Source organism: Rutilus rutilus (genome assembly GCF_951802725.1).
Source record: "Rutilus rutilus genome assembly, chromosome: 4".
In the NCBI taxonomy this organism is placed as follows: domain Eukaryota; kingdom Metazoa; phylum Chordata; class Actinopteri; order Cypriniformes; family Leuciscidae; genus Rutilus; species Rutilus rutilus.
The window spans coordinates 37,702,024-37,774,112 of record NC_140212.1 but is presented as its reverse complement, the minus strand read 5'-3'; the positions used below and the strand labels follow the sequence as shown (position 1 = coordinate 37,774,112).

The following is a 72,089-nucleotide window of genomic DNA, read 5'->3' as shown; positions in this document are numbered from 1 at the left end:
CTTTGCAATTGCACTACCTGAGCCAGAACAAGAACGTCATTCTCGGTGGTGACATGCGAGCAGACTCACCAGGTGCACATTTTTAATTCAGTTTCTCTTTCTATGTAAACAACTATGCATTGCACAAGTACTTGTAAATTAGGGGTGACCCCGAATAGTCGAAGATTCGATGCTTCGATAGGAGGAGCCTGATTCGACTACCAATCTCACGGTCGAATCTTCGCAGAGGTGTTATGAAACGAGGATCATGCCACTTTGGCTATATGAGGGCGCTCAATGTCTGATTTCACATAGAACTACTGGTTTTCTGTCAATACGTTAATATTCAGCCTATTATGATAATGCTGTATATAAAAATGTGCAAAGAAAGAAGCTTTTAATAAATATTTTTTATCGTGCGTGAATAAATCCAAACACCCCGTGACAGATTTAAGTTTCACTTTCCATCCGTGACCGACAGAGGAGCGTCTTGGCGGCAAGGATTTCAATCTTCTACAAATCTGGGATAAGAAAATCTAAAGTGTGGATGTACACCATCAGAAAGGATATTCTCCAAGCTGGATTTAGCATCAGGAAAACCATGATCGCACTTCTGTCGGCCAACGTTAACAAGTTGGTTTTCCACGGGACATTCTAAAATGCTTAACGTGAAAAAAAGCTTTTAAAACGCTTAAAAGGCACTTTAACGTGGCTTAGTGCATGTACACAGTACACACTTTATTAAGAAACCATACTATGTGCAGATAAACAGATGAACCCAGAATATGAACGCAATGCGTTCCTCCAATAGTAAAGCGTTTTCTTTACATAATTTGCTATTTTAATTTAACTATTTTAGGAGATTAAGTCGTTAAACGTTTTTCACGGTAAGTGTTTTAGAACGTATTTTATCCGCGCGCACAATTTAAAAAGACTCCAACGGACACAGTGAAAGACTGGATTTGTTCTCTCGATCAGGTGGGGTACAAGTGATTTCAAACCTTTTCAGCCGTTTCTAATTTGATTTTTGGATGCTGTGAACATGTTTAGCTAAAAAGACTGCCACTCCAGTTTAGCATTTATTGTTGTTTCTGCAGTTAAAAAGACAAAGTTGAAAATTCTGGCTACTATCGTTATTTGAATAATTACTTTATTTTTTATTTTATTTATTGATCTGTCAGGGTTATCTAATCTAACTATTTGTGGCTTGTGTTTTGAATATATGTTCCGCTGCACTTTAGGCATTTTGCACACATTTGCTCATCTTGTGACTTGATTCTGATTTATTTCGTTTTGTATTTTTATTTATTAGAAAGGTATATTCTGTTCTAATTTAATTTAGTAAATTAATTGTTTATTTTTTCGGTGCATCGATGTTGTGCTGTACTTAGAGCCTGCTCGCACAGGTAATTTAGCCGATTTAATTTGATTTGCATGTGAAATGTTAATCCTGTCTGCAGTGTGGCCTTTCTGGGGTTATTTATGTTATTTCTTAGTTTTATTGATCCAAAATGTTTTTATACATTTTCTTCTATATCTTTGTGTGATTTTCTATACATCGCGGCTTTGAAATGTTAGAAAAAAAAAAGAAAAAAAAAGTTTCAGAGATAAAATACAGCATACATAACATACACAGCAATTTTTACGTAGAGAAGAAGAGACATATTTTTAATGCACACTTCTTACTAAATATGTAATTTATGGAGATATTACATATACATTTTATGCTTGTGTGTTTCTACTAAGAGCAACGAGGTAGGGGGAAGCTACCACATGGAGAAGGAGGGCCTTAGAAGAAGCTTGGACCTCCTGGAGGAAAGTGGTATAAATTTGGACTGCATTGTTACTGACCGTCACCCCCAGATCCAAACGTTTTTAAAGGATCGTAAAATTAACCACTATTATGACATATGGCACATGGCGAAAGGTAATGCTTGCGTCTTTGAAAGAAAATAAATTGCAAATATTCATGGTATTAGTAGCTATCCATATTTCTGAAAAAGCTTACTGCATCAAATAAAAGAAAAAATCTGATATGTGTTTGCCTGTAAATTTTACTTCATCAGGATTGTCAAAGAAGGTGGAGAAAATTTCCAGAGAGAAGGACTGTAGTTTGGTGAAGAAGTGGCATAAGAGCATCACCAACCACCTGTACTGGTCTGCCAGCAGCTCTGATTCAGGACCTGAGAAGGTAGCCAAATGGACCTCTATCATGAACCACATTCAAGACATTCACACACATTCTGACCCAGCGTTCCCTCGGTGGTCAACATGAACAAAGGGTGTCTAAGGACCATAGCAAGTGGTTTCATCCAGGTGTGTAACCTCAATGTGTTATTTGCCAAGTAAACAGTAAAAAGCATGTTATGTTAATCCTACAATATTCATGTGTTTTATAAATAACATCACACTGATTTCCCCCAAGGTTCAACAGTACTGAATAAGCTTCATAGGGTCCTGATAAACAAGAGAGTCCTTTCAGATGTAGAGAAGCTGAGCCCACATTACCAGACATCAACTGTGGAGTCATTTCACAAAGTCATCTTGCACTTTGCACCTAAAAATGTTGTTTTCCCCTTCATGGGAATGCTATGCAGGTATGTCTTCTCCCTCACAACTTGAACATAGGTCAGAACACAACACATAAACAGTTATGTTTGAAAGGGGGAATACTATTGTTTTCTGTCTAGGCAAACTGGTTTTCACAACCAAAATGCAGTGTAGTGCCTTTCAGTTAGAGATTACAGTTTACAGAATGGTTTAGATTTACTGTATTAGTACAAGTATATAAGTGCTATTTTTTATATTTTCATAATTTTAATGATAAATAAAAAAGTTGATTTATTCACTATGACAATATGAATTTTTTTTGTGTTTGTTTGTCTTATCCTTTAGGTTGTACCTTGCAGCGATGCACTTCAATGAGAATGCTGTCCGGCCACAATTGACAGCATCTAAAGGGAAACCTGTGTACAAGCTTCTCTTTCCAAAGGCCAAAAAGGGAGGACACACCGTCAAACCAGTAAAAACAGATTTTTTTCCAAAAAATATTTATTTTAAACAATACTTACAAATGTGCAAATAAAATGAATATTCAAATAAATAAAAAATAACTTCTTATACTTTACAGGTTGTCATCAACTTGATGAATACTGTTTTTGAAGAGGTTGTCCGTGATCCCCTTCCATATCTGGATGGCATACAGCAGATTCCTGTGCCTCCGGACCTGTCTTCTCAGCATGACAGACCTGCCATGGAAGAAGCCGTTGCTCAGCATGTGTCACGTTTCAGTCAAGGGGGGGTCTGAATCCAACATATTGCCCAGCAGCATCAGGAAACTCCCTTCTTATGCACAGCACCACACATGAAGGGATGACGACACGTACACTTCGACCAAGGAAACCCCAGCACCAGCTGACAAACCACATGTAGGACAAGTGTCGGCACTGTCTGCAGAGAGAGAAGGAGAGAGAAAACCATATTGTGTGTTTTAGTGTTTATTTTGTTCACAGGCCATTATGGGTCATGTATGTATGCTGCTGAGACACAATAAAAGTGTCACATCAATAAGTATCTGTCATTATTGCATGTTTCTTCTTTTATAACATACATTATACGGTATGGCTGTGCACTGCATTAAACTCATGATGTAATATGGATGTAATAGAGCCCAATTATATTTACACAAAATGTAACAAGTGTGTGAAACTGGCCTTACCTTTCCATCCCTCTGACTCTAACACGCCCATGGTCAGCTCTATATACATTCATTGCATTTTGCAAAGAATATATATTTAGGCACACAGGTTTAAGGCCAGGATGGTCTGTCATGCATAATATTGTATTAGGCACTTGTTGTGACCTGCAAAAGAAAAAAATCGTAATGGCACTGTTATTTACAGTAATCTTTCATACTTTGGAAGTAGCAGAAAGCACACACATAGGTTGAATACATTTCTATCCAGTGCACTTATGAAATACCTGTGGTATTTCCCTGCAACATATATTTTCTCTCAAAGGGCCATGTGTGCACAATTTCCACAAGCAGCGGAGTAGTAAACATGACCTTGACTATATTGAGTGGCTTCTATACTGTACTTTTGTTGGCTAAATAAATCGACTTTAACCCCTTAAACCCCTTAAACCCGAAGTGGCGGACAATATTATTACAATTAAAATGAGCCCAAAATTAACTTTATTGCTTTTATGACAAGATATTCTTCATGGTGAAACAATTTTAAAAATGCCCATGAGAGGGCGTCAAGGACTCAACAAAAAGGCTACCTTTGTTCCAAATGCTGTAATTTTTGATTGCTTTATCCAATCACCACAACATTTTATCCAGATGCAGCTCATGTGTAGAGGGACTTCCCCAAAAAAGAATTTTCCTCCTACCTTATTTCCTTCCTGAGTTATTCCATGTCAGGTAATAAAGATATACATTATCATTATAAAAATTATATATATTTTTTGTGTTTTATCAGCAGTTTCTCGGCAGGAGAATGTCCAAATGTAACGTAGTTTGAAAGTGTTCTTTCAAACGATACCTACCTTTTGACTCTCCTTGCTATAGTTTTTAAGTTATGAGTCTTTAGTTTTGTGTGTGTCACTCAGACAAAACAACTCTAAAAATGCCTTCAGGGCTTAAGGGGTTAATAGGCTAACTTCAATAGGCTTACTTACTGTAAATACTTTCCAAACAACACATTCACGCGCTACACAGTTCGCTGTTTTTTGTTCTTGATTCAACGTGAAAAACCTATCATTGTAAAATTATACGGTGACATTATAATAATTCACATGTTTTTACCATGCTAAAAATAAAATTGTGACTGCTGACGTTATGAGTTAATGTGTAAAGTTAATGATATATGCTAGGTAACGTTTAGGTTGAAGTTCTAGAATTGACGTGACAGTTAAGTTCTTACTGAAAATAAAAAATAAACTTAACACTCAGAAGCGTCCATTTCCAACTGGTTGTTCCTCAAAATCGGCATCTTCATCTGAAACAGGCTCAAACATGTACGGTTGAACGCCTAATCTCTCCATTGTCACGCATGCTGGACATCAGGGACCTGTTTGCTGTCACTCTGAGCTACTGTAATGAGCCCGCAGTGAAACAGCCAATCAGAGCAGAACTCCTCATTACTATTCATGACCCTTCCAAAAAAGGTAAAAACAGACCATTTCATTCTAGGGCCAATTTCTAGGGTTGAAAATTGACCTGTAAAACCATATCTGGACATTTTAAAAGCCCTTAAATAAGCCACATACCCTCTATGTAGATATCAGAGACAAAATTAAAATTTTATTTCAACACATTCTAGGGCACCTTTAAAAAATAGTTTTTTTCTCTCTTTTATTCATATTTTTCCACAAAATTCAATGTTTATTGTGTTGTTTTTATTATTCTACTGTGGAAATATTATGATTCTAATGTTTTTGCTATTGCTATATTATTCTGTTGTTATATTGTTATTATCTTTGTGTGATTTTTTTTCCAATAAATATACTTGCGTGCTTTGGAATTTACACTTCTTGTCTGTCATTTTTTTTCCTACAAGGGTATTTATTTTAAGGGTATTAACCATGCCCCCTTGTTATCTTGTTTAGCTTGTTTGCCTGTGTATTTAAGTCCTGTGTCTAGTTCAGTCTTTGTGAGTTCTTGATGTATATTGGTTGTTCTGTTCCCGAGTCCTGGGCACGCATCTTTTCACTTAATTTTTGCCTGGGCGCTCTCTACTATGAGCATCTCATATTATGACGTCTAACATTAAGCCTCCACGACTGGCAACTCGGGAGCACTCTGTTGTGACAATATTAGCTCAAAGGGGAAATATTAATAATAATCCATAATTACCAATTATGATTTATTATTAATATTTGGGTCAGTTAATTAGATTAACTTTGAGGTAAGCTAAATTAATATTACAATCAATTAATCAGTTCCAACGAACTCTTTGATTATTCATTTATTCTAAGAAAAGTGTATCTTTCATGGTCATCCGAAAAATAATTATTTCTTAGCATGTACAGCACTTACAGCATGTAACAAGATCAAGATCGTAAAAGGGACTTTGTATGCAAGCAGAGAATCCCGTCATCATTGTTCCCAGCTGTTCCCTGTTTCATTGTTAGTTCTGTGTGTGTATATATATACCCTGGTTGTTTCAGGGTTTGTCACAGAGTCCTTGTCTATTATCACACCACTTCCGAGTTCTGCTTTGTTGCCTGTTTTATGTTTTGGATTGCTTCTTTGGTTTTGACCCCTGCCTGGACTGTTTGTGAGTACGGATTTCCCTATTAAACTGTTTTGGATCTAACCCCTGTTTCCCGTGTGTGGATCGTGACAGAAGGACTGGTGGTCCAGAGACGGAGAAGGAGGAAAAGGGCCCCTTCAGCTGATTGTCCGGTGGCTCCTAACACGGAGACCATCCCGGAGGTGACTGCCATCACTGACGCACCGCCCAGGCGCCCTGCTCTGCCCGCGCCGCCCAGGCGCCCTGCCCTGCCGGCCCCGCCCGAGCTGCTCGCTCTGGCACGTCTGCCGAGCCTGTGTCTCCGGACAAGATGGCCGCCGCCGAGCCTGTGTCTCCGGACAAGATGGCCGCCGCCGAGCCTATGTCTCCGGACAAGATGACCGCCGCCGAGTCTGTGTCTTCGGACAAGATGGCCGCCGCAGAGCCGGTGTCTGTTCCTGAGCCGGTGTTTGTTCCTGTTCCTGAGCCAGTGTTTGTTCCTGTTCCTGAGCCTGTGTCCGTTCCTGTTCTTGAGCCGGTGCCTGTGTCGGTTCCTGAGCCGGTGGTGTCGGTTCCAGTTCCTGAGCCGGTGTCTGTTCCTGTGCCATGGCCGCCCGAGGGGTCGTCTCCGCCCTGGTCGCCCGAAGGGTCGTCTCCGCCATGGCCGCCCGAGGGAGAGTCTCCGCCCTGGTCGCACGAGATGAGAGTCTCCGCCCTGGCCGTCCGATGGACTGTCGTTTCAGCCCTGGCCGCCTGCACGACCTGCTCCGCCCTGGCCACTCGAGGGAAAGTATGCTTCGCCCTGGCCGCCCGATGGACTGTCGTCTTCGCCCTGGCCGTCCGATGGACTGTCACTCCCTGTCCCCGTTTCCCTCCATGGACCTGGCCCCCCATCCCTCCCCCTGATCCTCCACCAGTCCACCTCCCGCCTGGACTCTTGTTTTGTCTGTCATGTCTTGGAGCCTCTGGTAGCCGCTCCGTAGAGTTGGGGTTATGTCACAGTGTCTGGTTTGAGTTCCCTGGGTCACCACTAGATGTCCTCCTTCCCCACGGTGTCTGTCACATTATGAACTGCATTCCCCACAATCCTTGTCTGTACCAATCACTGGTCTTGCACTCAGCTGTTCCCCGTCATCATTGTTCCCAGCTGTTCCCTGTTTCATTGTTAGTTCTGTGTGTGTATATATATACCCTGGTTGTTTCAGGGTTTGTCACAGAGTCCTTGTCTATTATCACACCACTTCCGAGTTCTGCTTTGTTGCCTGTTTTATGTTTTGGATTGCTTCTTTGGTTTTGACCCCTGCCTGGACTGTTTGTGAGTACGGATTTTCCTATTAAACTGCTTTTGGATCTAACCCCTGTTTCCCGTGTGTGGATCGTGACAGTAAGGTTACATTGACCGTTGGTGGTATAATAAAATACATACCATAGTATATACATAATAGTACACAGGACAGTCAATAATCATTCACACAGTTTCTAGGATGCATGTTCATTTCTAGATCAGTTCGTCTCTGATTAATGCAGCGAAGTCTGTATTAAAGATTGTTTCTGTCTTCCCATTGTCTTTCTCTCTTTCGAGCACGTGGTCACATTCCTTTACACCCATAAAACCAACTTATCTGATCGTGGCCATGGTAACGAGAAGACCTTCTTGCCCTGTTTGGGGGAAGATGGGACCACAGATTCCAGAGTGAAGAGTGAAGATTTTTATGGTACATATATCAAATAATTATGTCTGATTTGGTCTCAGTCGTTACACTGTCCTTAAGAGTGCTGTCGTTGCTCTGCAAGGTTCGCGTGTACAGCAGGCGTCATCATCGTCACAGCAGCGTGTACAGCAGCCTGGTCGTCATCCTGCAACTGTCGCATACACCTCCATTGCATGCTGGAATGTGCGTTCTCTTGACGTTAGTTCTGACATGGACTGCGTCTCACCTCGTAAATCAGCCCTGATTAATGCAGAACTACTCCGACTTAACATCTCCATCGCTGCCCTGAGTGAAACCTGGCTGACCGGTGTTGACTCTGTCTGGGGAAAAAACTATACTTTATTCTGGAACGGATACCCAGACGGTGACAAACCAATGCACGGTGTTGGCTTTGCAATCCAAAACAAGCTACTGTCCTTAGTGGAAAAACCTGTGCCTCACATCTCTTCTCACTGCGCCTGCACACAAACTGTGGCCCAGTTACAATCATAGCCACTTACACCCCTACACTGACTTCTGATCTATATGTAAAGGAATCATTCTACAATCAACTGAGCGCCATTGTTCAGAAGACCCCCTCAACCGAACGTTTGATGATCCTTGGTGACACTTTAATGCCCAAGTGGGTGCTAATTCAAGTGCATGGCCTGACATTCTGGGAAGCCATGGATATGGCAACATGAATGACAATGGTCAGCGCTTACTGGAACTCTGCAGCACCCACAAACTCTGTGTCCCCTCCTCATTCTTTCAGGGCTCAAGCTCCTCCAAAGTCACCTGGCATCATCCACATTCTAAGTGCTGGCACCAACTTGACCATGTACTGGTGAAGCGTGAGCATTTGAAGGAAGTAACACACTGCCGATCACTGCACTCAGCAGATTGTGACACTGATCACGCCCTTCTACGTTGCAAACTAAGGATGGTCCCAAGCAAGTTTAATTACGCCAGGCCCAAGCCTACTCCTTGTCTGGATGTTTCTGCAACCCATGCTCCTGCGTCGCATCATGCGTTCCAGGAACTACTTGCTTCCAGCTTTGACTCCTCACCTCCTCATGCGGACATCATGGCTGCCTGGCAGCACTTCCATGCTGTTACCACAAAGGCTGCATTCTCCATCTTTGGAAAGCGATCCAGATCCCAGCCTGACTGGTTCAAAACCCATGCCAGCCTGCTTCTACCTGCAATTGACCCTAAGCATTCAGCCAGACTGTGTCCTACCTGCAGCATAACTCTCGCTCAAATAAGGCAGCATTGAAGCAGGCATGCCGCAATGTCCAACGGGTTACTCGCACAGCCATGCAGACTTACTGGAGCACACTGTGTGACTTTATTGAGTCAAGTGCATTCACTGGAAACATCCAAGGTGTCTTTGAAGGTCTGAAAAAAGCCTTGAGCCCAGTCCCTAAAAATTCTCTCCACTCTGTTCCCTATCAGGTGAACTTCTGGCCGATTTGGAATCTCAATTGGCGAGATGGGCAGAGCACTACAGCCTTCTCTATGCTCAGCCTGTCACAGCCAACACACTGGCAATAACTGCTGCTGTTCCTGAGCTCCCCCCATGTCTGATCTGGATGCAGATATTACCATCGAGGAAGTAAAATCTGCAATTAAAGCACTGAAAAATAACAAGTCTCCCGAAGCTGACGGCCTCCCGCCTGATGATTATGATTATGATGACAGGCGGTGATGTTCTTGCCTCTGTCCTACATCATCTGGTTGTGATGAGCTGGGACAGTGGATATCTCCCAGATGTCCTTAGAGATGCCAACATCATCACCATCTATAAAAACAAGGGGGGACTGTGCAGACTGTAACAACTTCAGAGGCATATCTCTGCTCAGTCTTGCTGGTAAGATATTTGCTCGCACTATTCTACCACGTCTACAAATCCTTGCTGACGTATCCTCCCTGAAAGCCAGTGTGGGTTTCGTGCTGGCCGCTCCATATCAGACATGGCGTTCTGTGTTCGTCAACTACAGGAAAAGTGTATTGAACAGCATAAACCCCTGTTCTTGGTCTAAGTTCCAGATAAGGTGTGGGATAAAGCAGGGATGTGTCCTTGCTCCTACCCTCTTCATAATGTTCTTCTCTGCCCTACTACGCTGTGCCTTCCCTGATGACTCGGGTATCCTTCTACACACCCGCAGCTCAGGAAAACTGTTCAATCTGCCCAGACTGTGGGCGAAGACTAAAGTACGCCATGTTCTGGTACGTGAGCTGCTTTATGCTGATGATGCTGCCTTTGTTGCCCACTCAGAGGCAGATCTACAACTACTCTGCTCATCTTTTGCCGCTGCATGTCTAGAGTTTGGTTCGCAGATTAGTCTTAAAAAGACAGTTATCCTTTCTCAACCTGCAACCCTAAACCCTACAGTAGACAATAACAACACATGCCTATCTGTGGTAGACAAATTCACCTATCTGGGTTCCACAGTATCAAACAACAATAACCTTGACGCAGAGCTTGACATGCGCATTGGGAAGGCATCATCAATGTTTGGAAAATTGAGCAAACGTGTCTCATTGCTCCTCAAAGTCTGTGTATCAATTCCACAGAATTTGTAGAACTCTTGAAGCAATCTTGTACACTCAGTACGGAACTCCATTAGGCCCTGGAGACGATGATGCTCTTGCCTTTCTCACATGCATGTGTACTTAGCACCTTACTACATACAGGAGGCACGAACATCACCTCAACGCCTTCCATTTTTGCTGCCTTCACTCCATACTGGGTTTATGCTGGAAGGACCATGTGCCAAACTCTGTCATACTCGAGAGAACTGGTTCCAGTGACCTGTACAACATCCTTCGTGAACGCCACCTCCGTTGGACTGGGCATATTTATCGAATGAATGGCACTCGCCTCCCAAAAATCTTGCTATATGGCGAGCTGGCAAATGCCCCCCGCAAACATGGTCGCCCCCATCTACGTTTTAAATACGTCATTAAGAGGGATCTTCAGGCCTTTTCCATCAACCTGGACAACTGGGAGGCACCTGCAAATGACAGACTCAACTGGCGCGCAGCAATTAACAACGGCCGCAGGGACTCTCAGGAGGCCTACAAGTCATTTCTGGAAGAGAGACGCTGAAAAGAGATGTTGATTATGGAAAGTGAATAACATGAGTAAGATAGGATGCGCAATATATCGGGAGACATGGAGTGGGTCAGACATGATTTTGACCACTTCATTATGTTTTGTTTTGTAGAAAACCTTTCTTTAAAGTGAATTTCGTTCAAAATATCTTCTTTTGTGTTCTGCAGAAGAAAGAAACTCATACAGGTTTGGAACAACATGAGGGTGAGTAAATGATGACAGGATTTTCATTTTTGGGTGAACTGTCCCTTTAAGAATATGCCTGCATTACAATTCATAGAGCAAGGTCGTTTTGGTTTTGATTCTGTTTACACTCTCTTGTTGCACAAAGCAGGTAAGAAAGTTTACCCTTCATCTCCTCCCATTCATCTCTGTTGAAATAGATGCGTTCAATGTGGTTATCATTTTTACATTTTACAAAGAAATCACACCATGTAAACCCACTAATCCAAATTTGTCCAAAAACTTGATAGTAGTACTTGTGGGTCTTTTTTTAAAGTGTAGTTCCCTGCTGCAATTTTCAAATATGAGCAGTCTTTGAAACTGTCTTTGTTTGGACATTTTATCTCAAGAAGTCCATGCACTGGATCCGCTGCCAGGTCAACTACTTTCTTGTCAGGAGAGGCTCCTAGATGTGAGGCATGATGATTAATTATTAAGCCACAAGGGAACACTTTGTTTCCAGTGAGTTTTTCATAATCTGCAGTAGCAACAGGTTCAATTTGTATGCCTCTTTTCAATGCTTTTGTTTGAACTGTTTGTTTAGCAGTCATGTTAACAGCTAACTTTTCAAAGTCTTTTACTCTACAACAGACTTGCTTGAAAGATGTTGATGTAATCCTCTCTGCACGTAGTCGATGCCAAGTGGTGCTGCTTTGGTCCCTGGTTCCACTTTCCAGATGTAGCGATTCCTCTGGTGTAATTATCAAACCTCCATAGAAATCATGTTCTCTCTGGTTTAAAACAGTTGTGTAGGAGAGTGGTTTTGGAGCCAGAGGCAGGGTGCTCTTCAAAAGACACTGTCTGCTGGGGTAACTTAATATCTTAACTTGGGGTTAAAACAGACCCTAAAGGTAGCTCACCAAACGCTGTGGAGACCAGTTGCTTTCCAGCTGTTAATAATTTCAACATGTGGCTTCTGCTTCCTAATGTTTTTAGGTTTTCCCTCAGTTTATCTTCAAATTCACCACAGGGCAATGGAAGAGGGACTGGGCAATAAACATTTGGGAGAATTCCAGCACTCGTCCGGTTAACACTTTGGGGATTTGCATTTGGTGGTTTTACTTTGGAAACTGATACTCTGCTGATTGACTTTGGCTTCAGTCCTAATGTTCTTGATGGCACATGCCATGTTTGAGGCAAAGAAGTTTTACTTGTTCTGGGTGGTATAGATTTGTTGTGCCCCATTTTTAGGTAGTGAGCCAGTGTGTACAGTAGTCCCAGTAAGTGGTTGCAGTGCCCCAATCCTGCTTTACAAGTGCAAGTGAGTGTATTGGATAAATAGGCTTTCTGAAGACAGATCCACCCCAGCAAAAAACATTGTTAGTAACAAAGTCAGTATTAGCACTGAAGGGGTGGATTCTTGAAACATTTCAGGACTTACCAAATACCAGTGTTTTTCAGAGTAATGACTTAGGCTACTAATAAAATTCTGATTTCACTACTAACCCATGAACATTTCCTGTTTATTTTCCAAACAACAGTTGAAGACACTTAAGTTCTAACCAACATTAACACCACTGTCATAATGTTATTATCCAAATGTGGAACAGCCTTCCTACCATTGTCCGGGAAGCAGACACACTCTGTCAGTTCAAATCTAGATTAAAGACACATCTCTTTGACATAGCGTTCACATAATACATTATAGACTTCTATAATTCAATATTAGGCTGCATAGATTAGGTCAGCTGGAACCGGGAACACTTCCCATAAATCCTGATGTACTTGTTACATCATGAGAAGAATGGCATCTACGCTAATTTTAGTGTCTTTGTTTATCCCAAGGTTTTCCCGCAGCCTGCCGGATCCAGGCCGTTTCCAGATCTGATGAAGGACCTTCGCCTGGACCCGATGTCAACGCAGTGCTGAAGTGCCAACTAGTCTCTCCCTATGGAGGATCCCTTTCCCACTCTACAGATAACGCGTCGTCGGGAAAACTCAATTTGCGTATCTACCCCGAATTGATAAAATAAAATTCTGAATCAAAACTATAAGGAAACACCAGTAATTTGTTTAGGCTTGGTTTGCAGGGAATTCCAAACCTGCACACATATATTCAAACGCACATAACTATAGAACCCGTTCTTAATGCGCATCTGAACGCCATCAGCGTTTCTCACAGGTTCGCGTTTAAAGTCTGTGTAGAGAGAATGGTGTCGTCTTGGCGGCCCTAATTTAAAAACAAATGATCGTTGCGACGGAAGCGAATCAATCAAAACTAACTTTAGCTGGAAAATAACTTTATTAAAGAACCGCTATAAAGCCAAAACAATCTTACGTTAAATTATACATTTATCTCTGTAAAGCTGCTTTGAGACAATCTACATTGTTAAAAGCGCTATATAAATGAAAATGACTTGACTTGACTTGGAACTTTTTATAATTTTAATGGAGAAATTAAAATAGTAAAACAGGAAATGTCAGCCTGTTGCTATTGTTTACATCCCTGGAAATGGTTTATAAATACATTACATTATACTGAATGTGTTTGTTTAAATGTATACAAGTACATGCATTTATATTAGTAAAAATAATAAGTGGGGGGAAAAAACGGTTAAGCTGATAGTTTATGTTTTGGAACATGGTAACGGTAGCAGGTTTAAGCTTAACCTGTTTTTTCCACTAACTTCCTTACAATACTTGTATAAACAAATGTACTTAAAGGGATGGTTCGGAGTAAAATCAACCTAGGGTCCTTTGCACCATGACATCGAGCCAAACACCCCCCCAGAAGCCCTTTTTCCCTTGGTTGAACATTTTTAAAGTTAGAGCTTATTTAGAGATATCAGCAGAATGGCTTAGTGCAGGCGCTATTGACTATTGCGCCTATTGACTCTACTCTAATTACCCCACTAATAATGCCCAGAATGGTACCAAACTTATACAGTAGTACAAATAGGTTCTGTACTCATAAAATGAGGCATTGGAAAGTTTGTAAGTACATCAGGAGTTTATTTAAATAACGCTTGCCTGACGGCTCATGCTACTGCTAAACCGGACACCGACGTCACAACACTGAGTTGAGAAAAGCACGTAAAAGTCCTGACAGAAAGCGATGCATAAGGATGTAGTGTAACAACGAATTATTATTTTTTCCAAAGTGTTGACAACTTAGTGTTAACTACTAATTGTTATAAACTGGTACTACCAACAAAATATTAGTGCATTCCTGGAACTGGTCGTCATTACACTTCATCCTAATGCATCGCTTTCTGCCAGGACTTTTACCAAGTTTCAGGAGACTGTCAGACAGAAACAAGATGTTGTTGAAGATCCTATTGTGAGCGAGCATTCTGTTTTGGTTGCCGAGGAGTCTGGTTGTCCTGTATGTGAAAACTTTGAAAACAGCAAAGTTTGCTGGTCCCGTTTCTGATGAGTTTGCTGGTCGCATTTCTGAATGCCAGGATCGCAGATCATTAATTGCACGGGTTTAGATTCATTTCTAGTTGACAGTCCTCACAATTCAGCAGCTAGTGAGTCAGATGACTGCGAAAGTGTACCATCTGTGTACAGACTGTACCATCTGCGACAGCTGAGGAAATTCAGGGTCTCACCAGCAATCCTGAAAACTTTCTATTCAGGGACCATAGAAAGTGTATTGACTCAGTGCATCTCAGTGTAATATGGAAACAGCGCCAATCAGGACTGCAAAGCATTACAGAGACTTGTGCGCTTAGCTGAGCGCATCTCAGGGTCTGCTCTCCCCTCTTTGCAGGACATCTACCTCAAACGTTGCAAAAGTAGAGCTGTCAAAATCATCAAGGATTCAAATCACCCTGGTAACCGACTATTCACTTTGCTACCATCTGGTAAGTGCTTCCGTAGCCTGATGGCAAAAACTGAGAGACTGAGAGGCAAAAATGGAGGTGCTTCTTCCCCCAGGCCATCAGGCTCCTAAACTCTAACTCTGTGTCATAACATCTCACGACTCTTGCACTTTTTGCACATTCCTTCTAATAGTACTATTTAAGTCAACAAACAGACTGACCTGCACATTTATATATACTGTATATATATGTATATATATATATATATATATATATATATATATAGTTTTTTTATCTTATCCTTTATTTTTAATTTTTTTTCTACTTTTCTTTTTCTTAATATTTATGTATATTCGTTTTTTTGTATTCAATATAATTGCACTGTCTTTGGAGTGGACCTGACTTTTTTCACTGCTGGTTGTACTCTGTATAATTGTGTATGTGACAAATAAAATCTTGAATTGAATCTTGAAATTGAATTGAATTGAATTGAAGTGAAGGCAATGATACATCAACAGATGATTTTCTCTTACAGAGTTTGAAATATTGGGCCACAACTTTCTCTGTGTCACGTGTTTCATTAACAGCACTTCTGAGTATTCTGAGGGGTTTTCACCCCCAACTCCCAAAAGATGCAAGGACAGTCCTTAGGAGTCAAGTTGATGTGTCTACTACTAGGGGTTTCATAAACTAGTCGACTAGTTGACTAGTCGACTGTCACAACCACTAGTCGGCGCTGTCGGACCTAATCGACTAGTCGTAAACAAAATGGCGTCAGGCGTTGAGGTACCTATGCGTCCAAAACGGTCAAGGTCATCCTATGTGTGGAAATACTTCACAGAAAATGTAGACACATCCACCATTACCTGTAAGTTACGTAAAGCAGTGCTAAAATACAATAGCAATACGTCTGCAATGGATAATCATCTTAGGGTGAAACACCCACTGCCAACAGCAACCGTTTGTGGCAATGACGCTGGTTTTCATCGACTGAAGCGAGACCAGCTCGGGGCGCGAGCACGGCAGGTTACACAATACTCGTTCCCTCTTCTAGAGAGAACCGAGGTTACGTTAGGTAAAATATTGGCTTATACATGCTTAAATGATATTTGCTTAAAGATGCAACGAAAAATGTAGTTAAAACTATATGCAAAACTCAGAGTTGTGATGTTGACAATGTTATTGTCTGAGGCTAGCCATGTGGCAATGTTTATCTGCAACGTTCGCTGATGCGCGTGGTGTGGTGCGGTTCATAACAAGAATGTTTTAATTACAAGAATGTTTTAAATGAATGCTGCTGTTTTTGTATTAACACATGTTGATGAAAAGAATAACTGATGAATTTATTTATTATGATATTTCTGAATTTCAAAAATACATTTCCAATGATTCACCAGAACTCCTTCCTCTGTGTCTTCCTTAACAATGCTCAATGCGTTAATGCGTCAATTTAATGAATAAATAATTTAACGACTAGTCGTCGACTGTTATGCAAAACTAGTCGACTAGCAAAAATCAGTAGTTGTGAAACCCCTACCTACTACCAAAATGGATGGAGGAGAAAACTACTACTTTGGCTTGGCAAAGGTACTGCTGTCCCGTTTGAAATGTTTGACCTTGCCAGCAAATTTGCATTCACTAAAGCTTGAATTCAATATTGACGGGCTTCCTCTTTTTAGAAGCTCCAAGGTTCAGGTTTGGCCAATTCTAGCTTTAATCAATTGTGATTACAGTATGTCCCTGTTTATTGTTGGTCTGTTTTTGTGGTATTAGCAAGCCAAAAAGTGTGTTTGAAAACTTAAGCACTTTTGTTAAAGATTTGACACACTTGCACACTTGCTGACAAGAGGACGTTCACTGGCCACACGATTATCTACTCAAACCATAAATGAAATTTCTACAAAACTTATGATGCTCTGTTCCTACACACCTGTTCAATTTAATCTTAAGCCCAGGTCACTGACAGAGACTGATCGATGGAAAGCCACTGAACTTCGCTCATTCATGTTGTATACAGGGCCCATTTTACTCAGAAACAGCATTCCAAGTGAGCTGTATGATAAATTCATGTTGTTTTCCGTATGGATGTGTTTTCTTCTCTCTCCTCTGATGGCATGGTCGACTTGTCTCATAAAATGCTTGTCTTCTTTGTGAACCATTTTGGAGAGCTTTATGGCAGGAATGAAATTGTGTTCACCATACACCAAGTAACCTTGCAGATGAGTACAGGGGTTTTGGGCCTCTGGAAAATGTGTCTGGTTTTCCTTTTGAAAATTATCTAGGACAGGTCAAGCATATGTTGCGTAAGCCACATTAACCATTGCAGCAAGTAGTAAAAAGAATATCTGAAATCCCATGTGTGCACATCCCAATCCCAGTCCCATTCAAAGAGTGCATTTTACATAGCCTCCATTTTGATGGCCAATTGCCTCCTCAATTTAGCTTAGCTGAACAATACAGAAAAGTTACTACATATAAATATACATTATCCACACAGGAAGGAGATAACTGCATACAGAACGGAGATGCAATTGCTTTCGTTAAGAATATAATTAAAGTGGAGGAACAGATATTTGTACTGTATCAAAATTTCAAACATCAGGAGTCATACTTTTCATATCCCTGCATGTCTTCATTCATAGGGTGTTACAAGGTCTGGCAGATGCATGACAATCTTGGTGTAAGCAGCCTGGCATACATCCAAAATAAATGTGTCCTCTATCCTGATACAAATGGCTTCATTGCAATGCCTATGCTTCATATGAAGTGAGGTAGAGATTGTTGCTTTCCTGTTGGTAATTCCCTGTTAGCTACAGAGCCCCTAAAGGGACATGGTTCCCACGGAAAACTTTTACGTTCCCTCAAAAAGATATTTGCATTCCCACACAAAACCTGTTGTGAGCTCGGACAGACACTTCCGGTTTAATGTCCCGCTGGCAGTGCTTTCAGAGCTCCGTACGTTAACAATGGAGCGTTTCATGGTGTTTGAGCTTGGACTCAATTATAAAGTAATGCGTTCAGTGCTTAACTCAAAAATAGTCATTAACTTCAATTTTACACACTGTAGTGTTACCAAATTCAGTTTACACATCAATGGTCTCCCACTGGTCATACACAACTTAGTTTGATAAAATGTGCTTTTGCACTCTTACTGAATTTGATGGCATTACACTGTATAACTGCATTTCTTTATATTTTATATTTGGTAAAACAAATTACAAAAGTAAATGTTCTTAAGATGTGGGTACCCACTTTAAAAGACACAATATACAAAAACATGAAATAATCAAACGTAACTGAAAGAAAAAGAGTGCAAACCACTCAAACCTGCAATAACTGGTTTCAGTGATTGTAAATGGAACACTGCCACGAACTTGTCCAGGCCTCACAGGCCGGTTGCAATTCACAACTACCCTTACCTGTGCAGTAACACAGCACAGAGAGATACAGTGGTCAAATAAGGTAAAACACACACAAACAAAAAACATACAAATGAAAAGACAAGAAACCCACTCAAACCTGAGACTTATTAGTAATTATTAATGGAATAGTGCCACAAACCTCAGACAAACAGAGTATCACTCACAGTGACATCATTTCCAGGGCTGTAAAGTGATATTACAGGGACTGTGGTTGGATGAAGAAAAATAAAATATTATTCATAACACAAGAAAACAATACAAAGACAGCACCCAAAAGTAAATAAAGAAAGAAGAAGCAAAACAGTAAAACAATTAATGAAGCAAACACAAAAAGTCTTCAAACGCCCTAATTAGGCGAATTAATTCACCTGCAAACGCCCAAATGTGAGCTAGAAGATGCATGTGAATATTAATTAATCATTGATATACAATATAATGTTACAAGCTCTCCCAGTCTAGGGTTGGGAGAGGGAGACAGGATTAAAGTCCACATGAATTCAAAATTGACCATATTTACTTTGTTTGCCTAAATTGTTAGTTTTGTGGTGAACAATTCATCCGTGCAAGTCAATCCACACAAAAAAAATGTTTGGCTTTGTAATCTTTAATCAAAATCTGAAAATGCCCCTCCCCTCTGCCTTGGAGGACCTTCCCTGATGACGTATGTTTGACGGCTTGGGTTGGGAAACGCTTAACCACTCCCCTCAAACCGTTAGTCTGCAATGAGCGAGAGATGGAGAGGAGGAGCGCTAGAGTAAAACCCTGCCCTCTGTTCAATATGCCTTTTCACTGGGAAATACGTCACAGCACTGGAGAAAAGTCGTTTGCAACTTCCGGTTCACGCGGACTTTAAATTAAATCAAAAAGGAGAAACGTAAACGTGGAGTATTCCCTTCAGTCCTCTACCCAGAAATGTGAGCCAACCACTTGATGCAAAAATAAAATTATTTATTTTTGTTAAACAAAGAAAATGGAAGCATTAAATCTCCAGGGGCCTGTACCATGAAGGTAGCTGAACAAACTCGGGGTTACAGGATTAGTTTTGAGTTGACAAAACCACACCGATGCAATCAGGCTTTATTGGTACCATGACGCAGCTCATCAACTTTCTCTGTCAACTCAGGCTTTGATCCTTAAGCTATGATTACTCCACGCGCGCGTGCACATAAAAGAGTGACGTCGACACTGAACAACCAATCGCGTTCGATATGGATAGAGCGAGAGCTATATACTTTTCAGCAGAGGAGCAAGAGATAATTCTTCATAAATATGAAGAATATAGGAGTATTTTTCAAGCACGCAGCAACACTGTATCTGCTGCCAAAGCAAGAGAACAATCTTGGAGGAAGATTGCTGATTGCGTTAATGCGTAGGTTAAACAATTAATGTACATTTATGTAGACTAATCATATTAAAAATGTATTAAATGCTAAAATGAAAATGTATTCGTGTTGATATATATATATATATATATATATACATATATATATATATACATATATATATATATATATACATATATACACATATACATATATACATATACATATATATATATATATATATATATATATATATACATACATATATATATATATATATACATATATATACACATATACATATACATATATATATATATATATATATATATATATATATATACACATATACATATATACATATACATATATATATATATATATATATACATACATATATATATATATATATATATATATATATATATATATGTATGTGTGTATATGTTTATATATACATACATACATAGCCTACGTGTGTGTAGATGTATGTAAAATGTGAATGTATAGGCTATTACATCCTAAGAAAGATTGATATTCATTGATTTTTAGATGCAACCCCAACTCCAAACGTTCTTGGCAGCAGATCAAGACAAAATATAAAAATAGAATTCAAAGTGGTGAGTATTTACCATAACCTTTTATTATTTTTTTGAACATTTAATCACAAACACTTGTTTGCAGCAAACAGAAAAAAATGTGAAATGAGGAAAACTGGGGGAGGGCCACCTCCTCAAGATTACACTGTGGCGGAGGAGTTGGCTCTGAGTAACAATAAGGGGCGGCCGATTATGGATGGGGTTGCAAGTGCTGTACAGTCTGACCCTGGTGCTGGCTCCTCTAAGCAAGTGACACTGGGTATGTGTGTGCAATGCATTACTAATGTTTTTTAAAAAGTTAAATATGGCTGACTCTGTTCTGCAGTAGAGGGAAATACAGTGTCCCTGTTGAAGCCAGCACACACACACAGTCTCCTGCACAGAGGTCAGTATGCAGCAGACAGAACACAATGAACATAACCTGCTTTATAACAGTTATGCTTTACATTGGCCTTTTATTTATTAGGGTGAACCAAATGATGAAGACACTCTGTCTGTGTGTTCTGAGACAGTTGCTGAGGTGAATGCACTGAGCTTTTTATTATGGCACACATTTGAATGTCATAATTAAGTGACTGGCCCTTACACATCTCTTTTGTAGGATTTTTCACAACCTGCCCCAGAAACTGAGGCCTCTACCTCAATGGGCTACAGAAGGAATGTGAACAAGGTAATGCTTTAAAGTTTAAACCCTTGACATAATTTACAGTCAGTCCTGTGTTTGTAGAAAGTCATGCCACTTTTTGTGATTTGATCAACCTCCAGAAAACATGTAATGATTGTTTGTGGTGGAATTGTTTCAGGTGGAAACAGACTCAGTCAGGGCCCTGTACAAAAGGAGTCTCGAACTAGACTGTTCACTGAAGGAGCTGGACTGTGAGCTGAGGAGGCTCCAAATTAAAAAAATTAAATTGGAGATCAAACAGCTGGAAAAACAGATCTCAGTATGTGAACGTTTTTTTAACCAAGTAACCCTTTAGTATGAACACTATGAATGTTTATTAATGTAATTTTTCTTGCTCTCTTTCTTCCCCCCCTAGCCACATGATGACCAATAAAACAGTTTGAGACCTATCTGCAGTGTCAGTGTGCTTTTATTAAGTAAAATATTGTGTTGTGATTGCATCTCTGACAGCTGCGCCAGCTGGGTGGTCAAGTGTGATGGGGTCAATTTCATCAGGGAGAAGCTGGTTTTGTGGTGGTAATCGCTCTTTTCTGATAGTGGCTATATTATGCAGAATGGCACATGCAGCCACTATCTGTGATGCCCGCTCTGGTGACACTCTTAAACGCCTAAGGCAGTTGAAACGTGCCTTTAGGATGCCAAAGGTCATCTCGATCTTGACCCTGGTTTTACTGAGGGCCACATCGAAGCGGTTTTGTGGCCCTGTCTGAGGGTCAGGATAGGGGGTTAGCAAAAACCTCTGGCATGCGTAACCTCGATCTCCTACCAACAGGCCATCAAAAAGCCCTGTCATAGAACAGAAAAGGGGAAAATTGTGTAAGTTTTGCTATTAAAATTAAAACTTTAAAGTGTACTGTACCAAATTGAACTTGCCTTCCTCAAAGCGCTGACACAAAATAGACTCACGGAAAATTCGTGAGTCATGCACTGAGCCAGGCCATTTGGCATCCAAACTTGTGATCATGCATTCATGATCACAAGTCAACTGCAAATGAAATGTACAGTAAATAATTGTCCTGTTAGTTACTATTTATTTAAAGATTGATCTCAATGCAAATAAAAATCACTTCACATAGGCTATATAGTAGCCCTACCTGAACATTAAGGCTGTGAAAGGACTTTCTGTTCACATAATCTGCCTCATGGTCTCCTGAGCTGTGGAGATTGCAACATGTGTGCAGTCTATTGCTCCTATGACTCTAGGGAATCCTATCATAGGAATTAAAAATATATATTTAAAATCATTCTTAACAAGTAGCTACTGCAGACTACTGTATAATAGATTTCTAAGTGTGAAATATGCTTTTTTGAAGAAGAAAAAAAATGAGTGTGAAATGTTAAATTTGTTCATGTGATGTCACCCTATCAAGATATCTTACCGGCAATTTTATAAAAGCCCTCTTTTATGGACATGGTCGATAAATGTCCAGGGAACACAATGAAGCTATTTATGTACCCCTGCAGAGCGAGGACCACCTTTCGAATGGTTCGACAGACTGTGTTTTTCCCTAGATTCTCTGCATCCCCGACCGCATACAGGTATGTACCACTTGCAAAAAACCGCAACGCAATACATACCATTTGCGGTACAGTAAGGGCATGGCTTCGACGAGTCACATTTGTTATGTGCGGCTCAAGAAGTTCACAAAGATAAGACATTCCTTCCGCGGAAAATCTGTATCTTTCATACAAGTAAGCATCAGGAAAGTCAAATGGATTTTGTCTGTCCCTAAAAACTCTTTCTCTACGAAGTGCTCGTCTAACAATTTGCGCGGAGATGTCCACAGGATTTGGGAGAAAAGGTGAAGCCATTGCAACAGAGAACAGACGCTGGGAATAAGTTACGTCACCTATATGTTTCTTTGCTCTCAGCTGATTGGTCAAACTTCAGTCTGAGATCTCGAATCCAGAACATAACCTGCCCCGGAGCAGGTTAGCCGTGCAGTGTAAGATACCATGGCAACGAACACCGATTAAAGCCGAGCTACTTTCATAGTACCTAAAACCCAGGGTTGGCGGAAACTAAGCTGAAACATAGCTGGTTAGCCACCTAATCCGGCTTCAGGGTACAGGCCCCAGGAGAAGGTCGAGCCAAAACAACAAACAAAAGGGGAAACTTACTATTGGAAGGAGAACTAAATGACCTATACAGGTAAAAGAAAATTAATAAACGTATGCTTCCCTCCACTCCCTGACTAACCAAAAACAGGGATAAATGTATTACAAAAGAAAAAGTGGCACCATCTCCCTACAGCTTCCATAACATAGAAAAAAAGAGTTGATATGATATAGATACAATACCTTTTAATACCGAAACAATGTTAGAAAGAAAAGAGATAAAAGAAAAATCACCACCTGATAGCAAAAGAACTATAATGCTGTTTTGACACCAGCGCACACACAAACCACAAGGTGTGCAAATTAACTGCAATACACCAGGCCAACACACCAGTTTTACACTCAGTTACAGCAACACACAAGTCTGGAGCAGGGGAGAAGTGAACCTCTCTCAAGCAGTGTTCACTCTGCTCTCTTATAGCGGTAGCTCTGAAACACACTCCTTACAAGCATCATGTGTGGCTCACTTATTTGTAAAAGAGAAAACTAAGTTATGTAGTTTATTTTTGTAATCTAAGTTAAATGAAATGAGGTAAAATACATTATTTGTGGTAAATTTCTTTGCATTGTTTATTTTTTTATGTAACTTGATGTGGTGAAATAAAAAGGAATAGTTCTGGACATTGCTTATATTTTCAATGACAGGTGTAATTTGGAAATAAAAATCTTCAATACAATTTTTTTAAATAACATTTGTAAATAAAAATAAATAATTATATACATAAAGAAGATTTTAAAACTATTTACATAAGTTATGTATATCATCTGACAAACAACATGATTTAAATTAACAGTACATAAAACAGAAGAATTCAGCTGAGCAGGGAGACCCCGGTGGTGCTGCTGGACCGGGATGGGCTCCACAATAGAGACCCTTGTAAGGACTCTCTGCCGGCGGGACATCATCTAGGATGCTCTTCAGAGTATTTGACTGCATATTTCCACTGTCCACTGCATTGTCTACCAACAGGGCTGACTTGTTCAACACAGAAACATATGCGTCCAACTTGATTTTAAATTACCACAAAGAAGACCATGCACGTAAGCAGCAGATTTTCAAACATTTAAACAGTAAATAAAACATCATAAACAAAATCCAATTTCATACATGAAAAAAAATATGAACGCTCACCAGATACTTGTTCATTGATTGGAGTAGGCTTAATTCTGCACAGAAGAGTTTTTTTCTTCAGTCCAAATAATGTCAAGTTTGTAGTGCTCACTTTTCATTCGTGCTTTCATTCGAGTCTGTGGCTGAATCCGAAATCACCCCCTGTACCCTCAAATAGGGCGTTACATGAGGGGACAGCCATTTGTAGTGGTGTCTAAAACCATAGTGGAAGTTATTGAGTGCACTTATTCAATCCCACATTGCACTGCAATAACGAGTGTACAACCGATGTACGCTCAACGGCTGTCCGAACTCGCTCACTCCTTTTCATGCACTCCTTCAAGAGAACAATATTAGTGGACTGGTTCAGGAAGCGGTTATATCTTGGCCTGACATTTTGACTGATATATAAACCCATGGTTTAAATCCAGCCACTTTCCATTTTTAAATAATAATATTGCCCTTCTTGCCTGTTATGACCAAAGAATTGATTTACACACATTTGACAGCCCCATTCATTTTAAGCCAAATACATTTATTACACAGTTATGTTATACAACCAATACCACCAGAAAATACACATTATATTCATATAAATAGATTAGTCTATGTGGATTTTTTTTTTTTTTTCACCGTTATTTCTAAGCCTTAACTGGCGCAAAAGACAGTATCACAGATCACATTGGGTCATCTGTAATGTATCTGCTTGTTTTACACTCTTTGACCACCAGGTGAGCAAATGAAGCCTCGAGAAATGAACCCTTTTGTGAACCACTTGGCTGAAAAGTTTCAATGCTTCATGAGGCTTCATCTCACCACCACTGGGGAATAGTGAATGAGGGTTTAGGGGGCGATTTCGGATTCTACCTTGCTTATAAGCAGATCAACTTCACCTGGTGCATACTGGCTGGTGCTTTCTGTCTGGGAGGGGCGCAGCCAGTAGTTTGCCTTAAACACACAATGTAATAAAAAAACACCAAGAGTTCAATCTCTGAAACTGAAAAATGGTTGGCAGGGCTCCAGACTAACTTTTTGCCTTGGCTGCACTGGTGTGCCTAACTTTTTTATTTAGGTGCACCAGCACAAAATTTGGGTGCACCCAAATTTTTCCTCAGCTTGCGTCACCTTTAACGCCACAATTTCAAGGTCACCTTTTTATCACCTTTTTTAAAAAATAAAAAATGTTTAACCTCCTGAGACCCGAGAGCTTGCCTGGTGTGCATTTTATAATTGTTCTTGCTATTTGGGATAAGTTGGACCTAATAAGTATAATAACTAAAATTTGTTTTTGTACTGGAAGTAGTTTTTGCAGAAAATGATAACCCCAGGTTGAAATTATGAAACCCCATATGAAAAAACCATATGATGTCCTCATGCGAGGACAGTGGGTCTATAATTTACCATTTTACTAGCAATTATGTGAAGTGTCAGTACAAATGAAGTGATAAACACTTGACAAAATCTGATTTTTATAATAGTACTGGTAATGGCCAGCAGGGAGCAGTAGAAGGCCACTTATTGGCTCACTTTCATTTTGAAATTCTTGATTTTTACCAGTTTTCTGCACTAAAGCAAACCAGTTTTTCCATGTTAACTCAATAATTCATGCTTACACACACACACACACACACACACACACACACACACAAATGTTGTTTTTTCAATGCTATTGCGATCCGTCTAAAAATTCCCAAGTTTAGCTAACCACATGGTAGAATAAATAACGTAATATAGTCCCAATGTCCTCAAACGAGTGCTTCACATTTACTGATGTCCTGGAGTGCTACTATTACTAAAATATGTCAAATTTTAATCCCCATATGATGATGGAGACAGTATTGTACATAAATACATTTGTTTCATTCATATAATTTGAATAGATTTTTTACCTGGGTCATTTTTCTTTCGGGAAGTGTTTTGCTGATATTTTGCTGATTTTCCAGCCATTTTCTTCTCACTGACATTGGTGTAATGTTGTTATATCACCACAAGATGGTGTGGGCAGTGTCCCTAAATGTGGCCAACATGTCTAAGATTTACAAATTTGACTATCATTGTGTCAAGAGGCAAAAATGTAATGTCCTCATATGAGGACACAGGGAAAGTGTTTCACTGAGCTGCCAAACTAACTATTTTGAGTCTCTAGCTCAGGCGCGGTAGGCTCTACCTCCGTCTCTGAGTCTAATGCCATCTCCGACGAAGGACCAGGGCTTGGCATCTTACCAGGGACTGGGGAGACTGGTGGCTGAAGTAGCTCCATGTCTGGGCTGTTGTCGGAGCATTGACCGGGAGTAGGGTTTTAACGGTATTACTACTCCGATACTGGGCCTACACAGTACTTTCATTTCAGGAAGGTCTACTAACATTACTGTTCACGTATGTCTAAAAAGAAATCTAATAAGTAATCAAATGTAAAATAACACTGCATAATTTAATTTATCATAAATAGATTAATGCTTATTAAAGTTATTCTTTCAAGAGCTGTGAGTGATTTTTCTCGTTGTTTGATTCGCAGTAATGGCACAATCGTCAGCATGTTTATTAGACTGCGGCCCCTTTAAGACCGGGTGCAGATCTAATAGGCTACTGATGCACCATATTCTCCAACTATTTCCATAACTACGTCCATTTAAGACATAAACTGGTTTTAGTGAATCTCCAAGCCGGTCATTTTGACATACTTTTGTGTACATTTGATCGTTTAGACGCGCACATGAAACCCAAAGTATAATTTGCTTGTATCGGTATGTTTCAGAGCGCACGCCGCAGATTTTTGTGCTTTTAATCTTTTGTGCTTAATCACCGATTGTGCTGATTCTGTCGTTAAGTTTGAGTTTTAGGGAGAAATGACAGCGTAATGCTGCAAAGGGAAGAAGTTGCGCTTAGATGGTTTTTAATAGTTTTACCTCAATATATTATTTTTTATAATCTTTGGAAGCTGAAATCTAAAATAAAATCAGACTAATATCACAGACCTTAAGTGTAACCAGGCTACGTTTGAATGTTTAATTCTGTCCTCCGTCGTCACTCATTAAGCAGGGCTGTAGTGTTGTGCGGGCTGTGGCACCGCGTGAGAGAAGAGTGTGAGTTCCCATGAGTGTGAGTTCCGTCAAAGGAGAACAAACGCTTAGTTCATGGAGAGGCAGCAGATGCGAGGACGTTAGGTGCACCGGTGCGACCTAGGAAAAATTTAAGTCGCACCCGTACAAAATTTGGTTGCACTCTAGAGCCCTGGTTGGGATAAGGATCGTGGACTTTTCTCCTCTGAGTGGGACACATGGTTTGGATCAATATTGGGGCCACTTTGGAATCATTTGAAAGCACCTTTATTAGTTACAGTTTCAGGAGTGTTTCTAATCTTACTCTTGTACATTGCCGTAAGAGTTTTACTGCCATAAGGCTCTCATCGAATATTAGACCCATTCCCCCTCAACTGATGCTGGTATGACAGATAAGACCTGTTGTTTTAAAGAGCATGTAGAAGGGAAGGGTATGGACTGGCCATCCACACTTTCAAAGCATGTTTTGATAATGATCATTAAGGTTTGCTTGCATTTAATCTAGGTAATCAAGTGTTTTCATGTATGATTAAGAGGGGGGAGTGTAGGATCTAAGGGTTTTCTGGGTTTTACTTTCAGAAAGCAACCATACATAGTTATATTTTCTTTATTATTTTTAAGTATATTTTCTTTAGTTTTTATATTTAACTTCATAATCATTTATAATAATTAGTCATTTATTTAGTTGATTTATCATTTATTCTGTAACAAGGTATGTTGTTATGGGAAGGAGACGAACGTTCGAACACACTTTTTAATTCTAAAATAAACAAACCCAAACCGAAAGCCGCTCACGGACGACTGCCACACACACACACACCAAAACATAGCATATATTGTCCAGGCCTGGTCCTGTCTTGTTCTTCACTGTCATAGCTTCTCCTTTTATGCTCCAGAAGCTCCTCCGTTTAGAGATACAAGACCGGTGCAGCGCGCATCATCAATCACGCCACCGGCCTACTTCCACACATTTATGTGTTATTATAAATCATTATAATATTGTTATTATTTGATTTACATCATTCATAAATGTTACCATTTTATTATTATTATAATTAATCATTTGTCATTTTACTTATTTCCTTGCTCTTGCAATGCTTGCTATTGTTGTTGTTAAATCGTACAACTTTGTGGTTTAAAGGGATGTTTGTCTTCATGGGTAGGAGATAAGAGAATGTCTCCATTTCAAGGTTTATAACGTCACAGGACGATGTTGTCAAGCAGTGATTTCCCATTGTTTTTCCCTTGGTATAACAACACTTGTTGAAATCGTACTGGTCAGACGAAGTCATTGAACAGTGTAACATCTAGATGAAATCTGAGCATTGAAACATACACAACTAAAATATAAAAAAACTCTGCTCTTTTTATTATCATCACTTTGTCTCCTGATTCTGTTCTTCCCTGGCTTTCTCATTCAAACTCTCAGGCTGATATAAGGCTGTTTATAGAGTCTTGAGGTAAAAGACATGACACTCTGTTGACAGGTTTTGCTGGGTTGCTCACCAGACAAAACGGATATCTTTTGACAAGATCCGGCGTCCGGGACTGGATTTGATATTTCTGCTGTGGGGATTCCATCCGTGTTAATTTTCATGTGCCTGTTAAGACTTCCTTTTAGAGTGAAACTTATTCCACACTGTTGGCAGGTGAAAAGGCTTCTCTCCAGTGTGAGTTCTCATGTGGGCCTTAAGGCTTCCTTTTCGGTTGAAACGCATTCCACACTGAGGGCAGGTGTAAGGTTGCTGTCCAGTGTGAATTCTCATGTGGGAATTAATGTTTCCTTTTCGGTTGAAACTCTTTCCACACTGAGGGCAGGTGTAAGGTTTCTCTCCAGTGTGAACTCTCATATGGGCTTTAAGGTTTTCATGATGATCAAAACTCTTTCCACACTGAAGACATTTGTAAAGCTTCTCTCCAGTGTGAGTTCTAATGTGCCTGTTAAGGCTTCCTTTTAGATTGAAACTTATTCCACACTGTTGGCAGGTGAAAGGCTTCTCTCCAGTGTGAATTCTCATGTGGACATTAAGGTTTCCATGTACACTGAAACTCTTTCCACACTGAACGCACATGTAAGGCTTCTCCCCAGTGTGAATTCTCATGTGCCTGTTAAGGATTCCTTTTTGATTGAAACTCTTTCCACACTGTTGGCAGGTGAAAGGCTTCTCTCCAGTGTGAGTTCTCATGTGGTCTTTAAAGCGTCCTTTCTTACTGAAACTCTTTCCACACTGTTGGCAGATGAAATGACTACCAGTCCCTGAGAAAAAAGAAAGAGAAAAAAAAAAGTTAACTCCAGTTTAATGGCACAAATCAACAGACATTCAAACATTAATACATGTAAAGTATCAAAACCAACTGCAAGTGAGCGACCACAGCAGAACAAAACAAGAGAAAAAACAAAACAATGATATACAATAAAACAATGAAAATTACCAGCATATGTAACAACTTTAGTGTTTTAATATCAGAAAAATGTTCGAAGTTTCATTATTATTAATTATTTTTAATGTTTAATGTCTATTAATGTTTAATTCAGCAGAAAAACATTTGTGCAGATTTCTAATCAGGATTTAAGCCCCATCATAGCATAGAAACTGCTTGTTGAAGTTACAAATGACCTGCTTTTACCACCTGATTGTGTATCAAAGGAAAATAATGACGAATGTCTTTGAAACACAAAAACATGTTGAATTGCACAAAAAATGCATTGCATTATAAGTGCTTTTGGGGTGCTGAAATTCTACATGGTTGTGTATATAAGCTGTGAATATTTCAACTGAAAACATTTCACACACAATTTCAATACCACCTATAATATTTAAAAGGCAATTTTGAGTCCATTTTATTTCGCTTTACAAAATCACTTCCACAAATTCAGTGGTTCAGAATCGGCAGGTTAGAGCTTTCACACTACACGCGGCTGCAGTCCGGCGATCCGTTCCAGGAGCGGTGCGTATACAGCAGTGCCGTGATCGTTTCTGCACCGAGTCTATTTTTGCTGTGCTGCAAACGCTTAATTAAAGTGACAGCGCATGTTTCGTGTGGTCAAAATGAACACAGATTGACCTGAAAATGTAGTAATTTCATCATAAATGCGTTCAATTAAATAAAATGTAGTAATCTCACCTTAAATGTATTTAATTAAATACAAGCCTACTTTTTTTCACAGTCATCTTTTTACTTTAAGACCGGGGTAAAGCAAGGAAAACTACTTTTTACCTCAAAAAGGGGACATAATGAACAACAATCATCTCATTCATGAAGGTGGAAAAACAAGTTCTTTGTGACATGAAAGATTTATTGTATTAAAGTAACACTAAGTAACTTTTCAACCTTCATAATATATTTCCAAAACGCTTGTGATGGTACATCGACTTAAAATAGGTTGAATGACGCGTCTGCCATAGCCTGATGGGGTTTGTATAGTTTTTAATTGTACTTAATTAAACTTCGGGGTTCGGGTAGTAACACCCGCGCACAAAAAGAACTACAAAATTCTACCTCACTTCCCCCAACACGTCCTCGCATGCTGTTGGACTTGTAAGTATATTGCTTATACTGTATATCACTCGGACAAGCTTTTTACTCATTGGTGTGAGCTAAAAAGCACCTGGCGTTCTTGTTGATGGATTAGTAGACATCTTCGGAGGCTAGCTGTGCTTGTTCGATGTCCGACGATTTGTAACGCGTTGTGTTTATTTCCCAATCAAACTCGTGTAACTGTCTGTCACACGTTTTACCGTCCACAGCATTACTTGATAGACAAAAATAGGACAAGAATGAGCATCAAACAGAAACAATCCGCTTACGGTGTGTTCGAGGCGCACATACAATACAGACTGTGCCGAGTCAATTAAACAGGGCGCACGCAGCTCTTAAAGGGGACACACCTTATTGCCACTCGTTACAGCTTATATCCGACTGAACGGGGACCGGTATACAGGGGCATCAGGCTCAGGATCAGTGAGTGAAGAGACTGCTGCGTGAGTGGTATTTACGACAGTAACGTTAAATACAAGTAGTCCACAGCGACTCTAGGGGTCGTTGTTTGACCAAAACAGAAATCCTACATAAAGGGGCTTTAAAATTTAAATGCAAAAGAAAAGGCACTAGAGTCGGCTGTTTTTGTCAATTTTAAGTTTTCATTTAAAATGTTTGCGATTTTAATATAAGTAGGCTACATGGTTAAATATTTGACCACTTGGCTTGAGCAACTTAATACAAGTAGAAGTAATGCATGGAATAATTGTTTAAATTGTGTTTAAACATGCATACGTCCATTAAAGAGTGTATATGTGTACAAAGAGAATTTTTTTTAATAAAAGTTGCTGCATAACTTCTGGATTTGAAATAAAAATAGTGAGTATGTGTTTGTGGTACAGCCGCGGATCAGTTACGCACTGCAAACGCAGCATATGTGAAAGCACTATAGCGTGTGCTGCTCCTGCACCCATACACACTGCAAACGGAGTATGTGTGAAACGGGCGTTAGACTCTTGTCATATCCGGTCGGCAAAACAGCAAAAACGCCCTTCTTGCAAAGGAACGATTCGAGCGCTGTCTTCTGTTCCTCTTTTAGATAAAAAGCCAAGTCTAACCCGTTCATTGTAGCGGCCAAAGCCGTTTCAAACAACTGGTGTTCATCCATAGCCATCTTGCAATTAGGGCTGGGCGATAAAACGATAACGATAATTATCTCAATATATTTTTTCTCGATAAAACGATATCAAGAGTTTGATAAATGTTCGATAATGTTTATGCGCCAAAAGCGGAACGAAACTCATTTGAACCGCACGCCACACGGACAATTTATATAAAGATATAAAAAAATGATTGTGATAATTTTTTTGGGCCATATCACCCAGCCCTACTTGCAATGTTTACTAATGACTTCAATGCCACAGCGCTGTCGTCATCTCGCCTCTGGCCCGCCTATATCAGATAACCCGATGTGATTGGTGCAGCTCAGATCGAGGGGCATGTTTAATGAGCATCATTACTCGACACCAGACTGAGCAAATACAACTTGTTCTCTCGCGAGAACTCTGGATTTCCAGGGTAATATACACCTACTGTGGCTAAAAAAATAAAACACTGTTTATTTCATTTGTATAGTATGTTTTGTATTTTGTAATGTGCAGCTTTGTCCTTATTTTTAATAACAAAGATAAAATAATGAAATAAAGATTTTTGTCTTCGCCCACTATAGCCTACATGGTCTGTCTTTCATTCTTCTGTTATATTTTGTTACCTTGCAAGACTTAGTTTTTAAATAGGGACATAAGTGTGGCTGTACTGCTCAGTCACTTGCAAAATAGTAAAAACAACATGAAAAGAATCGTTCACTCTTGATGGAGTACTTACCAGCTGGAGCAATCCAGTTTTTGACTACATTTTGACTTCATTTTTGTTTTGTTTTTGTCTTTTTCTGTAACAGGTAGTGGATTTATTTTTCTTAGTTCATGTTTTGTTATTTAGTTAGATCAGCGAGACATGCAGTACCCACCTGTTTTATTCTCCTTGGGAGCTTAATCTTTTGTTTTGTTTATCTTATGTGTGTGAATTTGTAATTGTTGCTTGTTGGATGTTCTTTGTATTAAAACCTTATGGCGTAATCAGACGTGAAAACTAATCAATCGTATGTGAATTCGTGTATGTTCAGGCCTTGCCTTTTTAAATGGTTTAAAATAGCTAAAGTTGGTTTTGCGCCGTAACAGTGTATTTTGAACATAACAGCACATAACTGATAAAAAATAACAAAAATAACTGTGATAGTAACAAAAATAACTGATAATCGTGCAATTTTTTATTTAATATCATACATCTGATCTTGACAGAAGACGTGAAAGTCAAATGCTCAATTTGTCTTTGATTTAAACAGTTTGTGTCGCTCACAAACATTCAAACAGTTTGTTGTGGGTCTTAATGTGACGTAAAGACTTATTCAATATTTATGTTCAGGTATGTTAAAATGTTTTATGATAACATTTTTAAGTCAAGTCTTTTTTTTTTGATCATCTGATTTTAGTAACTAGTAAATGTTTTTGTTAGATACTATTGCATAATTAAGTGATAAAAAAGAATAGTTTTCCTTGTTTTTCATTCAGGAGTTGATTTGGGGTTTAAATGTTATGGAAAATAATATTGTCTGAATTATTTTTCCCAATTGAATGCGTAATAACGAACACCAAACATGGAAATCGGATCTTCTCAGGTTGAAGGCAGCACTAGTTTGTCTGGTCACGTGATCTCAACATGTCTGTCCACATGAGGCGACCAGCTCCAATAATATAATAATTTGGACATTCATAGGACATTCTTTAAAAATATCATTCATTTCTTTAGAGCTGGACATTTAGATTAGGATCAAATGATTAAATTCAGCTTTGAGAATGAAACTAACCTGTTTGTTCCTCAGTTTCTTCTTGTTTCACACTGAATGTTTCTTCAATCTTCACATCTTCATTCTCCTCTTTAATAAACTCCATCTTTGTTTGTTCCGCAGTATCTTCATTTTTCAGTCTGAATGTTTCTTCAATCTTTATGTCTTCACTCTCCTCTTTAATAAATGCCATATTTTTAATAGTGTGTTACATGGATCTCAGTCGCTTCACCAGTTTTTTTTTTTTCTGTGTTTTTGTCCTGTTTAAGATGAGAATAAACAGAAAGAAAAATAAACCCAAACTAAATCTGGGTGCATCTCAATCAGATCTAGTTCAGTAGTTCAGTTCACTGGTAAGATAGTCAGTCAGAGAGTGAATTAATGGACTTAAATCACCTGATTAAAATATACAAATAATACAGAAAGTTCATATTTATTATTTATATTTCGTATTTAATATAGATTACACATTAACGAAAACAGCAGCTGGTTTGTGATAGTTGTCACATTGTGTTTGATGTTCAGTTGAATCAATTGTTAATTGACATGATTCAGAGTTTCGAAAAGCTCCGTTTCTCTAATCACTTCTTTATGATAAACTTTATTCGCGTTATTGAGAGCGAAACGAGACGCTCAATTTCTGTTAATCAAGGGTGGATGGGATTTACTCCAATAAATAACGTTCATTAATGTTAAATAAAATATTGCAACGTTACTTTCAAGAGTGGTTGATTTATTGTAAATATCTTGTAAATAGGATTAAATTGACTGAACAGTTTGCATTGATTTAAACACTTAAAATGCGTAAAAAACACAAACCTTTCTTTAACAGAATCACAAGAGATGCAGGAGCGCGGCGCAGCCTGATGACGTCACACAACCAGACCAAAATAAAAGTCCCGTTCACATGCTGCTGTCTGTCTCTGTATAAAAGAGTAATCCTAGAACTGAGGGTACATTTGAAGTCTCCCAGATAAACCTGTTACTTAAATCAAATTAATCAGTTTTGAATAATAACACAAATCATATTACTCTGTCACTAAAAATAATGCTTTGTATATTTAGGGACATTTTTTAGACATTAACTAAATGACTCCCACTCCACCTGTAATATTTCTGCCTACTGATTCATGCATTCAACTTGGAATATTATTAAATAATTAAGTTTAATTTACTTAGTTTAACTTTTTTTATTTAACTTTTTTGAAGTTATAAGCAATTGCATAGAATATTTTCTGTATTATTTGCAGTGTGAGTAACACATTACAAAAATAATGCCATTACAGTAATATTGTAATATTGTTCCTGCAGGTTTCAGTAAGTCAAATTTAAGATCTTTTTAAGATATTTTAAGACCAAAAAGATTGAAATTTAAGACCTACACGGCGCATAACCAAAAAAAATTAAATTAAATGAATTCTGAAAAAAATATTTTTATTTCAATGAATTCAGTAATTGAAAAAGCATTCATTTAATTTACAGACAAAGCAATCACATTAGTAACCTTCCACACCCACCAACATGCCAAATGCCCAAAACCTTAGGCCTAAAATGAAAATAGGCTAAAACAAACTTGCCCTCTAATAGAATATATTTCATCTCATATTTATTTACATTATGAAGCAGCATATTAATAGCCTAATAGAGATTGAACAGGCTCAGAGATTATTTTAGAAAATTGTAGTTTGCATAATATACTCTAAAAACACATAATTATAGCTGATTTTAGTTGATCATAACTAGAGATGAAATGGCATGAACATTTATTTTCACGATTATTATGAAATCAATTTACCGAGTTTGTCGAAACCCCGCAAATAACAAATAAAATGATCAATATGCAAGTTTTGTTTACATAAACATCAAAATACTATTAAAAATGATGGCCAGATTTTAAAGGAGTGTCTTGCAACATGTTATTTACTAATATGTACAAGTTAAAATAAAGTTTTTACAAAAATGGTTTTATAAAAAGATAAACCTCACATATTTCAGCCTTTAAATATTTTTTTATAAAAAGAATGAGTCAAAAAATATTAATTACTGACATTTACAATGCACATCCGCTTATCTAATATTATTAATAACATTTGGTCTGATTTTCCTGTGGCGTCTGTCGTTGCTAAGCAACCATACACCGCACTCTCTAGTCTACAGCAACAAGGAGGATGTTTTCCATCTAGCTGCGGGTGGAAAAAAAATAGCGCGCTGCTTCAATAGCGCTTGCCGCGTGCCCACATTTTAATAAACTTGAGCACGCAAAAAGACGCGTATGTGAACTGCCTGTTGGCGAGCGACCTCATATCAAGCCCCGGGCTACTGGTAGCACGCGAGCGAGCTCCGCTTTGTAGGCTAACTTGTGTTGTGTTGAAGGCATCATGTGTTCACAGTCCTGTGCACTGTGACCCGGGGCTGCGTTGCATTCTCAATTATTGGTTCCGCCACTCTTTATATATACTACGTTATTTAATCAAAATAATCGTGGTTGACAAATGAAACTTTTGAGGAAAAATACAATACGGAGAAGTTACATACAGCACAATTTTTAAGACCCAGACATCAAAATTCAAGACTTTTTAAAGACTTTTTAAGGTATTATTTCCACATTAATAAATTCAATGCTTTTAAGGCTTTTTAAGACCCCGCGGGAACCCTGTTTTTGTTTGGCTTTGGTCCTGCCCATCTGAACCTTTCTGCAGCACGTTTTTGTTCTACGGACTGAAGGCAGAGATAATTGAACTCAACTGGAGTGAGAGGACATTTAAGATATGAGAGATGAGAGAAAAAGCGGCTTGGCAGGAAGTGAACGTGACTGGTTTCTCGCTCTCAGGGTAAGATGGGGATGCTTTGTTTTGCTCAAGACCATTAGGGTTCATCCGGCAACAACCCTTTGTCTGGCCTAACCCTAACCCTAACCAACCCTAAGATGGGGATAACCACTAGAGTGCAGTGCCATGTTGGAGTACACTTGTGTTTTGCCGTTTGTCCTAGTGAGGGCGTACATAGTAAATGTTTGTTAAACTTATTTAAATATTTATTTATATAATGGTTATACTTTTCTAAATAAAATTCTCAATAAAGCGATATTTTTCCAAAAAGTCCGGTGTTGTGATGTACCCTCTGTCCTCCATAAATCTGGTTAAACCTCTTTAAAAGAAATCAAGAGGTTTACTACAATATATTACTTATAAAATTCTGCAGGTAAAATAGCATGTCTATTTCCAGTAGCAATTTGATGGCAGACAGACAGGGAATAAAATCAGCATCTTTTAAGCCACTACATCAACATCTCTCATCACAACCACGATCGAATGATAAGAGCAAACCATTTGTAACTCTAATGAGAGCTGTCTCTAGTACTATGATACGGTCTAAATCCTGACTGGAAATCTTCCCAGATTCCATTCCTTTCTAAAAAGGAACATAGTTATGAGGATACTGCCGTTTCTAGTATTTTTGACTGAAAGGGTAGATTTGAGATCGGCCTGTAATTGACTAATTCTCTTGGATCAAGTTGCTTTTTTTTTTAATAAGATGTTTAATAATAGCCATCTTAAAAGTTTTCGGTACAGATATGAATTTTTTTGTTCTGTCAAAAAAGTTTTTTGACAGATATGAATTAATGATTTTAAGAAGAGGATGTTGTTGATTTAGATAAAGTGGTTCTCAACCTGTGGGCCGTCAAGAATGCTAATGCGGCCCACGATATGCCGACCACATTTAAAAAATAAATTCCAGTTTTACTTAATTTTTTTAATTATTTTTGTTTTTAAATTAAATTAAAATTAGTTAAAACAAATAAAAGTTTGAACTATAATGTTTTTTTGTCATATCAAATAATTTTTGGTGATCATATATTATTTCCAGACATGCGGCGACCTACTATGTACTGACCAGGTACTGACGCAACGCAGTTAACGGACACTCACAAGCGCGCGCTTTGGCAGAATAGTATCCTCAGTATCAGTAGCGATTCTTTTTTTAAATTTATGGATCAAAATGGACAAATGTGTTATTAGAGAAAAACAAAATGAGGAACATACCAATGAAGGAACACATGCAAACAAGAAGAGTCGTAGCATTAGAAGCGAAGGTAACTTTACTGGAAGAATGGAAGAATCAGTTTTCTGTCGGTGAGCAAGAATGGGCAGCCTGTTTGCTCTGTAGTAAAGTACTTGGCATATGCAAAACCTACAATGTCAAAAGACATGTGAATTTGATGTGTTTGTTTAATACACTTGCATTTTAAATCAATAAAAATAACAGCATCGGCACACGCGCACTCACTGCTGAAAAGCAGCCAACTAGGGCGAGCTAGCGGATTCTGTGCAAGGGACTGCGACGTGACAGAATGCTTGATATCGTCAGAGATTGTAATTACGATGCACTCAATATTGTTTTTAAAAAGAGTTGAGTAACATTTACTTATTAAGGCGTTTTTGTCCTATAACATTCTGTTATTGTTTGTTGACTATTACGATGATAAAGAGAGTCATACAGTGTTAAATAGCTACTTAAAGTGCTTGTATACGGGTTGTGTATGTTCATTGCAAATGATTAGCTGATTACTGCATTCGTTAGTTTTTATTAGTATTTTTATTTGGTAGAATACATTGTTCTAATTATCTGTGACATAATGTATATCAGGGGATTGTGAGTTTATTGAACAAGAGAGTTTCACTTTGATATGAAGTCACACTTCCACCAGTCATTTCAACACACTGCGAAACAAAAACGAATTTCTTGTTGTGTTTGTTGATTTTGCAGAGTTTGACAGAAATAACTTTTTTTGCACTTGGACCATTGTGCGGCCCAGTGGGAAAAAAGGTTGAGAACCAGTGATCCACTGATTTAGATGATTTAACGAGGTTAGAAAATTCTTCCTCTCTTATAGCAACAAATGAATGGAATTTTTCCTCAGCGACATTACAATGCACTGTCTAAAGTTATACTGTAGTTGTATTATATACTCTCTAATATTATCAATTTTGCAAGTAAAGAACTGCTTTGCTGTTTGGAAACTTAAGAAGTTGAACTGTAGCCACTATATCAAATAACAGTTTTCTTCTAAGCGAGAAAAAAAAAAGCAGATCAAGCAGGTTTTAACCTGTTAAGCTGCAACCCCACTTTTGAAAAATCCCCAGAAATGACATACCCAAACTGAAACACATACAGTTCATGAACCCTTTGTACTAAAAGCACAAGTATGATCTCATTTGAAAGCTGACACCTGGCAGTTTATTGTAAATGTAGAATTAATTATTGTCATAATGAAAAAAATTGTTATAAATAGCTTCAAAGTTTTGTAAAGTTATTAGAAATTATTTTTTATGAAACATCCTCATGAAAATAAAATTGAAGTTGGCACTGGAGCAATCTAGAAATGCATTATAGCTAAAGCCACATGTCTAAACATTTTATGTTTAAAATCTGAAGATAATAAGTCCAAAACTCTGGATTTAGTTCAATGTTTTTCAAGACCATGTCAAATGACTTTATTTTTAACGTCCTGGAATGTCACATGATCATGGCTCTTCTTCATGTTCCATATATGGACTATTATTGTGCATGTAGCGCCCTCAGGCTGTTGGTATGAATTAAAAACACAGTAAATCAGAGTCCCAAACGCTCATAAAGATTACATCGACGCATTTGGGTATAAATTCAATAAATATTATTCCTGTCTATAGAAATATGATGTAAATCTATGAGAATCTATCAATATTTCTCCAAATCTGCACATTTTTTAGCTAAAGCCCTGAGGCACGTTGTTTTGTGTATCGCTGTCATGACGACAGCACGGAGTTTTTTATGAATGAAAGCGGCTGACGCGCATAATTCATATTAAAGGTATCGACTCATTTTTTCATTTCATAACTCCTGACACAAATTAAGACATAACTGTCACTATGAGTTTCTCAGAATACAATAGTGGTTAAATACTGAAACTTGAGTATTATATCTTTTTAATTATGTATAGTTTGTCAAGGTATAACATTAAATCTGATAGTAATTTTGAATTAAATAAATAAATAACGCTTCAGTGCGCGGGTATGTCGCGGGTATGTCGCCTTGGCTACTGCAGTTCATTGTAACGAAACCGTAGCCTAGCGACATCTATGTGTATATCTATACCCGCCCGCGCCGTCAGATCATTTGGACGTGTGCTGTTTTCAAGAGATAACAACGATATAAATACTGTTCGTTTTCTCACACAAACCGCTCGTTTCGTGTCTTAGGCCATCAATGTGTACTTATGATGGGGAATTGTTTCATTTGGACGATGGGGAATTGTTTTAATTTGGACTCTGTGCTTGTGTTTTGAGACAGTGACCATCGACCTGCATTATATGACTGACAGACAAGAACGGTTTGACCTAAAAATATCCAAATTGAAACTACTGCGGAAAAAAAGACACTTACATCTTGGATGCCCTTGAGGTAAGCTAAAACATACCAACATTTATTTTCAAAGTGAACTATCCCTTTAAGGGCCTGAGTGTGCTCGCAATACCATGGCATTGGACTATTTCTTTAATCTTCTTTAGGTGCAAAAGAGCAACTGTGTCTAAAGTGCTGGAAAAGAGAGAGTCAGTGGTTTCTGTGGCAATATCGATTTCTTCTAAGCTATTTGGGATGCTGAGGAGATGAAACTGATCAGGAAGATTATGTATAAAGCAAACTTAAGTGACAGGAGTTCAACCATATTTGTAACAGGGAGTCATGATCTGAGATGTCATCGCTTTGCTGCAGAATTTTAACGGCATCAACATTGATTCCATGTGATAATATTAGATCTAGAGTATGATTACGGCAATGAGTAGGTCCTGACACGTGTTGTCTAACTCCAATTGAGTTTAGAATGTCTTTAAATGCCAATCCCAATGCAATCCCAGTCTTTTTCATTATCTACATGGATATTAAAATCACCAACAAATAGGACTTTTATCTGCAGCCAGTACTAACTCTGATAGAAAATCATCAAATTCTTTGATAAAGTCTGTATGGTGCCCTGGTGGCCTGTATACAGTAGCCAGCACAAATCTCAAACAGTATTTATCATTTACACTAGATAGTGTTACATTAAGCACCAACACTTCAAAATAATTATATTTGAAACTAGACTTCTTAGTAATACTGAAGATATTACTATAAATTACAGCAGCACCTCCCCCTTTTTCCTTTCAGACGAGGCTTGTGTTTATAACAGTAATCTTGCGGGGTGGACTCATTTAAAGTAATGTAATCGTTTGGTTTTAGCCAGGTTTCTGTCAAACACAGCACATCTAGGTTATAATCTGTGATCATATCATTAACAATAAGTGCTTTTCAAGAAAGGGATCGAATATTCAGCAACCCAAGCTTTATCATTTGTTCATCTGTATTATATCTGTTTTTTATTTGTTGAACATCAATAAAACATTTACCCTTACATGGGTTTGGGAGTTTTTTGTATTTCCTAGTTTGGGGAACAGACACAGTCTCTATATGATCATATCTAGGTGAAAGAGTCTCTATGTGTTGGGATTTATCTGACTTCTGTGACAGCTAGCAGACGGTCGGTTTAGCCAGTCTGTCTGCTTCCTGATCTGAGCCCCAGTTAGTCAAGGTCCAGCTCTAAGATTATGTGCCATATTACTAGAAAGAAGAGCAGCACCATCCCAGGAGGGATGAATAAAATCTCTTTTTTCACTCGTGCGAACAGGAAGGGGTCTAGAGCAAATTAAAGTGTCTGACATCATACTTGTGAGTTCACACACCTCTTTAATAATAATTTTAGTGATCTCCGACTGGCGGAGTCGAACATCATTAGTGCCGACGTGAATAATAATCTTAGAGAATTTATGATTAGCATTAGCCAGCACTTTTAAATTTGCTTTGATGTCAGGCGCTCTGGCTCCCGGCAAACATGTGACTATGGTGGCTGGTGTCTCTATTTTGACATTCCGTTTAATAGAATAGTCAATAACCAGGGCACTTTCAACAGGATTCTCAGTGGGTGTCACTGAGTTGTCCCACGACTATGTTGTCTCACAGTCACCCAAGTGCCCTGCTGCACGGGTTCCTACATTTATCACATGTGAAGCCCTCACCGCTGACAGAGAATGCTATACTACACATGTGGCACGCAGTGCAAGTGACAATAACAGGAGAAGACATTACTCACCATGTTTGTTGACTGATCTGACTCACCACAGTTGTTTGATGGACTCGTAAAAAGCGTGAGAGAAAAGAAGATGGCAAGCACGGGTGACAGAATAACTGGCTAGCGAAAAGCTAGCGTGTTGTGCAAGATTTAGATTAAAGCTAGTCAGATCAATGTGACACAAAATTAGATAACAGATATATTGTGATGATTAAATTATATGAAGCAATATTACAAGTTAAAAATACATGTTAAAAACGATGTATGAATTAATAAGCAAAGTTCAGATTATGTGTTATTGTGGAATAGACAATATGACCAAAATCTAACTTCAAGATACAAGACATTTTAACAATAACAACAATCAGGTCTGTAAATCCAATTCTAGCGTTTTTTATTGAATGATACATTTTATTTAATGGTAATTTTGATAGTAATAATAAAAATGATTTATGTGACACTATCACTGTCACTGAATGACTGATTTCCATCAACACAAATAGAGCTTGAGAAAAGCACAAATACACATCGTCACTCATCGTGACTCACAAACACACGCTGATCTTACTGTCTATATGAGGATTCATTACACACATTTATTCTGACATGTTATTTCACTGACAGAAGTTCAGCTTTAGTATCAATGTAATGAAGAGAAAATAAGAGACTCTATAACATCTCACTGTTACTGATTTATCATGCAGCTCAAAGCATTATGGGTAGAATCTCTCTACAGTCTGTTCTAATTCATCAACACAGTTTCACTGATGATTTACAGCCAACCCAAAACCCAGGATAGAGCGGCTGAGTGAATGTGGTCTGGACTGTGTGTATGAGGCTCAGTGTGTCAGAGACGCTGTAGAAGGACAGAGTTCCTGCACTGTGATCCACATACACTCCTATTCTACTGCTGATGGACTCTACAGGGAGTTTAGTCTGGATGTTATTGTGTTTGAATGAGTATCTGGAGGGAGAGCAGATCAAACTCCAGGACTGATCATTATATCCAAACAAACACTCATTACCCGATCCCTTCCTGGTGATGCTCTTATATGACACTGATATATACACAAATTTTCCACTCCACTCAATCTCCCAGTAACAGCATCCACACACACTCTCTTTACACAAAACCTGAGACCAATGATCAAATCTGTCTGGATGATCAGGATACGGCTGAAGCTCTGTGACATTGACAGTAATCACTCTGTTCCTCTCAGACAGATGGAGGTGTTTATGTGCTGTGTTCTGATCCAGAGTGAGCTGATGGGAATCTGATGGAGAGAAAACACATCAGATGAATCATCTGACTGATATCCTGTGCAAATCATGATTATCCATCATCCAAGTCCCTTACATGGATGATTACCTTACTTGTAATTTGATTTAGAATGTTTTTTAAGCATTTAGGCCTATTGTTTGTGATTTTCAGAGCCATCTTGAGCTTTCTTTAAATTGCTCTCTGTTGCCTTAAAGGTGCATTGCGCAAGTCTCTGAGTTTTTGCAGAACTATGCCCCCTTCTGGCGACACGCGAAACTGCAACCAGAGTTGTGCACGCGGTTACGTGGAGTTTGCGTTGGGGTTTGGGATGAACTAGAAGCCGGTCTCTTTGAATCCATCTTCTACTTTTGCAAAAGTCGCTTGAGTTGTCTTCACTGATGCGGATAATGGCGGCGAATACACAAACCTGCCAGACATAGCCAGGTGAGCGTGAACGCGCATGGCGTCACGCCCAGTCGATTCCGACCCGAATCCCTCTTATTTATTTTACTGTACAGGATTATAGAGGCAATCGCAGTGATCATAGAAGGGCTCATTCAGCCCATCAGGCAATTGTTTAAGCATGTATGGGTTAGAAAAACGGGTATTTTTAACATGAAATGTTGCGCAATGCACCTTTAAAGAGACTTGAGACAAAATCCTATTTAGGATAAATTCACAGCGGAATTAGTTTGTTCTTACTTTCCTGAAGCTTTTTTACTACTGTGATTTTATCTCTAAATCTTGGATAAATGTTTTTAAAAATAATCATATTTATCCATTAGTTCGAGACCCAAAGTCTCGAGTCCATTTCAAATCTTGCTTTTTTTCTTTTTTTGGGGGGGATTTTAGTAAGCATGATATAGTTATGCTCTCTGTCCCACTTTTTAAATGTGCAATTATTATTTTTTTTAAGACAGTAAAGAGATTATGTTAATAAACATTTCTATTTTAACTGTCGGAGGCAAACAGCTGAAATGTTTTTTATCTCCTGCTTGAACCTAATAAAAGTATTTTTAAAGTGCAGACCTTTTTGGATTTCCATATTTTAAATCATTTAAAAAAAACACATTTCTATTTTTCATTTCAATTTCAATCTTTCTGTTCATCAAAACATTTTATCCAAAGCGACTTACAACTGAGGAGAACAATAGAAGCAATAAGACCAGCAAGAGGGCAACAGTATACAAGTGCTGTAACAAGTCTCAGTTAGTCTAATACAGTTAAAAACATCGCAAGTTTTTTGTTTTTGTTTTTCAAAAAAACAAATAGAATAGAATAGGCAGGTGCTACTATTAATTGGGCAGGTGCTGGCGAAAAAGATGTGTCTTTTTGACATTTTTTGAAAATGGCTAAAGACTCAGCTGCACAAATTGAGATTTGCAAACTGATGAAGAGTGGTGTGACGTGGGCTTTCTTCAGCTTGTTGAAGACCACCCTCGCTGCTGCATTCTGGATCAGTTGCAAAGGCTTGATAGTGCATGCCGGAAGGAGCATTACAACAGTCCAGTCTAGATAGAACAAGAGCTTTGGACAAGGAGTTGTGTGGCCTGCTCTGTTAGGAAAGGTCTGAGCTTCCTGATGTTGTATAAAGCAAATCTGCAGGACCGGGCCGTTGTAGAAATATGGTCTGTGAAGCTTAGCTGATCATCAATCACAACTCCAAGATTCCTGGCTGTCCTGGAAGGAGTTATGGTTGACGAACTCAGCTGAATGGAGAAGTTGTGCTGAAGTGTTGGGTTGGCCGAGACCACAAGCAGTTCTGTCTTAGCAAGGTTAAGTTGAAGGTGATGGTCCTTCATCCAGCAAGAAATGTCTGTCAGGCAGGCTGAAATGCGAGCAGCTACCGTCGGATCATTCGGTTGGAATGAGAGGTAGAGTTGTGTGTCATCAGCATTGCAGTGATAGGAAAAGCCATGTTTCTGAATGACAGATCCTAGTGATGACATGTAGATGGAGAAGAGAAGTGGTCCGAGCACCGATGTGCAGTGGGGTTACCCGAGCCTGTTTAAATGCTGTGGGAACAGTACCAGTGTGAAGAGAGGTGTTAATAATGTGAGTAAGTGCAGGTGTAACTGAGGAAGAAATGCCCTGGAGGAGGTGAGTGGGGATTGGATCAAGCGGACAGGTAGTAGGATGATTGGAAAGGACAAGTTTGTACATTTCTGCCTCCGAGATTGGAGAGAGGAAGGAGAGAGAGTGTGTATTTGTTATGATGTGTTTGTCAGTTTGTGGTGAGGAGAATTGGCCGCTGATGGTTGTTGTTTTGTTTATGAAGAATGTTGAATGCTGTGAGAATAGATGAGGAAGGGAGGAAGGGGGAAGGGGAAGGAGGGCAAAGGAGAGAAGAGAAGGTTTCGAAGAGTGTGCGGGAGTCAAAACAATTGCTAAGTTTGTTGTGGTAAAATGTCGTTTTAACAGTGGAGACATTTGCAGAGAAGGACAAGAGGAGAGATTGATACAAACTAAGGTCAGCAGAATTTTTTGATTTGCGCCACTTCCTCTCTGCGGCCCTGAGTCTAGAGCGATGTCGATGGAGAACATCAGGTAACCTGGGGGCACAGGGGGTAGCGTGGGCTGGTCTGGATGAAAGGGGGCAAAAGTTGTCTAAACAAGATGTTAGAGTGGAGCAAAGAGTGTGAGTAGCACTGTTAGTGTCCAGTGCTGAAAACTGAGCGGGTGAAGGAAGTGAGGATGAAACCATAGAGGATAGGTGAGAGGGAGAGAGTGAGCGTACGCTGAAAGGTGACCTGTGGAGGAGTGTGTGTTGTGTCAGGATTCAGTTTGAGGTTAAAAGTGATGAAGTGGTCTGAGGTGTGCAGTGGAGTAACAGCCTGGGTTTTATCAAGGTGGATTTTGAAGTCACCGAGTACCAGAGGAGTACCGTCCTCAGGGTAGTTTGAGAGTAACACATCTAACTCCTCTAAGAAGTTACCCAGTTGACCTGGGGGACGATAAACAACTACAAGGTGGATTTTAGCAGGGTGAGTAATAGTAATTACGTGTGATTCAAATGAACTGTTGCCAGGCAGAGATGGTAAAGAATAAAATTTCCATTCATTTGAGATAAGCAGACCAGTACCTCCACCCCTCCCAGTTGGGCGAGGGGTGTGGGAAAAAGCAGTGTCCTCAGATTTTATCCAGGTCTCAGTTAGGGCCATGAGGTTGAGACTTGAATGAGTAGCAATAGATGAAATAAAGTCTACTTTGTTTACAGCAGACTGACAGTTCAAGAGACCAATTGAAATAGAGAGTAAAGTAGTAGAGGACATAGGGGCAATTTATGAGTGTTAGCAGTAATAGAAGAGATTTAAAAGCACATAGTGAATACAGATCACTAAAACAAACAAATGAGAACACGCTGTAGAGAAAGGAAAGAAAGGGGAGAAAAAAGCAGTACTCAAGTGCCTTGTCGGTGTTCACACAAGGGCTGCCGCGGTGCACTAACCAATTATATATAAGCCTAATATCCCGTTATTGAATACAGCAGACCACGCCCTACTACTTAGCAAAGCGAAACGCAAAAGCCACGCGAGATGCACAACAAAAACAAATGCAACTTCAGTAAACAGTAAATAAAACGTTTCCCAGCAACGAAGAACCGCGCTAAAATATAATGAGAAAAGTAAACACTCTCAAGCTGATGTCCTCTCCTGTTGCTCGACTGCTTCTTCAGATAAAAAACACCTCCACACATTCCACATTTTTATTTTACATTTTAAAATATATTCAAATAGAACATGGTTCTTTAAAATCATAGGGATATTTCACAATATTCCTGTTTTTACTGTATTTTGAATCAAATAAATCCAACCTTGTGAGCAGAAGAAACTTCTTTCAAAAGCAAAGAAGGCGGAGCCGGCAGTGCAGGAAGCCGGAGCTGACTCAGGCGCGGTGGCTATCCTGTCCGAAGACACAGGCTCGGCAGGCGTGACGTGACGTGAAGAGACTCAGGCTCGGCAGCCGTGACGTTAAGAGACTCAAGGCTGATTTATATTTCTGTGTCTAACTCCTGCCGTAGCTATGTCGTAGGCTGTGTGTAGCATGTGTAGCATGCGTACCCTTCTGCGTACCCTGACGTGCACCTCTCCAAAAATGTAACAATGCGTCAATTGTCAATTCAATATGAGCGCTCACTTGAGGAATATGCGGGGCTTTACCTGGATCCTTATGATGACGTGACATGGGACGAAGAGGAACTTAAACAGAGTTTTTGGAGTGGATTGAAAGACCCTCTTGCCCAGATACTTCTGGTAAAAGATCTCGATCTGACTTTCCTGGAGTTCGTGGATCACACGCTATGGGTGTGTGGATCCAACTTCGTGGTGGAAGATCTTCCACTCCAGCCAGTTCCGAGTACAGTATGTCCTGAGCCCGTCGCCTGTCCGCCAGAGCCAGTCTTCGAGCAAGAGCCAGAGCCAGTCTTCGAACAAGAGTCTGGGCCTGGGCCACACATGCATCCCTGTCAGCTACCTCAGCTCCATCCTCTCTTGAGCCACGTTTCCACCCTCAGTCCTGCCTGCACTTCACGCCAGTCCAGCCGAGCCTGAGACTGAGAGCATCATGCCCGCCGAGCCTGAGACTGAGAGCATCATGCCCGCCGAGCCTGAGACTGAGCACGCTGCACTTGAATCTGCTCATGAAGACACAGTGCTGATTGTAGTGTCTACGGCTATTCTGTGTGTGTGGGCAACACACACATCGATTACGGCCCATGAGTCCAGCCCCGAGTTTCCTGATATGCTGGTTCCGTCCAGCCCCGAGTTTCCTGATATGCTGGTTCCGTCCAGCCCCGAGTTTCCTGATATGCTGGTTCCGTCCAGCCCCGAGTTTCCTGATATGCTGGTCCCGTCCAGCCCAGAGTTTCCTGATATGCTATATATATATATATATATATATATATATATATATATATATATAATTTTTTTATATGTAAATTGTGATAATCATAATTAATAATCGCAATTACAATTTCAAGGGAATAATCTGCAATTATGATTTTTGTCATAATCGTGCAGCCCTACTCTGTGGTGTGCATTGCAGGATTGTGGAGCCCCTTATCCACAATTCCCACAGTAAATGAGGAACCACTCAGGTCAATGTATTCCTCCAGGGGGCAGTGTATTTTCCCCCCAGGGAGCCGTGAACGAATGGGTTCGTTGAAACCCACTCTAAACAATGTCCTTGAGTCCAACGTCATTGAAATCCACCAAGCAACATAGTCCATAAAATTGCTCAACATATTCCTCGATGGATCGATTACCTTGAAGGAGGCGAAGCAAAGAAACTGCTGGGTTCATGGTGGGTCAAGTATTCTGTCATAAATGTCCACTGAAGGCAAGTTTGAAGAACCCAAGTGCAGCTTTATTCAAAATATGATCAAACATAAAACAAAGGCATGGCGTGGCATGAAACTACGGACATGGACACAGACACAGACACGGACAAACCTTACCACCAGTGGTTACAGGGAAACAGTACTTGACAAAGACACATGCCAAACATGAGGGCTTAGCAAACAAGATAGTTTATTTAGTTAGTAAAACTTAGTTACGTTTTGTTTTATTTATTTATTTCCTTCCAGGGCTCAAGACTAATTGTTTTTACTAGGAGCACTTTAGCCCCTAACTGAAATTTTTTAGGAGCACAAGCAAACAATTCAGAGGGCACACCTTAAATCAATGCAGTTATTCACATTTTCCACCATTTTGACTGTATTACTGACAAATGCTGTGGTATTAAATAGACTTAGGCCCCCTGAAATCTAAATTTTCCAATTTTTTTTTAGCTTTTAGTATGAATGTGTTAGCCTTAAGGTTAAGAACAAGATGGTGTGTTCCGAAACAATGACAAAATTCGCATTTAGGAGATACAAGCATTCAAAATTTACAGTCCCTCACTTACGTTAAAATGGATCACAGATTTTTATGACATCACCTCAGACTTCAGCTTCTCATCACATCTCCTGTTCAATCAAATGCTCTAGAATCTAAAGCATCCCGTCTCCTATGCTATAAATACCACCTGGCCAAAGCGACTGTTGACATGTCACAGAGAAATATGGGTTTTTGCCAGGGTCGATTATGTCCTGACCACCTTTTGAAACTGAAATGTGTTGTTTTTCAAATCAAGCTGGTTGATTTCAAGCCGGATTTTCTTCACTGGATCTCCCAGCGCTGTGGGGTAAACGTGTCGTGTGATCGAGATCGGCCCGCAACTCATGAGAAGCTGCGCTATCTATTATTGGTCCAAAATAATAAACGGTCCGTGAAGCACAAATGAGTTTCGTTCGCTCCATTTGGTCATAGTCTGGAGCCCTACCTTCCCACCTTGTTATTGTATCGTTATTTGTTCCTTTGTTTCCTTCTTTTTGCATTTGACACTGTACACTTCGGAATTTAATTTTTTTTTAGTGGAGCTTTGCCTATATCCTTTTTTCCATTGCCCTACCATCATTTTGAGATACACAGACACTTCTTTTAATGTTATACTCCCGTTTAGGCAAATATCAAATAACGCCTAACAACCTTACCGACCCCAAACTTTTGATCGGTGGTGTATATTATATATGTTTATTTATAATATATAATTTGGTTTATTTTATTATTATTATTCACCTATATATAATTTAAAAGGCATGTCATTGATTTCTACATAACAGATTTAACTGGATAGTTTAAATATCATTATCATTAGTTTAACAAAGATCAAAAAAGCCACGTGTATAGAAAGTGTTAGATAAACATTTTAGAAATTTGGCACTGAAACCTTAATTATGTAAATTATCACAAACTGCAGCCAATCAGCAAACAAGAGGCATTCATATTAATCTTTCCAACAGAAAACAACAACACGAAAAAAACATATTGTGTTATATTGTGTCTGAACCGTCTATTCTTGCCACATTGGTGTAAACTGTCAGGTCACACAATACACAGACAGTTAACGTTCTATTTTTGAAACACTCGACTTGTTTGTTTTTCTTTTGTAAGTAATTGCAAGTTTCATCTTGTAAATCTTCAAATAAATGCCACCCAAAAACACCTTAAGACCCCACCCCATCCCACCTCTGTCTCTTCAGTCATGTTTTATTTTACCTTCTACAAGAAGAACATGAAGACACTCATTGAGTTTCTCTGCTTGTTTTCTTGGTGACTTACATTTTAGGAAGTCGTTCCTGGTTCTGGGAACAATGTTGGTAAAAGTGACTGTGGAAATCAACAGACATGAAGAGTGTGATTATCATGTCAAGAGAAAATGATCCCTGTATCCGTTCTAAGACATTTCTAATATGATCGTCTACATGATATGAGATGATGGAGGATCATTTCTGAGAGCAGAATCTCCAGGACTTTACCTCTGTCAGAGATCTTGAGCTCCTCTTTGCAGAAATCCTCCAGTTTGTCTCTCAGCCGACGGACAGATTCTCTCACACCATCAAAAGAGGAGAGAGAACTGAAGGGATTGTCATTTACGTCTGTAGATTCAGGAGGAGCTGAGAGAGACTGGAAACTCTACAGAAAACAGAAATCAAAGCTCATCACCTCCACACTTCATCAATTGCTTGCACCACTGTCAGATTTGTGTGGCTCTTGTTGATCTTTAGTAACTCTCCTCAATCCAGCACTTTCACAGCATCAGCTTCATTCTTCTCATATTCATTATATCATGTTAGAGCTACGAGTTCTAGCATTTTCCACTTACACGTGGAAACTTATGTGAACTTACGTTTCCACTTATGTGAGAAGCAAGTTGGTAAATGTCAGTTCAATTCAGAGAGTCTGACTGATGATGATATAATAACCGAACACACAGATCAACACTTCAGTCAATGGCTCTTGCTCAAGTCCACTATGACCCTGTTCTTCTAGATCTCTGTTACCTGCAGGAAATGGATGTGATCCTGTGTGTGTGAAAGCTGCTCCAGCTCAGCGTCTCTCCTCCTCAGATCATTGATCTCCTGCTCCAGTCGCTCCAGTCGTCCTTCAGCTCGACTCACTGCAGTCTTTTCCTGATCTCTGATCCGCTGTGTCGCCTCAGAGCGGCTTCTCTCAATGGAGCGGATGAGCTCAGTGAAGATCCTCTCACTGTCCTCCACTGCTGTCTGTGCAGAGCGCTGTTAGGACACACATCACAATCACACAGTGAGCTTCAGTGAGTCCTGACTGAGACTTCTCAAACTTCTCTTCTTCTCCAGACTCACCTTATGAGACGCCACAGCCTCTCTCAGCTGCTGAAGATCTTTCTCTCTCTGCTGGATCCTCTGCTGGAACGACCTCTGCGTCTCCTTCAGCTGGGGCTAAAGGACAAACCAATAAAAGGAAACATCACATAAATCAGCAGGTAAACAGATATGAGTTCACATCTAGCCAAGTGCAGTACAAATCCACGGATGTGTTTTTGATCTGCCCCTTTCATCGAGGATGCATCGAGAGGCGACATGTGCGAGTAAGGTATCCCAGAAAGAAATCTTACATCAACAAGCAGTCGTCAATGGCAGACAAAAAACCCCATGTAATTTTAAAAATACTACTGTTATTGTGTCACAAAATGTAGTTTTAAGAGTTTTTCAAATTGAAACAATGTAGTTGTTTAAATTTCAAATCTGTGGTTTATTTATAAAGATATGTAAGATCCAGGCGCTCAACACTCATGTACCCCGCCACTGTACCTCGGCTAGTCCTTCTGACGTTTGCCTCTGGTTCTGATGTCTCAGTACACATGTTAACCCTTCAAAGTCGACTGACGCTCTAGAGCGTCAAAGTGCGCATGCCTGACATATCTATTAATAGCTTCGGAATGGAATAAGGTATTAACTTACTTTTTTTTCTATGAAAAAGCTGACATTCGTCTGCGTAATAATGAGTAAACTGTGTTGACATCCGCGAATGATAAGCCTTCCGATCTTCTACAAGCATTTAATACAAAAAAAAAAAAAAAAAAAATTAAGCCTTCCGTATTTGAGTGCAAATCTATAGCATTTTACCGCAAAACAGAGGACTGGTACTTTACCCTATCAAATGATATATAATGCTGTTGGTGTGTGAACCAATCACAGACCCATATAAAACAAACAAGGACATTATCAGGTGTCCTAGGAACGTAAAAAAGGGAGGGGTTTGTAATAAATCTCGCGCGTCTTCTTCTCAGACACAATCTTTTTATATACGGTTTTTGGACACGATACGTTTGGATTACTGTGGAGATAGACGTTTTTGTACTGGTTAGATTTTACAGAAAATCAACATGGCCAAACGAAGATTCACAGCCGACTCGTGCCGAGCAAGCTGCTGCAATGATTTTTTTTTTGAGAGCGATGAGAGTGATAACGGATCTGATCCAGACCGATATGATTCAGATGAAGAGGATAAAATTCTGGACGGAATCGATCCACTTGAGGAGTAAGTATGAAGGCAATATTGCTGATAATATATTGTCTAATATGTATTGTGTCATTTTTTTTTATTAAAATTATTTTATAGTCAGAAATAACGGTGCAGTAATCAAATAATGTGCGCTATTACTATTAGTAAGTAGATTAAAAAATTCATGGGCCTTTGTCTGCTACATAAACGGTAGTACATTAGCTTATTGCTAAAATGAGATTGCAGATTAGGCCGCATGTAGTACATCTTCATTTTTTGCATAGTAATAAGCTATATTTCGTTTACTTTGCTTGTCTATTTTATTGTAATGCTTTTAGGGAAATTTTATTGTAGCTTTTCAGAAATAATGGTGCAGTAAGCCTTATCTAAGGCCTGTACTATTTGTCTACATAAAGCTGAAATGGAGAGGGGGTTTGGTTTAGACATTGTATTTACTCATATTTTCTCATTTACATCATTTTTACTAAAGTAGTGTCATTTACATGATAGCCTACTAATATCATACTTTACATCATTGCTATGATAATAGTAATACTAATTTTGTAGTTAGAAGTTCTATGACTCTTTACTTGATGTAAAAAATACACACATGATGATGAATAGCTAATCTTTATTTACCACATTGTACTAAAGGCTGTACAACTTTTGATATGTGGGAATGTAAACTAATAAAAAAATCTGTGTGTTTTAGTCTAAATCAGGAAACCCCAGAGCAGCCGAGTAGCCTACATCTTCTGCTGAACCCAGGACCCAGACCGCTCGCCCTTTTCTACACAGCTCCGCTTCTGGCCAATTACTTGATTGTAAATGTGTATCTTTCTTCTCTGTTATTATGTTATGTGTTTGTTTTATATGTTTGACAATGCAGTGGCTGTATTCGTGAGCCCAAAACAAATGTCCCATTGGGACAATAAAGTATACCTAACCTAACCTAACCTAATATTCTGTTTTTCCCCAAAAAACGTATGGTGACTACAGTCACAGAAATGTAAATATTTATTTTGTTTCTTTATATTTTTTCACCCAATTTTTTACAGGTGTTCTAAACCCTTTGAGGAATCAATATTTGATGTAAAATCCCTTATTCATTATGGTTTACTATTTTTATATAATAAAAAACAAAAATTTGAACTTCCGTTTTTTGTATTTCTTGGTGATATATCACATCAGAACCCATACAAGTGTCTCAAGAAGTGTATTGTCAATGCATCCACCTTATAGCTGAGGGTCTATAGAATCCAGAAATATGACTCTCTTCACTCTGCTATGAAAATTGACCCTTCCAGAAGCCAAAATATTAACATAGTGCCTGGCGGACTTAAAACCCCTTAGACCTTGAAGGGTTAAATATGAGATCTGATTCGACTTGTGTTTATATAATGGGCAATCTTTGGTCTCAGGAATCTTTTGTGTGGCAAAGGGGCAAAGATAAGTTTTATTTCTTTATAAATTATAACTTTACCGTTTGACTGAATTGTTTGCTTATCTTTATTTCCTTGTGCATCGCCCTTATTTAAACTGCACACTAGGGATATAACGATTCACTCTGAGCCATTTGAAAATCAATGAAAATATGTGACGATTCAAGTCAGTTGAGATGTTAAACGAATCGCGATACATGTTTCAAACAGCAGGGGGCGCTGAAGCTGTATACTGTGACCTCGCATTACAGGCGCGATAGCAGCGAATGAGTTGTAGCGTTAAACAGTAGGAAATATGGCGGTGGCAAGTGTGGATGTTGATATTGAAGATGCCCCATCCTCATTCAAATTGGAGGTGTGGCGGCATTTTGGCTTTCTAAAAGCTAAAAATGATAGCGGTGAAATGGTTAAAGACAAGATGAAAACTCTGTGCAGATGCTGCAAGAAACTGTTAGTATACATGAATAGCACAACAAACATGATGCAGCATTTAAACCATCACCACAGTGAGAAGCTCCAGTCACCAGCTCCATCTGCACGTAAAAAGCTATTAACAGGCCAAACCGCCCTGACCCGTGGATTTGCAGCCCCACTCGGTCCGACGAGTGCACGAGCCACGGAGATCACGCGGTGTATTCATGCCGAAGATATGAGGTCATTTTCTGTCATAGAAAATGAAGGATTTCGGCAACTGGTGAACACATTGGAGCCCAGATACACCGTCCCATCACGCCCCCACTTTAGCCAGACTGTTATGCCAGCACATTACAGAGAAACAAAATCTAAGGTAGTTAAGACCCTAAGAAAAGCAGATAGCGTGTTAATTACAACCAACGGCTAGACCTCCAGGGCTACCCAGAGTTATCTTATGGTCACAGCCCATAAGATATCCAGCGAGTGGAAGATGGTTAATTTTGTTCTTCAAACTTGCCCTCTGTTTGAATCACACACCAGTGCTAAAATTGCTGAAGTTTTAAAATCAGCCTTGAGTGAATGGGGGCTTTAAAAGGCTTACCATGGAATTGCTGTTGTCACGGACAATGCAAGAAATATTGATATTGATGTCAGAGAGGCTGGGCTAGCCCCCCATGTCAGGTGTTTTGCCCACACTTTAAACTTAGCCAGCCAAGCAGGTTTGAGTGTGCCTTCGAGTGTGCTGTTTGTTAGGTAGAGTGAGGCGTATTGCTGCCTTCTTTTACAGAAGCTCCACAGCCACAGTGGCGCTCGCAGCCAAACAAAACACTACCAGAGCTTCCAGCACACAAATTAATCATAGATATCGCTACGCGCTGGAACAGCAGTCTGGATATCATCAAACGCTATCTCGAACAACTGTGACAGCGACTCTCCTGAGCAACGACGTTCGACACTTTGGATATCTCTGACATCCGTGATGCGGAGGACATCATGAGACTTCTTGAGCCACTCAAAACGGCAACCACAGTGTTGTGTGAAGCAAAACATCTGTGTCTCTTATTGTGCCCTTAAAGCATATGATTGATAATCTTTTTATTACCGCTATTCCTCTGTGCAGGAATTAGGGTGAAGGAGGTGCCAATGGCCATCCCCCTGCAGCAGGGAATCATCTTGATCAGACAAACAGCACAGGAGCTGAGCTGAAACAACCTCCTCCCAAGAAAACAGCTTTAGAAGATCTCCTTGGGGGGACTTTTCATGAACCAGCTACCCAGCCCATCAGTCAGATTGATGCAGAAATCAATAAGTACAGAGCTGAAACATCCATTTCCCTCAATAGCTGTCCACTCAATTGGTGGAAAGAGAAAGCTAGGCTGTACCCACTGCTCTCCAGTCTAGCAAAGTCCCTAGTGAAATGTTTTTTTCCATCCGCAGGGGACATTGGGAATGTGCAGAGATCTCAGCTTATGCCAGAAAATGTGGATATGCTTATATTTCTTAAAAAAAAAAAAATATCCAAGCTAGAAAAGAGCACAGACAAAGCCTTAGTTTGAGTTTTGAGGAAGTTTTCTTCTATTTGTATTATTCATTCATTTATTTGATTTTGTTTTGTTATTTTACATAAAATATATATTTCTATTTCACAAAGAAATGTGCAATATTATGTCTGTGAAATAAAAGCACACTGTTTTATTTATAATTTGTCTTGATTCTCATTTTGTTAAAAAATCGCGAGAAAATCATATCGTGAAACCAGTATCATGAATCGTATCGCATCGTAAGTTGAGTGAATCGTTACATTCCTACTGCACACGTCTGCGGTGCGTCACGGCTGCGACACGGTTACTGGAGCTGATCGCGGGCACTCTAGTCAATGCTTGTGTTTTTACCAGCCGTGCCGCTAGGGATGGCTCGATACCACAATTTTGGTTTCGGTACGGTACCAGAACCTAATACCTCGGTATCGATACTAAATCGATACCACAGGTGACAAATAACCAGCCTCAAAATGTAAGTGAATTGAAACAATTTTATTAAAAAACACTGCTTGAAACTCTGCTGTACCGAATGTGCAAACAAAAAATATCAAGATGTTAAAATAAATAAATAAATAAATAAATAACAGTCAGGGAACTTACAGTAGATTAAGAAACCTGAAATGATACAATTAAAATAGGTTAATATCTATAATAATTGATTAATATAGAATAATAATAGAATAATGAAATGACAAATTTTTAGCTGTCATGCATTAACAGAGAATTATCAACATTTATAGCATTTATTCATCTTGGTTTGATTACTGTTTGGTTTGTGTTTGGGTTCATATTAGTTTAATACATTGCATAAAGTAATGTTAACATGCATGCTAAACATGTATTAGTATATTTAAATAATAATTACTGATTGATCTAGATGAATAAATGCTATAATACGGTTAGGTCAGGTTACCTAATGAATGTTGACAAATGTAGCTTAAATGTAAAGTGTTACTCTAACATTCATATTAGTAATATCCATATTACTAGGCTACTATTACTCTCTCTCTCGGCTGATTCCTCTAGAGGTCGCACTCGCCACAGCAGCAGTGATATGCCATTCATTTTACTATCACTAATACTAAAATTAATATCACTAATCTCTTTATTCATTCAAATTCAATTAATATATGATTGTTTGAAAGTGCAAAAATTATGAGACCTAAACTTCATTGGTTCTAGCGTGTCATGCAAGCACATGTGAGCTTTCGTGTTTACCGTATCATATTTAATTGATAAGCTCTTATGTATGTGCGCTGTGAATAAAAGTCTAAATTAAATCAGTTGAACGATGGACTCACCTGTCGATCTCTGAACTCTTTGAACAAGTCAGGATGAGCAAGTGTCAGTGCTTAGCCAGATTTGATGTGTTGCCTCCCGTCGCAAATTTAAAGGTGTCATGACCCTCATTTTGCATTTTTCCACGAGAATCAATGTATGTTATGATTGCCTAACGATTATACACTGGCCGGGAAGCCGATATTTAAAAGTGAAGCGTTTGTTTACCTCAGGGTTTGTAAAATATCCCACGTGCACGCGCACTCAAATACGAGATTTTGATTTCTACCCTGGCTTGACGTCACGACGGTGGAGGATATGCCATATGTGGACAGCGCAGCAGGAACCCGCGCCCTACCCCTCTCCCCCTTATATTCATTCGGCAAAGAAAGATGGAGAAACCAAGTGCACACCTGCGTTGCTCTGTGGTTGACTGCCACAAACAACATGCAAATGTGTTTTCTCTACCCAAAACGGACGAAACTATCAGGGATCAGTGGATGAAATTCATTTTTAATGACGCTGTCCCAACAACCCTTTCAACTGGCCTATCGTTTGGTGTCTGCGCTAAACATTTTACACAGGATTCATTTAGTAATTTGGGACAATATCAGGCGAAGTTGTCCTCGAAGCTCCGTTTGGGAAAAGGTGCCATCCCCACCATCAGAGACCTGCCTGAAATTGAAACGGTAAGACTGTGTTTTTATTGCTCTACTGTGTGTACGTTAACAAACATCAGCTAACTGCTAATACGGCTATTGTATGTAACGTTAGCTTCGAGATAAACACGGTGAATGGACTCTACGAATGCTATCCACATCTTTCCACTTTGTTTTACACAACAGTAGTGATGGTACAGGAGTCCATGGTCAGTGGCTAAAACTGTTTGCTAGACCATATCGCATATATCGATATAGTTCAAATTTGCGCTCTGCTCCCTGCGCCTCCGCTCTTCCTTTTCCACTCTGCGTGCGTGTTTAGAGCATGTTATGTTATGAGAGATGAATTATGACTACTTCAGAATCCCCAGCACAATAGGAACTACCAGACAGTGACATTAGTGTACGCTGAAATAAAGTCTTTCTCTTCAGAAAAACTGACTTTCTTGTCCTGTCAGCCGTTATCCTGTGCTCGGAGCGCACACTCAATACACGCGTAAATGCGGAGGCGCCCGCGCTGTGTATCGCCTCACTGATCAAGGGCAAAAGAAACTACGAGCATGCAACGCTGTCAACCCCCCTCCTTCCTGCAACCAATCAACGCGCCCCTCATTTGCATTATTATAATGACCGTCCACGACAGCCAAAACATTGCATCAGATCTCGCGAGACAATAATGCCTTTAGAAATAAGGGTCTGAGGAGCTCTGTGTTTATTTTTTTTCCACTTTTTTTTTTAGAAGTGCCTGAAAGACTATAATAGAGCGTTGGGTATCCAAGGTAACACGAGGTCATGACTCCTTTAAAGCAGTGTTTGTAGAGTGGTGCATTGAGGTCTGTTGCTTCACCTTTCTCATTACTTTTGTAGGCAAATTAATGCTATATTTCACTCCTACTGCTCTCTTTATTTATTAATTTCAGGCGTGTAGAATGAGCTTCATCTGTTTGATCCATTTCCTCCGTTGTCACCGTTTGCCGGTTGTGCGTGACCCGCTTCAGTTTGCGTAGCGCACTGCCGCCTAGCGGTGAACTTCGAAACAGCAGCGCATCAAATACCGAATTGAGCAAAATTATGATATTGTACCGTTTGAAATATAATATATACCGGTATTTTTGCGGTACCGGTATACCGCGCATCCCTACGTGCCGCGTTTTTAGAAGCGTCCCGCGCCGCTTCGCTAAAGATAGGCACCTATTCTATTTTTGACAGAAGTCGTGTCCAAAAGCCAGTGTTCTCCTCCTGCTCACTGTATGTGAAATATAGATACAAGATAATTGAGGATGTATTTTAAAAGACTAAAACACACAAATCTTTCATCCTTGTCATTCATAACGGAACTTTTAAGTGTATTAACTTTTTCTGTAGGCTACAGCGCAACAAAGTAGGACATGGCAATATACACAATTAAACCGAGCAAAACCGGTCAAAAATCAAGAAAAAACATGAAAAATCAAGAAAAACTACACCGGACATGCAAATTACGTGGTCTCGTGCATCCAGTCCCTTCGCTTCTGAAATGTTCCTGGTGTGAGAGTTGAGACATTTAACAAAAAGACAATTGTGTTTTGTCATATTTAATTTATTGTACATGTGCGTACAGCAAAGATAATCAGAGTATATGCATATATTGCCTGAACCACTTATCAATGTTTCATACTTTTACAATGAAAACAAAAAGAGGCAGGGTTGTGTTTTGTATATATTTCTTATCATAAAGATGTATCCGTTGTTGACTGAACCACATTTGTGTGGCTATTAATTTTTAAGATATTTAAAATGAAGAGTTTGTACTCCTGAGTCGAAATTGCCAAGTTCGAACTACCAAGGATGCAAGTCCGAACTTTTCGTACTTGGTATTAAGAAATGCCGCTAGATCCTGGTCATGTCATGTGATTCCCTTGCCGTCATGTGATCTTGTCATTGTGTTCTTTCCTTGGTTTATGTATTCATGTGTTATGTACTTGGTATTAGGTGTGTTCGACACCGGCTGCGGCTGCATGTAACCAAACGGTGAGAGTTGCCGCGTTCAGGCAGTGAGGAGCTGCAAATGGAGATGTGAAGTCGGACATTTTCTGATTCCCGTAGTGATGCTTGTGTGGTGTTTGCAGACTTTCCCACAGATGAAGTTAAATAAATGCAATATTTGTCAAATACACAGACGTTTCAGATACATTTCCATTTAATACTTTGGCATTATATGACCCCTTTAAGCAGTGCATATTGTACAAGCTAATATGATTCTTTAGGGTCTAAATTAAAAGTTTGTAATATACTTTAATTAAACATTCTCATTAGTATTGTAAGAAAACACTCATTTTACCTGGTCAAAAACAGCTCTGTTTTCAGCACGCCATTTAAGTGCATGTGTCTTTAAATGATAATGAGCTTTGCTCACCCCGCCCCTCTGTTCTGTGGGGCGTTTTGACACAACAACACTTAGTGGAACTAAGAACGCGATTTGAAGACAAGAAAGATGTAAGGTAAGAAATTCTTACATATTAGTTTGTTATTGTTGCATAAACTTCACATTGCAGTTGAACTGTTGCTAGATATATGGTGAATATTATAATATTTAGACCCGTGTTTACTGTTACTGTGTTTGTGGATATCTGCTCAAATGTAGATATGTATATATGGTAACCATAATGTTTTATATTTGAGCGCGATCGCGTTTGAATGTATCATATTTGATACATTCGAAAAGCAAAACGCACCAAACCAGGGGCGTCATGCAAGCCAAAATTCTGGCGGGGCACAATCTGAGACGTTGCAATTGTTTTCTGACGGGTGATATGGATCATGTTAGGAGGGGTCAGGGGGTTTCTCCCCCTGAAATTTTTTTAATTCTGGCTGCTAAACATACCATTTCAATGCAGTTTGGGAGGGACAGAAATACCTTAACGGAGCTAGCAGCAACCCTCTATCTGAGGACTAAGTTAAAGTATCTATTTTGTAAGTTTATGTAAAAGACAGGTTGATGAAAGAACTGTAAGCTCAAATTCAAAAGCTTTTGAAGTCTACTTCATTAAAGCATGTTTACACACACACTTACTGTACATTTAGGCCTACTACACATGATTTTAAAAACAGTACCATTGCAGTTTTTATGTTATGATTTTAAATTGGTATGTGACCTAAGAACGATCTTACATTAAAGGTAAAGGTGCTGAGGTCTGACTTTGTGGTGCTCTGAAATTAAGTTATTTTAATATTTACTATGGCTTTGTATGGCAGAAACGTTAGCCAACTAGTTTACGGTTAGACTAGGCTAGCTATCGATAACGTTACACTGACACAACTTAAGTTAATGCTCTGAATTCGCAGCTAATATCAAATGCATCCATAACTTTTTGATCAAGTTAAAATTTCCAGGTCAACCACAAATAATCCCACTACCTTTTAATATCATCCGATAACTAATTCAATGCCGATTTGTTGCTTTGCCCACTTACCACTTCAAGACCATCTGTAAAACATTGCCAGCTCAACGTGCGAGACGAGTGAGTTGCTTGAACATACACAGCAAAGATTCTAGAGCGCTACGCTCTAGATTTGATATACACAGACACCAGGAAAAAGGGGCGGGCTGATGCTGACCGATTTATTACACATCCAGAAGAATACATTTGAGTCGTTATAGGCTCTGGTATATTATGGAGCATAATAGGAATAAAGTTGTGACAAAAAAAAATATCAGGGAGGAAAAATCTGAGGGGGCACGTGCCCCCTCACTTTGAATGGGCATGACGCCACTGCACCAAACGGCTTCATGTTTTTACTATTATCTCATTTCATATCATCATAACGAATGGAAACATTTGAAGTAACATGATAATCAATATATTTTTCTCTAGCTTAGTTGTTACTGAAATATTTTGGAAGATTTATAGGCTGCTATGGTTATTGTTATTATTATTTTATGCAGCACTGCGCATAGCCTATGCCTACAACGCACAACAAACCTGGTGTTCATTATATTATATATTGTTGGAAACATTTGTGTGTGTGTGTGTGTGTGTGTGTGTGTGTGTATTCTGTGAATTTTAAAAAGCAATTTTAACCAGAAAAATCTAAAATGTAATCCCAAAATCGTGCAGGCCTTTCTCTTGATATCAGTATGTTCACTTTTTTTTTTTCAGGGCCCAGATGCCACTCCTGCTGACTTCAACATTCACATGAGTATCTGTACATGAACCTGGTAAAGTGAAAATCAAACACCTTGGAAATGAAAGGTATGTACAATGTTTTTAGGAATGGCAGAAAGGTCTCTGTCTTTGGATCATTGGTTTCAATGAGTGCTTTTTTTGTCATTTGTTGTGTATCTTTGGATTATGTTGTGTTGTAAATAAATCAAACAATCTAAAAGCCATTCTTTTTTAAATCTCCTCATTCTTTGTGCAAGGTTGCTCAGAATGACAGGGCCTGATAGCTCCTAATAGGGCCGTTAGGGGAGGGTCTTTGTCTTTCTCAGGTGTGAAAAGCTTACATATTAATGAGCTCCCACATAAAGCTTTGTGGCACAAAACACGTCGTAAAATTTTTAAATCAATATATTGTTTTATCTGAATGAGCAGTCAGGGTGATTTTCACATAGTTTTAGAGCAAATATTCTAGGCTACATCTTTTCTAGGCAAAAGTCTTGTGAAGAAATAATCAGTATGGGTTTCATGACCTTATTTCACTGAGAATTTTTTTTTTTGTATTTTCACAAACAACGCATAAATGTCATTATCTCAAAACTACAAACTTTTACACACATGCTGCTGATATATTATTGTAGCAGAGTTTGTGCTGAATACAGTGTAATTAGACTTTAGCCATGAAAATGTCACAAGTAACAGAAATAAGCACAAATGTCAGAGCATGTCAGAACACCTCCAGGCCCAGAAAACAGCTCAGACCCCAGAGGGTTAAAGAAACTGAATCTAAAACAGTTTTCAGACAGAAGGTGAAAATAGACGCTGCAATGTAAATTATAAGATAATAAGGAGGTTTTTACCATTGAATTATGTAAATGTGTTCTAGCAGACCTCATAAACAACATTATGAACCTGTAAATGAGCATAATGCATCTCTTTAAGTTCATACCTGTTTCTCTGTCCTCTGTGCTGAAGCTGATACAGTGTCATGGTTTGTATGTTCATCCATACACAGCACACATATACACTTCTGATCAGTGCGGCAGAAAACCTCGAGGAGCTTGTCGTGTTTCTGGCAGATCATCTCCTGCAGTCGTCCAGTGGCATCAGTCAGATTGTGTCTCTTTCCTTTAAAGAAACTCTCATGTTGTTCAAGGTGATTCTGACAGTAAGAGTTCAGACACACCAGACAGGACTTGACAGCTTTGTGTTTTCTTCCAGTACAGACGTCACACTGCACGTCTCCAGCTCCAGTGTAACAGTCAGCAGCAAGTTTAGTCTTCTTCAGTTTCTCCACCAGTTCAGCCAGAATGGTGTTTTTAGCTAAAGCAGGTCTTGGACTGAAGGTCTGTCTGCACTGAGGACAGCTGTAGACTCTCTTCTCATCCTCCTGATCCCAGCAGCCTGTAATACAGATCTTACAGTAACTGTGTCCACAGGAAGTGGTCACTGGATCCTTCAGGAGATCCAGACACACTGAACACATAAACTCATTCTGATCCACTGAATTTCTGGCATCTGCCATTTTACTGCATGAAGACAAAGACACAAACACACACCAGCTCAACAACACTTGTTTCTCTAAACTCAGGTTATTTTTCTTTCCTGGTTCTGTGTTTGAGTAACGTGTGTAAAACAGGTTTGTCTGTAAAGCAGCTTCCTCATTCTTAAACCCGAAGAGCCTCATTGCTGCTAAGTTTCCTTGTGCATTCCCACACAAATTGTGTTAAATCAGTCTCAGACATGCACTCAAAGAATATAAGTTACAGAGAAACAAGACAACAGCCTTAAAAATTATACTGTAGGACTGAAAACTGTGACAGAATTACAGTTCCTTTTTTCAGATTAACAGGTTTTATTGATACTCACAGTTTTCAGAATACAACACAATAAATCTGTAAAGAATTAACATTTTCATCTCGAAACCACAACCCCAATTTGTTCAAAACCAAAGAGCATGAGTTATATCACCATCGTCAACCTCACATATCCAGCAATATGGTGTATCTTTTAACCCAAGCCTAAACAGCCTGGTAGGAATCCAGTAAAAACGGTCCAATCTAAAACTTTATAAGGCGTATTCTTGCATCTCTAGATGCTGTTTTGACATTCTTTAAAACTCTATGCCATTCCTCATCATCGAATGTTAGGTTCAGATCTCTTTCCCAAATTTTCTTAAAAGCTAAAAAAGCTCCATCACCGATACTTTGATGTAAGTATGGTGTGATACACCATATGGTGTGGATACATGTACACCGATACAACCAGGATTAGTACACTGATGCTTCGTGACCTTTCCCCATATGACCCGTTTGCTGACTCAGGAAGCTGTGTACTACTTAGGATTAGAGGGCAAACCAAACACAAATGAATCTTCCAGATGATTCGTTAAAAAATATTTCCACACAAAACTCAACACTCCAGACCCCAAATCAACAATGCAATCCAGACCATAAACGAAGGGGGCTTCAGCCAGTCTGAGCTAACCAACGAACCCCCCAGCTAAGTAATTTATGGCCATGCAAGCTTCAAAGCAATGAGCCTTGCTAAAGGAAGAACGTTGTCAACAATATGCAGTTTTTAAAAGACGGATTGGTTTGGAGTGGTCATACTTTTGGCGCTTTTCCATTACCAGTACCAGCTCGACTCGCCTCGCCTCGCCTCGCCTCGACTCAGCTCGGCTCGGCTCGCTTTTCGCTCCGTTTTCCATTGCAGATAGTACCTCCACAATAGTACCTGGTCGTCATAGCGACACCGCAGGAAACTGCCGTGACTTAATCTTTTACGCGAGACACACCCGCTACCTACACACAAAGGACAATGGAGGAAATTGAGTGTATGCTGTTTTTGGATGTTTTTGTTTTTGTTTTTGCTGTTTTTTATTCAGGATACTGCGTCTGGCGCGTGCAATGATGACGCAGTGAATAGTGACGATTCTCTCTGACCAATCAGCAGTCTGCCATGATTTCACGTCACATTTTAGTATCGCCTCAGCCCGATTAGAACCGCGCCGGAGGTGGTACGAAAAAAAGTACCTGGAAGCAGGTACAGGTACAACTTTTACACAGTGGAAAACTAAACAGAGCCGAGTCGAGTCGAGCCGAGCCGAGGCGAGCTGGTACTGTGTAGTGGAAAAGCGCCATTTGAGCCCCACCAAGATAATGGCAGAGGTTGTTTGATCCCACGACAGAGACTTAAAACAGACCTTCATATAACCTTTAAATGACTTCTCTTACCACAGAATTTAAATCAACAGAGAACCTCACAGAAAAGCTTTTACATGATCAGAATGCATCAGATCACTCCAAAATGCTAGATGGACTTGTAAAGACCACCCATTGGCCCAAAGACGGAGTCCAACTGTGTGGGCGAAGGGATAATGCGTGCATGTCTTTTCAGCGCTGCAGTGAAGTTCACTTAATTTATTAGAATTTAGTTTCAGTATTACTTTACTACGCTTAATCTGACTCCAATTTCAAATGATAATCACATTTAGATTGTGTTTCTTATTGGAAAATAATCATAAATATTGATTATGAATTAATTTAGATCTTTGATTATTCTGGGTATCCCATATTTTCAATTATTCATTCATAAAGGGACCTGACGTTGCACAGAGTCACACGCCCCGGGTTTTCGTTGATCTCACAGACACAGTCTTGCCAGTCTGATTTTGGTCAGATCTTGGATCTTGGTGATCCTCACTCCGATGCGGTACAACAGGTCCTCAAACTGGACGCGGGACAGGCGAAAGTACCGCTGAAAGTGGCCGTTATCCAGGCGCAGCGCCTGGAGCAAGTGGTGAAACTCGCCAAACTGGGTACGCCTCCAGAGGGTCTGGTGGACCCAAGTACGGTGACGATGACCCCTAGGCCGCTGTTCTGCTCTCCAGAGCAAATACAGAGTGGTAACTCTCTCGATGAATGCTCGATCAACATCAGCCATCTTGCAAACGCCTAGCACTTGCCCCTCCCACAAGAAGTGGATTTTGCCTCAGTTTCCGCGAATGGATTCAAAATGTTGAGGCGTCCAACTAGACACGGTAGACGCGAATTTGACCCTCTATTCGCGTTTGATGTGAATGCAGCATTACATCCCTACAGATAACGAATGATTTACGATGAGAGGGGAAGAAACAGCCACCTCTGAACTAAAGACAGAGTCTAATTGGTCAGAACGCATCCAGGAGGCTGGACAAACTTTTGAGTTTAAAATCTTAGGACACGAACAAAGATTTAGAGTAGATATACAGACGACAATTAGACGATTCAGACCAGACATAAAGACGAGCAGAAAGCCTGCAGATCAAAATCAGAAGAACATAGGTTAAAAAAAAATTTTCAAGCTATCTAACTACTCTCCTCTCACTTTTCCTTCTCTTACTTAGTTTCTTTTCTTTTCCGTTGAGAGTCTCGGTTCTAAGTTAAGTTTTGCCTCAAAGTTTCGGTCAACGATGCGACAGCAAAGCCCACTTCCAACTTCAAACATCCACATGACTTTCCATCTATCCGCCAACACACCACGTGATCGGCTGCCCAAGACATCAATCCAGACACAGCCCATCAATGAACCCGGAAACCCCTTTTTCGAGCAAATGACAAAAAGGAAATCCGCAAGGGACCGCAACGACAAACGCAAGTAGCCTCCAGACTCTTAGATGAACTGGTTCTTTGATATAAAATGTGATAATCCGCCTAAGAAACGATAGAAGGGTTAAATTAATGATTGATGGTTCGATCAGGTCAAATCTTATAAGTGCACATATTGCTAGAAACTTGGGATTTCACCATTTCACTCTTAAAACTCTTTCTTCCCTTTCTTTCTTTCTTTCTTTCGGCAACTCATATGAATGTGTGTGTGCGTGTGTTTGTGTTAGATATTAGTTCTATGTGTTAGAATAATCAATAAAGTCTTGTTTGTATTTTCACGAGTTCACATGTTAATGAAATCTGATGTAATATTATAATGCGTATTTGGCTTGCTGTCCAGGGGGAGGGCTCCGAGCTCGGAATTCGGCCCGACCCCAGAGTACTCCCCCCCTATAAATGTATAGATCATAGGTATCTATGAGCAGACCCAGCCGAATGTGAGGTGATGGGGTGGTGGCGGGATGCTGAGAATTTTGTCATGAGACAGGAGGTAAGGGAAGGCTTTATTTATACTGGCTTCTTCTTGTGCTGATTGGATGATTACCTGAACATGCTCCTCCCGAACTTTGTTACATAAAACTTCATTTAAAGAGAAGTGTTCTTGTTAGGGATGCACCGATACCACTTTTTCCAGAACGAGTCCGATACCGATACTCACATTTTTGGTACTCGCCGATACCGATACCGATACCGAAAACCGATACCTGTATTTTCACTGCATTTCTAATTTTTAAATGTATTAGTTGGCTTAATTTGATCAGCAAATATATTTCCTTCAGTTATTTTCATGCTTAATTAAGCCTGCTAAAATGCATTGTATGAGCTTCTGTTACTTTCACTGTTCATTCAATTGCTCTATCTTATTTTATCTTTCATTTAATAGCACATCACATAATTAGAGCAGCTCCAGCAGGGCTCAGTGCTGAGGATTGGATCAGTGGTACAAATGTTTAGACACCAGTGAAATATCAATTCTTTATTCTAATTTTGATGCTACAAAAACTACCAGTGTAATTAATGTGAATTTAAAACATTAATAAAGACAAGTAAGCAGTCAGTAATAAAATAAGAACAAATAATCAAAGTACACACATATATATATATAGCACAAATAAATACAATGGAACTGTCAGGCTTCTTGGGTGGATGAAGTAGGAGACGAACACGAAGATTATGAATTCCAAAGTTTTAATTCTCATTATTAAACAAATACAAACAAAAGGGAGCGTGTGCTCAGAACAATGAAAACCTAACATTCAACATTGACCGACAAGTGAAGACTGAAACACTCAGGGCTTAAATACAGGGGAGAACAGATCAGGGAAACAAGACACAGCTGACAAGACTAACGAGGAAACAGGTGTGACAAATGAACTAAATGACAGTTACCATGGAAATCAAGAAATGGCGGGAAATAGAACAAAGACAGACATGTGATCAGTGACAAAAACACACTCAAACAGAACAGAACTGTGACATAATTCCCCCCTCCCGGTAGGCGCGTCCTCGCGCCGTAGACAGACCAACAAATAGGGTGGGAGGGTGGGCGCCCTGGAGGCTGACAAGGGCGTGGCTTGGCAGGACAGGGAGCCTCCAGGGCGGAGCTGGCAGTTCAGGTGACCAGGGCGAAGACAGCCTTTCAGGCGGCCATGGCGGAGAAGACCCCTTGGGTGGCCATGGCGGTGCGGACCCTTCGGGCGGCCATGGCGGAGACGACCCCTCGGGCGGCCATGGCGGTGCGGACACTTCGGGTGGCCATGGCGGAGACGACCCCTCGGGTGGCCATGGCGGAGACGACCCTTCGGGTGGCCACGGCGGTGAGGACCCCTCGGGCGGCCACGGCGGAGAGGACCCTTCGGGTGGGCACGGCGGAGAGGACCCTTCGGGCGGCCACGGCGGAGAGGACCCTTCGTGCGGCCACGGCGGAGAGGACCCTTCGGGCGGCCACGGCGGAGAGGACCCTTCGGGCGGCCACGGCGGTGAGGACCCTTCGGGCGGCCGTGTTCCCTCGAGTGGCCAGGATGGAGGCCTTTGGCCCCCCCCAAAAAAATACTTGGGGAAAGTCCCGGGTACCAGAGAAGGATGGTTATAAACAGTCTCTGACCGGGCTGATGGGGACCGTGAAGAGTGCTCGGTGCAGGGCAGATCCAGCGATGAGGGCTCTGTGCTGGGCAGATCCAGCGATGAGGGCTCTGTGCTGGACGGAACCAGCGGTGAAGGCTCTGTGCTGGACGGAACCAGCGGTGAAGGCTCTGGGCTGGACGGGACCAGCGGTGAAGCGGGCTTTGAGCTGGGCGGGACCAGCGGCGAAGAAGGCTCTGAGCTGGGCTGGACCAGCGGCGAAGAAGGCTCTGAGCTGGGCAGGACCAGCGGCGAAGAAGGCTCTGAGCTGGGCAGGACCAGCGGCGAAGAAGGCTCTGAGCTGGGCAGGACCAGCGGCGAAGAAGGCTCTGAGCTGGGCAGGACCAGCGGCGAAGAAGGCTCTGAGCTGGGCAGGACCAGCGGCGAAGAAGGCTCGGAGCTGGGCGGAACCAGCGGCGAAGAGGGCTCTGAACTGGACGGAACCAGCGATGAAGAGGGCTCTGAGCTGGACAGGACCAGCGATGAAGAGGGCTTTGAGCTGGGCAGAACCAGCGGCGAAGAGGGCTCTGAGCTGGGCGGAACCAGCGATGAAGAGGGCTTTGAGCTGGATGGGACCAGCGGCGAAGGAAGCTCTGAAAAAAGGTCAATTAAGTCCTTCTCGTCCGGACTCTGGCTGAGGACAGGAACAGGAGATACTGGGCGGAAAGTCTCTGGCTTGACGGGCACGACGCTGTCAGTCACAGGTGCAGCGGGCATAACGCTCACAGTCTCAGGGGCGGCGGGCATGACGCATACTGCCTTGGCTTCGGCAGATCTGGCGTGAAGTGCAGGCTCGGCTGGACTGGCGTGAAGTGCAGGCTCGGCTGGACTGGCGTGAAGTGCAGGCTCGGCTGGACTGGCGTGAAGTGCAGGCTCGGCTGGACTGGCGTGAAGTGCAGGCTCGGCTGGACTGGCGTGAAGTGCAGGCTCGGCTGGACTGGCGTGAAGTGCAGGCTCGGCTGGACTGGCGTGAAGTGCTGGGTTGGGTGACATTCCTGACCGGGGCGCAACACTCTCCAGACACCGGATCACAGTCTCTTTCCAGGATAGTCCAGTGGTGTCTGGGAGGTTGAGGGGACGATGGAAAGTGGCCCCGATCAGGAATAGTGTGCTGAGGGTTTCGTCCTCCAATGAGCTTGTGAGGGCGAGCTGAAAAAACTTCCGGGAGAAATCCAGGATGTTGTGGTTCTCCTGGGCCACAAGGATGAAATTGAGGTGTTCATCCATTTTGTTTTTTGTTGTCGGTCAATCTGTCAGGCTTCTTGGGTGGATGAAGTAGGAGACGAACACGAAGATTATGAATTCCAAAGTTTTAATTCTCATTATTAAACAAATACAAACAAAAGGGAGCGTGTGCTCAGAACAATGAAAACCTAACATTCAACATTGACCGACAAGTGAAGACTGAAACACTCAGGGCTTAAATACAGGGGAGAACAGATCAGGGAAACAAGACACAGCTGACAAGACTAACGAGGAAACAGGTGTGACAAATGAACTAAATGACAGTTACCATGGAAATCAAGAAATGGCGGGAAATAGAACAAAGACAGACATGTGATCAGTGACAAAAACACACTCAAACAGAACAGAACTGTGACAGGAACAATGAAAGGCTACAAATGAAATAAACAGTGTTTTTAGAGTTTTTCGGGTAGATCTAACCGGTACAGAAATTTAAATAAAGTAATCAAATGTGAAAAAACATTGCATATTCTTTACTGTATAAATTAAATATAGATGGATCTTTTTGTAAAGTTGAAAAGAGTAGCCTATTTAGTCAAGAGCAATTTAGTCAATGAGTAATTTATTAGTCCATTGTTTGATTAACATTAAAACACAGCAGCAGGTTTATTAAACTCCCTTTTAAGACCGAATGCACGGGATCGGTCAGCCCCTTTTATTTTGCAACGCTCGGTTCAGCAAGGCTGTCCATTGTCTCCGGCGCTCTTTGCTATTGCACTGGAGCCGCTCGCTGTAACAATAAGAGAGCACCCACCGGTGAAGGGGCTTCAGGTTGGAGGAGTGGAAACGCTTATCAGTTTATATGCTGATGACATAATATTGTATTTATACAATGCTGAAAAATCAGTTCCCCCTCTTCTTGAGTTTATTAGAGTCTTTTGGTAGAATATCAGGGTACACGATTAACTGGTCAAAGAGTAAGTTTGTGCCTCTTTCTAATACTTATTCACCAGGTTTTTTACAAAGTATTCCATTCAAAATAGTTAATGATCATTTCACCTACCTTGGTTTGACTATACCTAAGGATCCAAAACTAATATTTAAATTAAATTTCGCAGAATTTATTTCAAAATTAAAACAAAATATTGAATGTTGGAAAATTCTTCCCTTATCAATGATTGGACGCATAAACTCAATCTCCCTTCCCAAATTTTTATACTTATGTCAAAATCTCCCCATTTATCTCACTGCAGCCTTTTTTAAAGACTTGGACTCCATTATTTTGTCTTACATTTGGAATGGCAAAAATGCCAGAATTCCGAAGGCACACTTGCAGAAGTCTAGGTTAGAGGGAGGGTTGGACTTGCCTGTATTTAAACACTATTACTGGGCTGCCAATGTAAGGGCATTAGTCTTCTGGCAGCAAGGATCCCTAGATAATCGGACGCTTGCAACCCCTTTGTGGCTTAAGATGGAGGCCAACTCTGTGAATAATTCTTCATTGCCAGCTATGTTATTTTCCAAGTTTGAAAAGCCAGAGTCCTATAAGAATTTATGCTTTGTGGTAAAACAGTCAGTAAGAATTTTAAACCAGGTTCGGTGCTTTCTAAAACTACCAAATACATCAGTACAAACACCTATATGCTTTAACCATTGTTTTCTGCCTCCCTGGCATGACATATCATACCATGACTGGAGGAAGAAGGGCTTGGTCTCAGTTAACAATCTGTACATTGACGGTAAATTTGCATCATTCAACCAACTGAAAGGAAAATATAATCTCTCTAATTCCCATTTGTTTCGGTATTTGCCGGTTAGGCATTACACCCAATCAAAAATTGAAGATTTTCAAAATCTACCCCTGGAGCATGAAATTTATGATATTTGTAAGAGCCCTCCTTTCTCCAAGCGTCTTATTTCAAGAATTGTACGTCTATTTGATGACTGTATTGCTGCGCACACTGTGAAAACTAGGGATACTTGGAAAGAAGAGTTAGGTGTGGAACTATCTGAATCCATGTGGAACACCTGTTTGTCTAATATTCATTCCTGCTCTATAAACAGCAGACACCAGTTAATTCAATTTAAGATTGTCCATCGCTTACATTATTCCAAAGTCAGATTACATAGAATATATCCATCAGTCTCCCCAGTGTGTGACAGATGTAATAT

The 72,089-nt window shown here is 39.9% G+C and overlaps 2 protein-coding genes, 1 long non-coding RNA gene and 1 pseudogene across 4 annotated transcripts; 1 reads left to right on the top strand and 3 right to left on the bottom strand.

The window, feature by feature from the left end:
• Nucleotides 1–21,459: 21,459 nt before the first annotated feature.
• On the bottom strand, nt 21,460–22,859 carry LOC311289830 (putative nuclease HARBI1; annotated as a pseudogene). Its single transcript has 4 exons — nt 22,427–22,859; nt 22,142–22,256; nt 21,921–22,032; nt 21,460–21,833 (listed from the first exon to the last, which is right to left on the bottom strand). The product of its transcript is annotated as a putative nuclease HARBI1 (transcript).
• Nucleotides 22,860–27,607: 4,748 nt separating this feature from the next.
• LOC311289242 (uncharacterized protein) lies at nt 27,608–34,646 on the bottom strand. Its single transcript, XM_084407083.1, has 3 exons — nt 34,537–34,646; nt 33,739–33,977; nt 27,608–29,592 (listed from the first exon to the last, which is right to left on the bottom strand). The coding sequence occupies exons 2-3, from the start codon at nt 33,908–33,910 to the stop codon at nt 28,940–28,942; spliced, it is 825 nt and encodes a 274-aa protein (XP_084263209.1). The 5' UTR covers nt 33,911–33,977; nt 34,537–34,646; the 3' UTR covers nt 27,608–28,939.
• A 7,589-nt stretch (nt 34,647–42,235) lies between these two features.
• LOC311289217 (tripartite motif-containing protein 16-like) lies at nt 42,236–63,545 on the bottom strand. Its single transcript, XM_084407040.1, has 6 exons — nt 62,912–63,545; nt 51,328–51,423; nt 51,007–51,240; nt 50,482–50,638; nt 50,285–50,332; nt 42,236–43,137 (listed from the first exon to the last, which is right to left on the bottom strand). Exons 1-6 carry the CDS (start codon nt 63,485–63,487, stop codon nt 42,614–42,616), a joined length of 1,635 nt encoding a protein of 544 aa, XP_084263166.1. The 5' UTR covers nt 63,488–63,545; the 3' UTR covers nt 42,236–42,613.
• On the top strand, nt 52,453–53,858 carry LOC311289265. Its single transcript, XR_014627096.1, has 2 exons — nt 52,453–52,525; nt 53,202–53,858. It is a non-coding gene; the product is annotated as an uncharacterized lncRNA (long non-coding RNA).
• Nucleotides 63,546–72,089: the final 8,544 nt, after the last annotated feature.

What these genes read in the sequence shown, in the direction of transcription:
- LOC311289242 (XM_084407083.1), bottom strand. Translation starts at nt 33,910, where the DNA reads ATGGCATTTATTAAAGAGGAGAGTGAAGACATAAAGATTGAAGAAACA. An exon ending in AGAAACTGAGGAACAAACAG is followed by an intron (nt 29,593 to 33,738) that starts GTTAGTTTCATT and finishes CTTTTTTCTCAG; the next exon opens with GGACTGGTAGTCATTTCATC.
- LOC311289217 (XM_084407040.1), bottom strand. Translation starts at nt 63,487, where the DNA reads ATGGCAGATGCCAGAAATTCAGTGGATCAGAATGAGTTTATGTGTTCA. An exon ending in ATCACATCCATTTCCTGCAG is followed by an intron (nt 50,639 to 51,006) that starts GTAACAGAGATC and finishes TGTTTTCTGTAG; the next exon opens with AGTTTCCAGTCTCTCTCAGC. An exon ending in CAGGAACGACTTCCTAAAAT is followed by an intron (nt 43,138 to 50,284) that starts GTAAGTCACCAA and finishes TCTCTCCATCAG; the next exon opens with ATTCCCATCAGCTCACTCTG.